At 39.5% G+C, this 72,089-nt stretch overlaps 1 protein-coding gene across 20 annotated transcripts; it reads right to left on the reverse strand.

Moving 5' to 3' along the window:
* Positions 1 to 729: 729 nt before the first annotated feature.
* Positions 730 to 42,270, reverse strand: ZNF131 (zinc finger protein 131). 20 transcript variants are annotated; one of them, XM_070246311.1, is made up of 9 exons: positions 30,879 to 31,106; positions 29,829 to 29,967; positions 28,707 to 28,808; positions 22,992 to 23,183; positions 21,575 to 21,719; positions 10,298 to 10,658; positions 9,973 to 10,195; positions 3,251 to 3,381; positions 730 to 2,588 (listed from the first exon to the last, which is right to left on the reverse strand). In XM_070246311.1, exons 4-9 carry the CDS (start codon positions 23,041 to 23,043, stop codon positions 1,902 to 1,904), a joined length of 1,599 nt encoding a protein of 532 aa, XP_070102412.1. In that variant the 5' UTR covers positions 23,044 to 23,183; positions 28,707 to 28,808; positions 29,829 to 29,967; positions 30,879 to 31,106; the 3' UTR covers positions 730 to 1,901. The 20 variants fall into 20 exon arrangements, with proteins under 20 accessions (XP_070102412.1, XP_070102413.1, XP_070102415.1 ...); XM_070246312.1 differs by having other exon boundaries at positions 22,992 to 23,113; positions 30,879 to 31,093; XM_070246314.1 differs by lacking the exon at positions 30,879 to 31,106 and adding an exon at positions 30,487 to 30,779.
* Positions 42,271 to 72,089: the final 29,819 nt, after the last annotated feature.

A 72,089-nucleotide genomic window follows, 5' to 3' on the forward strand; every position in this document is an offset into this window, starting at 1 on the left:
TCAGCATTCAGAATTCACTAGATACTAACTAGTAATTTACATACTTGAGACCACTATTTGTCAGGGATTTTTTTTTTTTAACAACTAACTCAGGAACATGGACATCTTAAGGCAAACAAAATTCAATGTGATGTAATTTAATTCTATCAGTATTTTCTGACTTCAAAGAAAAAAAAAAAATATATATATATATATATATAAGTAAGCTTTGCAGTAGGTACCCAACTGCCAAACACAATAGACTTGGAAATGCTCACACACTTTTTTGATCTTAAAATAAAAACACAACCTATTCCTTTTGTCTCTAAATCTGTGACTTCTCCCGTTGTGGTAAGCCTTTCTCTTCAGTGTATTTCATAAATGTGATACCATTTAACATCAGGATTACCAAAGGGGGATAAGCTGAATTGATCTTTTAAATTTAACACCGTAATAAGCAGAGAAAGTATTTTTAAAATAGGCTCTACTAAAAAATTCCATTGGCTGTTGTGCCCCACCATTTAAGAACTGCAAATAACCACCTCTTCCTCCTTCCTTTCTTTTGAACCGATTTTTGGGGACTGGAGGTGTGTACTGACAATTTTATATTTCAACTCACGTATCAGTCATGTTAATATAGGTAACATAAAATCATCTTAATACAGATGAGAAAACATCTCTGACCACGAATCAACTTCCACACTGGTAATTAAAAAAAAAAAAAAAAAAAAAGAAGAGTCAAGACCACCATAATTTTAAAGTTTACTTTAAAAATGCAAATATCTCCCAATATTTAACAGGTAAAGAATATAGCATATTGGTTTATTTTATGTGGTTGTTATATTTTATTTTCCAAGTAATACTGATTAAAAATATGTACACATCTACTTTTAAGTCCACAGTTTAGCACTCTTATTTGTATGGCTTTAAAAGTTATAGCACAGGATCTTTACATTAAGGATCGGGGAAAAAGATTCATTCAAAACAAAGCCTGATATATTATATACATGTTTTTCTCTGTACTTTACTTTAAATACATTAATTTTTAACTGATGCTCATCTTATTTTCATCTGATGGTAAAATACTAGTGCAACTTTTCATCAAAATAAACTTTACCACAGATACAAATGAATTTTCCCAATTGAAAATGGCCCTTCAGCTGCCATTAAATGAAATTTGTCAACTTAAGTGAAAAAGAATTGGTAGTTGTCATTACTAAGCAAAAATATAAAGTACTATAGCATCACCTACATTGCTCCTTACAACACAAACTTTTAAAGAACCAGAGATGCTTTATAGAAGTTTAGTTGGTTTTCAAAAGGCACGTGGGTGTGGATTTTTTTTTTTTTTACATTCTAGAAATTTTGCCACCACCACTCTGTTTCTGTTGTATAGATGACATCTGTGACTATTGGGATAGACAACAACGTTGTTCAAACTAAAGAAAGCCAGAAACCAAAATTTAACTGCACAGTAACAATGCACTTTTCTTCATGCAGCCTTGTGTTTCCTATATCAATTTTCTAACATGCATTAGAATACATAACCTTGTATTCTAATGAATTTGTTTGATTTTACAATACATAAAAAATTTGAGGAAGGACATGACCTAGGAAAGAGAGAAGGGAGAACCCTTACCACAATGAAAATAGATACATTCGTACCCAACTACATAAGAAGAATATAATCCATTTAAGTTTCCAGAAATAAAATTCTCAAAATTTCCCATTCACTTACGGGAAAGATCCCTCCTCTGTGGCATTAAGTGGGGGAAATCGGTTTGTTTCAACAGAAACAGTTCAGCACAACAAGAAGAAGTTTAACTTTGGTCCACTTGTCTGTTAGCTTAAGGACAGTCACACTGCCCATCATGAGTTCAAAAACCCAAAACATAAATTTAAAAATATATTCATTTGTTATTTCATTCTAGAACCGGCATAGGTGTTCTGTTCTCGTTCCCTGACCTTTCAGCTTGGGAATCCATTGTTGGTTTGGTCTCTAAACCCTCAGCATCTTCGTGATCTTCTCTGGCAGCCTCAGCAGCATCTACTTGGCTAGGCTCTCTCTCTTCCTGGTTCATGATTTCAGGGGACACTTGATCCAAGTCTGCTTCTAGAAGCTCAGTTTGTACTTCCACTGGCATCTGATTTACCCGTTCAACATGCAGTTCCTCTACATGTACTTCGGTACCTTCTTCAGTCTGAATTCGACCCACTTCTAGATAACTCACCTGGACCTGCTCTGGAAGCTCACTCATATGTGAATCGTGTACTTGGCTGTCCTGGAGCAGATCTGGATGGACCTGTTCCACAGTCACTTGTGCTGAATCCACCTGAACCTGAAGCAATGGTAACACATGCACCTTCCCAACTTGTTCTATAATAGTCATTGATGTCACAGGTTCAGTTTGCACACGTGTTTCTACTGAAAGAACTTCTTCAGTTACTAGACGCTCTGAAATATTATGAGTATCGCTGAGATGCCTCCTTAATTCATTTCCTTGCATAAACCACAAGTCACACAAAGTACAATGGTTGGGTTTATCTCCAGTGTGTATTACCAAGTGATCTTTGAACTGGTCCCAGCTGTTAAACACACTGTTACAGACCTAAAATAACCAAACATATGGTATTAACAACACTTATATTCAAACTAAAGGAAATACGGATGCTTTATTATCTGTAAGGAAAAAGTTGAAGATCTTTCTGAAAATGTCGTGAATATGATACTTGTAATATAATCTGGTCCAAGAGATTTTGTAACTCTTTTATTTGGTCTTTTAGCTGATGTAGCTAACAATTTAAATACATTTTGGGAAACATCGTAATATTGCCTTCATTGTTTAAGATGTCATATGAATTCTAGGAGTATAAAGTAGCAATATTATATTTTCTCCAGAATATCAACATTTAGAACAATTACATTATTTGGGATAAATATACATGAATCATGGAAGAGGAGGCAATTACATTTGGTCTGCCTTCCCCTGCCTCACCCGTGAATTCTAATGATTTCTCCATGGTTAAGAATAACCATAGTTTCAGACTACCCGTTATTTAGGACATTATTTTACTGACAATGGTGTCATCTAGGGTTGGGTTAAAAAAACACTACTCTCATCTCCCTTAAAAAAATCAAGACAATGATGTAATCTTTACCTTCATTTCTTTCCAAAGGGTCAGCTCTACACCTTTGCTCTAGACTCTGTTATCCTTTACTCTAAATGCTTTCAAACACAGACGCCTTTGCTGTGAATACACTCACACATACCTGACATTCATAAAGCTTCTTTCTTCCCTTTTTTGCCCCCACTCCAGTTTGGCACGCAGTCAGGTGACATTTGAGGGTGCTATTTCTAGCAAATCGTTCATGACAATTTGGACATTCAAAAGGTTTTTCACCTATTAGAATAGAAAAAATTATATTGACAAATTAAGAAAAATAGAAAAAGCAATTAAAGTTTTTTTATTTTTGGTTAATTGTAATAGCACCTTCTTAAAAGGAAGATTGGAATTTATAATTCAGATGTTTCTACCATATCCAAAAGATTTTTCTAGAAGTGGAATTAAGTTTTCAGTGATTATTATAATTGTACCTGTGCTCTGACAAAGAAATAAAATTTGAATCTGAATTCTATCCCATGTTTTTGCAAATCATAAAAAACTGTATGTTTTCCCTTAGATAAAAATCAAGATCAATCTCTATTTTGGGGAAATACATTGCTAACCATTCCGTAAGAATATTTTGAGCACTTACTGTGTGCCAGACCATGTGCTAGGTGATTAAGATAAATAAACTGTCCTTTTTTTTTTAAGATTGGCATCTGAACTAATAACTGTTGACAGTTTTTTTTCTTTTCTGTTTTTTCTCCCCAAATCCCCCCAGTAGATAGTTGCATATCTTTTTAGTTGTGGGTCCTTGTAGTTGTGGCATGTGGGCTGCTCCCTCAGCATGGCCTGATGAGTGGTGCCATGTCCGTGCCCAGAGTCTGAACCAGCAAAACCCTGGGCCGCCGAAGTGGAGCGTGAGAACTTAACCACCTGGCCACAGGGCTGGCCCCAAACTATCCTTGTTTTTAAAACCTTCATATCACAGGCCAGGGTACTTCAGGAAGGTAAAATACTTAAAAATAAACAAATGCAATGCACTGTAGAAGGTCTGTTACAGAAATGAGGACCATGGAAAACGTACTGCAGCAGCACAAAGCAGGAGAGTGGTTAATTCTGCCTGGAATGGAATGAGAGAAGGAAAGGAAAGAAATTTATTCTAGGCAGAGGCACAGAAATATAAAATAGCATGGTGAGTGAGGAGTAAGGAGGAAGCTCAATAATGACTCCCAGATCTATGGTTTAGAATATCAACCAGAATAAAGAACACAGAAGTCTAAGTAGGTTTGCTGTGGGGTGTGCTGGGAAGGATTATAAATTCAGTTTTATGTCTGTTGAGTTTGAGAGCAAAGTGGAAAATTCCAGTAGACAGTTGTATGGACAAATCCGGAGCCAAATAGAGGGTGGACTGACATAGAGACTAGGAGTTACTTTAGGTGGTAATAAAAACCTTTGATGTGGATAAAACTCCCAGTATGTTATGTGATTAACAGAATCAAGGCCAGATCCCAATGAAATGGCAAGTTAAATCAGCAGGTAGATGAGGCAGCAAAGAAAATGGAAATAACAGCCAGAAGTAGAAGGAAAGAACACTGAGGGAAATTAAGGAAGAAATTTCAGGAAGGAGAGGGTAGTAAACAGTGCCAAACTGAACAGAGATGTCACATAGGGTAACAACTCTCGCAAGAACAGTGCAAGTGGTGTGGTGGGATCAGGAGTCAGACTACAGTGGGATGAGGGAGAGTGAGTGAGAGGCAAGACAATGAAAACAGTCAGTGCAGAAATTCTTTCAGGAAGGCTAGGACATAAAGAGGAAAGGTGGGAGAGAGGTACAAGTCATTAACAGATTCAAGCCAGAAAAGAGTCATTATTTATTTATTGAAGGGGAAGAAGCCAGTGGAGGAGGAAAGGAGTAGGAATGATACATGAAGCAGAGTCTTCAAGGAGACATCAAGGTGTGGGATCCAGGGCTGACCATGAAAAAGAAAAGGGAAATATCTTTCTCTGTAATAAAAAAGGAAGCGACAAAGATGGAAGTTTACTGCACAGGTAAGTTAGGGATAAGAAGACAGCTATGTCATCTTCTGGGGTCTTGAGTGCTGCACTGAAGGTCTAGAATAGAAATTATGAAAAGAAAGATATAAATCCGACACCAAAAGGCCTAACTTAAGGTCTAATAGGAATTTTTTCCAGCAGCGCTCAGCAGGGAGTAGGAGTAAATGACTGCAATAATACCAGGATGGAGGGTTTTTTAGAGTAAGGGGGTTAAGAAGCCAAGGGAATGTGCTTAGAGTACAAGAAAAAGTGACTCAAGTTGTATACAATGAGCACAAGACAAGACAGAGAAAATAGGGCAGTAAGCTAGGTGAAATGGGATATGGAAGGACTGGAAGGCTAAATGAGGGAGAGTCCAACAGTTAGAGTAAGGAAAGAAGAGAGAATTCAAAAGACAGGATGATGCTTGTAGGGAATGGGCCCCAGTGAAGATGAGGTACTAGTCGTGACCCTTATAACTAGGCACAACAGACACAGTCAAGTAACTTTGAGCCGTGGTTTCTTTCCCTGACAAAACTCCAGCTTATTTTTTGTGTAAACGAGATGAAAAAACTAATTTGAGAGAGAAGACCTAATCACCTAGAATTAGTGTTGGTACAGAAACTCCTTTTCAACTCCCCAAATGTTGGGAGATATTGCTAAATAAAATTGTTAAGTTTTGGATTTTGGTAGTATATTATTTTTCAATATAAATGAAACCTACAAATACAAATTGGCACAGCCTCTTTAAAGAGCAATTTGACAATATTTTCCAAGATTTAAAATGCACATATTCTTTGATTTGGCAATTCTGCTCTTAAAAATTAAATTACTTGAACATGCACACAAAGATACATACAAGTATGCTTATTGCAGTATAGTTTACAGTATAGCAAAATATTAGCAACAACCTAAATGTGGATCAAGAGGAGTGGTTAAGTAAATTATGGGATACCCATACACTGAAATATGCAGCTACAGTGAAAAAAATAAGTAGATTCATGAATGTTTCATATATTAAAAACAGTTCAAGATAAATTAAATGGTACAACACTGTACTGCATATTCCTGTTTGTTTTCTCAAAAACTCTGTGTGTCTGCCTATGATTACTTGAAAATGCAAAGACTATATCCAGAAGGATAAATAAGAAAATAAAGGCAGTAGCTGCTTCTGGAGAGATCTACTGAAGTAGGAAAGACATTCACTTTTCACTGTATGTTGAGCTTTTGCTATTTAAAAAACTATTAATGAACCCCCCAAAATCCAGAAATAGCACCAGATTAATCATTCTTTAGATGTATAGACAGCACAGTCTCCAAAGTGCTTTTACTGTCTTCTCTTATTTGTCACAACCCTGTAAAGTAGGTATCATTACCCTTATTTACACAGACAAAGAAAGAGACCCAAAGATAAAGTGACTAGTCAAGTTTATCATGCTGGCAAATGTCAGAACTGGAGCTGGAATCTAATTCTGATTTCTGGACCCACATTCTTTCTATGATTCCACACTACTTTTCCAGGAAACTAGGGAACAATTATTTGAAAACATGGTTAAAGGTCACCTTTAGGTTCTCTTTCACACTCGGTATCCCTATCAACATGCCAGATATCTCCCCCGACCCCTAAAGTGCTTACCCTACTATATTTTTCTTTCTAAATTAATAACCTCCAATCATGTAGCCACTCAAATCAGAAAGCTGGGAGCTACCCTTTCACCCCACATCGTACCGATCACCAAATCCTGTTGATTTTGCCTACTTAACGTTACTCACATCTCCAACCCTTTTCCACTATTATTGCCTTTAGTCAATCCCTCATTCTTGTTTAGATTACTCCCTCAGCTTCCTGATTAGACCTAGTAGCTTTCATCCCACTCTAATCTATCCTGCCAGTCATCTCTCTCAAACATAAATCTGATCAGATCTCTTCCTAGATTAAACTTCTTTAAAATAACCCAGAGTCCCCCAAGAGAAATTTGACCTCATTTACAACACTTATGAAAATAATTACAAGATCTTGGCCTCATCTCCCATCATTACTTTCTCTCTCTTGCCCCTGAACCACTGGTAGTTCATCCATGATGCCTAAGTGCATGCCACACGGTCAGCCCTTGATAACTCTTCAGCTGCATCTCTTGGCATTCCTCCACTTGGACCGAATCCCCAAGCCATGATAACCTATTAGCAGTGCTCCACACGAGTTCCTTCCTCTCTTTTCTCTATGCCTGTGTATGTTTCATTTCTTTTGCCTGGAATGCTCATCTTCTGGCTAACTCCTTTTCCTTTGGGAGTTATCATAGGGTAAACCCTCTAGGAAGCAATCCTTGCCCTTTCCATCATAAACAAACAGCCCAGGCATGCATTCCCATAAGACTCTGTGCTTACGTCTATCAGCACTTAGCCTGTCACACTGTGATTGTGCCTGCTTGTCTCCCCCAATATAAGTTTGAGCTCCTTGATGGCAGGGACTCTAAAATTTCTTTATCTCCATGACCAAGAAGATTGGTATTACCATTACTATTTTCCAAATGGAAACAAAATAATTCCAGAGGACAAGCAACAGCCAAATTTTGCTTATCAAGCCAGATTACAGTGTACGCTTTAAGAATATACAAGAAACCAAACCACAAAACTAACAAAAGTATGCAAAATATGCAACTGAGGGGGGTGTATTATGTATATATTGAGGGTAGGAAACAGGAACATATTGTTTCCTTACCTTACACTTAGCTATAAGTAAAAAACAATCCATCCTTATTTTTTTGTGGCTGAGGAAAATTAGCCCTGAGCTAACATCTGAGCTAATCTTCCTCTATTTTTTTGTATGTGGGACACCTCCACAGTGTGGCTGGTAGGTAGAGTATGTCCGTGCTCAGGATCCAAACCCATGAACGTGGGCCACCGAAGTGAAAGGCACAGAACTTTAACAAGTCAGCCATGGGGCTGGCCCAAAAACAATCCATCCTTTGTTAACATAAACATAACTTAAAACTGTTTACTTATGCTCCTCTTGAATTCACTAAGTCTTGATCACATCTTAAACTATCTTGTCACTAATTACTAGTACAATAATTGATTGAGATTAAAAAAGACAATGAAAGTTCAGTTTGCATTATGTGCTCAAATATTCCTCCAATGGTCATCTGGTTCTATAACTTATAACTACTTAAGTTAATTTACTTATGTTATCTCACATCATTTTGACGGGAAAGACAAAGGCACACAACATAATGTACTTTACCTGCCTATTCTGCTGTTTGATCCAAAACACAAAGTGCAGGATTTGGAAAGCACATTTTAAAACTTTCAAAATGGTCTGTGTTGTCCTATTTTCAAACAGGTAAGTCACTAGTTTTGGGTAAAAGAGACAATTGCTTCTACTTTCACAATGCTAGGAAATAAAAGTGACTGATTATCTGTTGGGGTACCAGAAACCACTATCAAAGTGCGCTAGTTATCAAGATAATGCCTATTTACCAATTTACTGTGCTGCTGGTAAATCAATCCTTTGACAAAACTAATCCAGAGTTACCACAAAATGTTCATCAATAGACCATTAAAATAGATGAATATTTGTTTTCTAAGGACCAAAAACTATATCTACAGGCAGTTTCCAAATATACAGGTTTATAATGTATGAAAATCAGAAAGTATTTTCCCAAAAGATTTCATAAACACCTATTAGTTATCCAAACTAGTACTTTAAAGTCTTTTAAATCCATACTGAGCTTTAAGTAAAGTATGAAATTCTCCTGCTATTCATGCAACCACTGAGTATTGATACCAAGTATCTATTCAGTTCCTGAGTATTGATACCAAGCATTCGAAACGTGAGAGATACCCCATTATCTGAATCTATCTGGTTTCTCAATTTCAAGTAGTGTGTAGCAAGTGACTTTGGACAGCAAGAGATCTATGAAAGAAATTCATCCAAAGTTCTCCAAACTCCAGCAGAGAGAAAGATTCTGAACAGTGTGGGATACGTATGTTGTAATCACTGTACTAACAGTCTAAAAAGCCTTAACCACCACACATAATAAGAACATGGGAATAAGTGTCCAGAAGTCTGACACGTAGTATACCATAGCACCTGCTCTCTCCACACCCTTGTTATAGTGGGTTTAGGGTCTTCTCGAGACTCAAGTAATTAGTGGTAGCTTCCGTGTGTGGCACAGGAGACCTAATAAAGACTGCTTGGGAAGTGGAAGCAAGGACAGGGAATCTGTCAGGGAAAAAACAGGCACAGGGGATGGATGCAGATCTAACAGCCAGAGGCTCTAAGGAAGACTCCGTGGGACAGCGCCCAGGACAGTAGAAGTATTATCCTTCTCATCACCCTGGCTGTCCACCAGTCCTGACACATTTGCCCTTAGAGAGGCGAGGGGAGATGGACATACACTGCTTACCTAGCTACCAGGTCAAGCAGATGACCAAACACACAAAGGTATAAACATATCAGGGATTATCTGTAAATGTACTCATCTATGTAACTTATTAACAAGAGACAGGAAATGTAAAAATAATTAAGAGTGAAGTTTCACTATAATTAGGATTTCCTAATTTATGATCCTTAGTAAATAATGACAAACTGTGTTTTACTTATTTCTTTTAAAAATATAAAATTTGGCAAGGTGTAGCAGTCACAATGACTTTTAAGTTGATACTGATTTTACCTTTAAAACATCAATATTACAAACTAATATTACAAATGCAGTGTGAACTCAGCTTGTACATTAGAAAATACAGCAGATGGTTTCCATGGTATTAGTTAAAAACAAAAAGGATTCAGATACTCAGACTTGAAGTAAATATGAAAAAATATACTTTTAACATAAAGTATTTACTAATTACCTGTATGTTTTCGAAGATGTTCTTTAAAATGTCCAAAGTGGTCAAATTGTTTCTCACAGTACTGACATATGTGAATTTTTTTCCCAGTTCTTTGCTTCTTACTGACTCCACCTTCTTCAAGGTGGTAACAATTGAGGTGCTGTTTCCATGCGCTCTCCCGAAGATACCTTTTATTGCATATTTCACACTTGAAACTCTCAGTGGAGTGTGATTTCATGTGTTCCTTAAAATGGTAAAACAATTTAAATGAACGGTTACATTTCTCACAATGGAACAAGTCCTTCACATGTGACAGCTGAAGTTCCACAATTTCAATACCTTCTACCTGTTTGCTTGTGGGGTCAGATGCACAGCCATCTTCGTCTTTAATCTGCCCTTTTCTATCACCTTGACGGTACTTGCTGGTAATGTCCGCCAACAGTGCCAGAGCAGAATCATCAGAGGAACCTGTGCTCTGAATGTACTTTATGGACTGCTTGGCAGAAGCCACTTCCTCTAATGTATCGATGCCTTCATCTTCCACTTCAATTGTGCCTTCAGCAATCTCCACCTCAATTTCAACAGGTTCTGATTCTGCAGATGGCAACGACTCGGTGATAACATTTGAAGTTTCTGCAATCTTTCTTTTTTTTGCCTCACTTTTTCCTGTAGTAGTTTCCTCTAGTGGAGCTGAGTTTTCTTTGTTCCTGAAACATATAACGTATGAATTAAAAAATTATAAGATTTATCAAAATTTTAGCAGGCTTTTGGGAAGAAATTGATAAAGTGATAACAGAATTAATATGGAAATGCAGAAAATAAGATTGCAGGACTTATACTACCTGATTTCAAGGCTTACTGCAAAGCTACAGTAAATTAAGAAAATGTGATATTGGTAAGGACAAAGATTAATAGAACAGTATAAAGTCCAGAAATAGACCCACTCTTATATAGTCAATTGATTTTTGAAAAAAGGTTCCAAGGTAATTTAACGGAGAAAAGAATCTTTTTTTTTTTTTTTTAAGATTTTATTTTTCTCCTTTTTCCCCGCAAAGCCCCCCAGTACATAGTTGTATATTTTGTTGTGGGTCCTTCTAGTTGTGGCATGTGGGACGCTGCCTCAGCGTGGTCTGATGAGCAGTGCCATGTCCGCGCCCAGGCCCAGGATTCGAACCAACGAAACACTGGGCCGCCTGCAGCGGAGCACGCGAACTTAACCACTCGGCCACGGGGCCAGCCCCAAGAAAAGAATCTTTTAACATTGCTGCTGAAGCAACTGGTATCTATATGGGAACTATAAACCTCAATCCTTACTCTCATGTTGTACACAAAAAATTAATTCAAAATGGGTCACAGACTTAAACATAAGAACTAAAACTATCAAACCTCTAGAAGAAAACAGGAGAAATCTTTATAACATTGTGTTACTGAAAGATTTCTTAAATAGCACATAAAAAGCAGAAATCTTAACAGCAAAAACTGATAAAAATGGATTTTGTCAAAATTAAGAACTTTTTCCCTTCGAAACACATAGTTAACAAAAAGACAAGTCACAGACTGGGAGAAAATATTTGCAAACATATATCTGTCAAAGGTCTTGTATAGAGACTATAAAAAGAATTCTCACAATTCAATAAACTCAGTAAGAGAAGACAACTATTGGGAGACAATTCTCCATGAGCCTCTTGTGTTTTTGCACATCTTGTGAACTGACAGCTTTGTTCTAGACTATCTTTTCAAGGATGTCTGCAGAGGAGCCCGCAGCCTGAGAAGACTGAGAGTATGTCTCCCTCTGGAACAAAGGGCAGCTTTGCTTACTGTCCACTACAATAATGCCCCCCTCTGAGACAAAGGTGGAGCAGGTTTGCTTGCAGTCCATTATAAAAGATTGGGTTTCCTAAGTTGGAGATGCTTCAGCTGTGAAGTAAACCAACCATATGCACAGCATTCACCCAGGCCACTCTATGTCAGCCCTGTGGGACTTCGGGGAGAAAGGTAAACTGGTACAAATATAAAACTCATGTTACACGCTGTGCAGAAAGTAATAGTCTTTTCTTTCTGACCTAAGAGTCCCATATCTTCTATTAGCATCCATGAAACTGTGGCAGGATAACCTGTTGGCTTGCAAGTAGGGTAAAATCTTAGATCCCTCACAGTTCTTGTCAGGTTTTGGCAACAAGGACAGGATACTGAAAAAGATCAGGCTTTCTGGAAGAGGAAGGATGAAGCCTCACAGAGCAATTAATGGGATCTGAGGAAGTCCATTGGAGGTGGCAGCAAACATGTTAACCAAACTGTATGGTGAACTGGGCAATAAATGGCCTTCTACTTAACTGCATACTGCTATGCGTTGAATTGTGTTTCCCAAAAAGACACAGTGCAGTCCTGACCCCCTGATACCTATGAATATGCTTTTATTTGGAAAGAAATCTTGGCAGATATAATCAAGTTAAGATGTTGTCAGTAGGGTGGGCCCTACTCCAATACAACCATGTCCTATTAAGAGGCATATGTGAATACACACACAGAGGAAAAAGTCATATGAAGACGGCAATGTGAAGATGGAGGCAGAGTTTGGAGTTATGCTGCCACAAGCCAAGGAACGCCTGGGGCTACCAGAAGCTAGGAGAGGCAAGCAAGGATCCTCCTCTAGATGCTTTTAAGGAAGCATGGCTCTGCCAACACCTTGATTTAGGACTTCCAGCCTCCAGAACTGTGAGACACTAAATTTCCATTGTATTAAGCCACTCAGTTTGTGATACTTTATTATGGTAGCCCCAGGAAACTAAAACATCTATTAATAAGGAACAACTGGGAATGTAGTTGCAGGATGAGTACTGGGCAATTAAGTTCAAGAACAGCTGCTAGAATGGTGCCCTAGTTGCTGCAAACTTTGGCAGGAGGGGCAGGCATTTTCCCTGCCAATCTGGCAGTCTGTCCCATCTTAACAATGGATACTAAGATTCATGGTGGGTGGAGAGGGCAGAGACAGGTTTCACCACTTTACAGACAAGTTACCGCGACATGCACCTAAATCAAGTTTGATAAGAAAATCTGCAACTGCTACTAACAGCAACCAGTTGAGACATTAGAACTGTGGCTGCTCCATATGGAAATGAGGAGGCAGCATAATGTTTGTTAAGAATGGCAACATCTAGGCCACATCTCAGGGCTCAGTCCCTCCTGCAGTCTGTCATGTCTACCTTAGATCCAGCTGGAAATGACTGTAAAAGGTCTGAGTTTTTTTGTAGTGGGTCCTGGCTGCCATAATGGTGCTTTGGTGCTCTTGGGGAGATTTGTCTGAGACAAACATTGACTAGTAAGTCTTCCTGCCCAACTGGGTTTAAAATGCTGAGTCACTTTGGGAATGAGAAAAGAATCCAAAACAATATGAATTCTTGTAGTCGGACCTGTTGAAGACCCCTCCAACCTTTATGTTAAACCAGTGAAAAGCATTAGAGATGTTATCATGACAATGGGAAAGCAAATGTCGAGGATTAAGGCACAATTAAAAAAAAAAAAAAAAAGCCACCACTGTGCAAGGTAAGTCTAAGTCAGCCAAAAGGCATAAACCTCGTGGCACCAACTAGAAAGCAATGTGAATGAGGCTGTTAAATCAAGAGGTCCCCAGTGAAACAGATGGTGTCAGTGTAAGCCTTGCTGCCTGGTAGAGGGCTTTGGGTGGGGTCAAAACACTGGAGGTTTGTTTAGTTGGGCACACGTAACTCTTGTGCTGTTTGAAACCAAAAGTAAATGTGCCTTGCTCACTGACACAGTCACTTTCTCCCTTCACATCTCTTCCTCTTCTACCTTCCCTTCTCCTCTACCTTGACTTCACCTGCTTGGAGAAAGATAATTAGAGGTAGAGGTGAGGTCTCCCTGTTCCCAAGGGTATACAATGAAGACTATCTACCCGTCCAAGTACACTCAAAGAAACTCAGGAATGGGAAGGATGCAAACTTCCATGACTCCGCTACATTCAGGTGTCCAATTCACCATCCCACTATGGGGAGAGGAGGCACTCGTTCAACTGATGGGGTCTGGGCAAGGTACATAGTAGGAAAGGGAGGCTGTCTTGACTCTGTGGGTGGGGCTGATTCTATGTACTATTACTGCTTTGACATCTGGATGTACAGAAGGAATTGCTATGGGACTTATACTTCCCCATCCCATAAGCAGCAGAGATGAATCATCCCAATTGGGAAGAGCCACAGGTAGAGGAGAGCTACTGAAACAAATCCCCCCGACATTTGCCACCAGTAGCTGGGTCAGGATTTAGCTCGTGTCTCTATCTCATTATGTCTAAAGTTTACGCTATATTGATGATGTCCTGTTGACTGGCAAGCCAAAAGTCTCAGTCTCAAGGGCCGTGACTGCAGTGTTACCACACCTCCACCAGCAGGGGTTGCTGATATACCCCAACAAAATTCAAGTTTCTTGGGACCATGCAGGTGGATTCACAAGGCTCTATTCCTCCAGCAGTAAAAGAAAAACTACTGCTTCTTCACCTCCTCCCTCCTCCCACCAAAAATGAGGCCCAGCATCTTACTGGACCTTTTGGGTACTGGAGACAGCACATGCCTCACTTAGGCATTCTACTTTCTTCTTTACAGCAGGTAATCTGCAAATCAGCATCTTTTAAGTGGGGCTCCAACCAACAGGCTGCATTGGAAGTTGTCCATTAAACTGTGGCATGTTGCCTACCTTTGGAGCCCTACCACCTTAATGACCCCTTTGAGCTACAAGTCTGAGACTGATGCTTTTGCAGATTACAGCTTCTAGCAAAGGGAGGCAGCCTCCGCCCAAAGGTACTCCTTGGGTTTTGGACTTGTCAATTCCCTGACATGGCTACAAGGTATATTCCCTTTGACAAGTAAGGATTAGCTTGATGTTAGGCTCTTGTTGCAACTGACACCTGATCCCTGGAGGCTTTGAGGCTCTCTAGCCTGATGTTACCACTTGGGAATGTGTCAACTAAGACTTCATGATTAGCAAGGTAAGAAGTGCCCAATAAGTCTCACTCGTCAAACAGAAATAGTATAGTCAAGAAAGCAGTTGGCCTCTTGGCTTTACGTGAAAAAGTGGTAGCTCCTCCACTCTGTTGGCCAAAGAAAGCCACTATATCAATGGAGTCTTTGATCACTGATGATTTGGCTAAGCTGAAGGCCGATGGTGTTCACTGGGCTGCTGTAGAGCTCAGTCTTACCACCAACTCTGCAAAACCAAAAGTGGATGTGGTTGCTCTGCTCAGAAGGCAGGACTTAAGGCTGTCTTCGTAACTCTGGACATTTTCCACAATAAACCCTGTTATATTTTTACTGACTCTTGGGCTGTTGCCAATGGCCTAGATGTTTGGAAGACTTGAAAATCCTGGAAGATTAAAGACACCCATCTTTGGAATCACAACTGGAGAAACAAGTAACAGCTGTTGATCAAATTGTCTGGATCATTGATTTAGAGGCCCATGGTAATGAAACCAATGACAGCAACTAGAATCAAGCCTGCACTGCCCAGACTTCCATCATGGACACCCAGATCCAACATTCTGGACGTGGTGACACATTCACTATCACAGACTGAGCAGAAAGTAAAAGACCCTATATTTTTGATGTAGAAGCTGCCAATGCATGCTAGACTTGTAACACCTGCCAAAAGTTGGCCTGTTTATCTCATGGTGAAGGAGGCAACATGGCACAGGGTGTTGTCTCCAACTGTTCCTCGCAGACTACACTGGACCTTTGACTCCATCTCAGGGCTATCAGTGGTACCTCACCACTGAAGACATTTTTTTCAGGTTACACTGTTGCTGTTCCAGTCTGATCAGCTGGTTCTGGTCGCACCACGTGGCCCTTGAGACTAATCTGTGTCATATGTTTAGCTTTCTGGACCACCTGCTGTGCAATAATGGTGTGCCAAAAGCTACAATAATTGGCTGATAGTCAAGGTGCTGATGGACCTTTCAAGCTCCCTACCATCCAGATACTGACATTGTAGAGCGTTCCAACAGCCTCCTCAAACATTGACTCAAAAGATTTCTGACTCTACTTCCCTCACCTCCTCCTTGTCCAAAAATCTGAGTAAGGCAGTTTGGTCATCGAACTCAGCTGTCCCCAGAAAGGGATCATCTCTTCTCAGCTGCTCCCTGGGTAAGGATCAAGACAAAAGGGGTAGGAAGTTATATAAACCTAATTGGAAATTTAGGATTCTGCCATGACCATTCTTAAGACATGATCCTTTTCTTGCCCCCTAATGGCAACCCTGGGACAGCCTGGTTGGTACCTCCTCCAGGTGACAGCTGATTAAAAGTGGGCCTAGCAGATTCAAACTGAAATTTAGTTCAGCTATCTGGATTCTCTTGCTGACTCGACATCATCTTAGATTCTAAGAATAATGACTGCATGGTTGAATAGTCTGCTTGCCAAGAACAGTGACAGTGGCCCTTGTGAGCCATAATGGGTCTCTAAGTTTTATAAAATGCCCTTGTCTCTGACCACTTTGGATGAAAGGTCTCAGTAAGAGGAGGGGATGACTGGAAAAGAGGTGAAGTTATAGCTACTATACTATATACTATAATGGGACACACTGATTCTGTGGAGGTGGAAGGAGAGCAACAACCCTGGCACGTGGTGAGAGAACATCTTAGACTCCAGGAGGTATGGGGGAAAAAGGGACATTAATGATCTTTTTGCCCTTCAAAACCAGCCCTAGCACCTTCCTCGGGTAGGAAAACGCTCTGATGCAGCTCTCCTCAACTGTTACAACAACTTTAAATTGACTGCTGGTTCTGTCATCTCCTGCTAGGTGGCTCTGACCACAATTTGATCATCATCCCCTTAATTCTACCAAAAAGTCTTTTGGAAACAGCAGGGGATGGCCAAGCTTCTGCATGTCCCATGCAAAACACCAGATGTTTGTCCCACTACCATTCCCAAAGGTGAGGCTCAGTTCATGAGCTGGATGATTGCCACTCAGCTGGCACTCAGGTGCTCACGACAAACAGGACAGACTGAACTGCCCGCAGACAGTCCCTCCAAAAACAAAGACTAGGCTCAATCACTCTAACTGAACTGGGAAAGGGGGAGGCCACATTGGAGGCAATGTCAACCTGTGCCACTGACTGATGAAGGTCTCACTTTGCAAACACAAACAATTGTAAACAATAATTTCTCTCCAAAGCACCTACGTGCCCCTGGGACTGTACTTCTTATGTGGAAGCCAGGTACTTCCTTCCCTCCTAAAATATGATGACTTGCACAGTGGGCAGAAGAGACCACCCAGTGTTTAAGGAAATACCACTGGTAGATCAGTTTAGTTCTCAGATGACTGTAGAGATCTCTCCAAAACAAGGCTACACTTGGTTACTTGGGGGAGCATCCTAAAGCAATAACTAATTTGCTATTTATCTGTGTCCTATGCGCAGTTCTCCCCACAATGGGAGTCACCCATACAAAAAGGTGGTACAAAACTTGTACCCAACTTAAGCCGATGTGATCAATGACACCACTTGGGCTCTGGAAGGCACTCATATCAGCCTCAAATCACTGGCCATGGTTATCATGGAAGATAGATTTACCCTTGACTTCCTCCCTGTGGGCCAATGCAGAGACTGTGCAACTGCTACAGCATTTTGCAATACTTAGATTAATGCTTAGGGCTAAGTGGAAAAGTCAGTACAGAAACTAAAGGATAAAGCCACCTGGCTTTCTATGGATTTGTTCACTGGTGGAGTTCCGCACCTTAGGAGAGTGGGTGTGTGGTTAAGCTCAGCACTGTAGGGTGGCCATATCCTGCTGCTTGGAGTTCTGTTGATAGTTGCCTTAATTAAATCCAGTGTGAGAAAAACTGAACAGATTAGGTCCCAGTCCCTATCACTCAGAGTAATCAGAGTGGTCACACAGTGTGGGAACACTCGTGGGAAAACTCACTAGAAGCTAAAATAATATAGAAACAAGGATATTGTTTCTCCATGGAGCTCTCCATGGATTGCTCATGCTTCTGCGTTGCTTGTACACAAAGACACCGATCGTCTTTTGTTCTGGACTATCTCTTCAAGGTTGTTCGTATAGCAAATAGCCTTCAAAGACTGTCTTCCTCCTGACTGGAGGATAGGTTCATTTATTGTCCAGTATAATAAAGATAATGGCCCCTCTGGGGCAAAGGTCAGGCAGGTTTGCTTGTAGCTTATTAAAAAAGATTTGGGTTTCCTAAAGCTCAGCGTTCCTCAACAGTGATGCAAACCACTGTGAGCACAGCACACACCTAGGCCACAGTGTCACCCTTGCGGAACCTGGCATAGGAAGAAAAACTGATATGAACATGAAGCTCATGCTGCTTCTTACGCTGTGAGAGAAATAAAGTCCTTTCTCACAGACTCAGGAGTCTCATATCCTCTGCCAGGATCCCTAAAACCGTGGCAGGCCAACTTATTAGCTTACAAATAGGATAAAATCTCAGACCTTTCACAGTTCTTGACAATAACTCAATTTTAAAAATGGGCAAAAGATCTGGACAGACACTTCACCAAAAAAGATAAACAGACGGCAAAAAAAGCTCATGAAAAAATTTTCAACATTATTAGTCATTATGGAAATGCAAATTAAAACCTTTATATACCTACCAGCATGGCTAAAATGAAAAAGCCTGATCATACCAAGTACTAGCTAGGCTGTGGAGCAGTTGGGACTCTCATATACTGCAGGTTGGAATGTAAAATGGCACACCACCTTGGAAAACAGTTTGGCAGTTTCTTAAAAAAATTAAACACATCTACCATACAACCCAAGTATTCCATTACTAGGTATTTACTGAGAGAAATGAAACCACATGTCCAAAGACCTGTATACAAATATTCACAGCCATTTGATTTGAAATAGCCAAAAACTGGAAACAACCTAAACGTCCATCAACAGATGGTATCCATACAATGGAATACTACTCAGCAATCAAAAGGAATGAAGTAGTAATACCTACCAACACCAATCTCTAAAACACAATGCTAAGTGAAAAAAGTCAAACACAAAATACTACACGTTGTAGGAGTCCATTTATAAGACACTCTAAATAACATAAAACTACGGTGATAAAAATCAGATCAGTGGTTGCCTGAGGCTGGGGATCAGGGTTGAGAGAGTCATGAGAAAACTTAGGGTGATGGGAATGTTCCTGTGTCTTGATTGTGGTAGTGGTTACACCATTGTATACAATTACCAAAATTCAAACTCTACACTAAAATGGGTGAATTGTATTATATGTAAATTACACCTCAATAGGCTGGGGAGGAAAAATCTATAAGGCAATTGTTCTTTCCTAACAAATAACAGGAATCTTCTCACAGTTTTAAATAAACAATGCAATTCCAGCAAAGCAAAATAAATTCCAAGTATTTTTTCAGTGTCAATCAAATACACTATATTCCAAAAGGACCTGCATACTGCAAATGTGAGAAAAGCACCTTATTCACCTTAAGATAGTTATAGAATAATCTTCTCAATACAGTTACCTTAACCAGTCAATTTAAATTTTTATTCATAAATTGTATTATCATAAATAGCCAACATGTAATACTGCTGTCTTGTTTTCAGAGAACTCTTCAGAGTATACTGTCTGTCTGACTGGTTCGAGAAATAATTCAACATGTTACTGTATGTATACTGAAAAGCACTGATGGTTGTAATTACTACAAGGATCCTAGCCTTATCATAATAAATATAAAAGATTCTTAAAAGATTTTATTTTTCCCTTTTCTCCCCAAAGCCCCCTGGTACATAGTTGTATATTTTCAGTTGTGCGCCCTTCTAGTTGTGGCATGTGGGATGCCACCTCAGCATGGCTTGATGAGCAGTGCCATGTCCACACCCAGGATCCGAACCAGCGAAACACTGGGCCGCCAAAGCAGAGCTCGTGAACTTAATCACTTGGCCGGGGGCCAGCCCCTAAAAGATTCTAAATAGGCCTGGGAAAGCAGCTGTGCCCACTTGTTCTCACCTTCATCTCCCAATGACCATACACAAGAACTCAATTAAATGCCTCTCAAATTCAACCTACGCCACTGTCATGGAATATGTTCTACTGTTCCGTTGCCAAGGATTTTCCTCATAGTGAGATACTACCAGCAAAGAACCTCACAGACAGAACATTTTTTCAGAAGGTTCTCATGCAGGATTTAACCACAAATCTGATAATGCCCCATCCATATATATTTCCCTTAGTCTACCTCCATTTTGGAGAAGGTATGACCCAATCAGGTATAAATCCTCAACAAACCTCTATTTTGCTACCCATGTCTCCTCTCTCGGCAGGACAGCACTGATCTGGTTTTAACTGGCATGCACCCATCCATCCATTCACAAATGCCTACTGCACTTCTACGTGCCCGGCACCAGGCATCAAATAATATAAACACACCAAGTTCTTGTCAGAAAAGTTTAATCTTGAACTCTGTCACCAACCTAATTAAAAGCTCATTAGGAGAAATGTATTTATGGATGATTACAGTTCAATTAGTTCTTAGAGTTATTCTAAATTATATCTTTTGACTGAACCACACCAGTAAGTTGGATTAAATCATTCTGTCCCATGTGAAAATGATTTTACCAAATGGTACTTCAGTTTTATGACAATGACCTACATTGAGGATCACAAGAAACAGAGGCAGGAAATAATAATAATAGCAGTTCACATTTACAGTCCTCCGTGCCAGACATAAGCTAAGCACTCTACATACATTCATTCATTTAACCCTCACAAATAATCCTACACACAAGAGTACATTATCCTCATTTGACAGATAAGGAAACTGAGCTGCTGACAGGAGGTTGAGTAACTTCACTAATGCCACACAGTGGTAGAGCTGCGTTATTACCCAGGCAGCCTGACTCCAGAGTTCTTGTTCTTAGTCACTATATTACACTTTATTACATTGCCACTATTCATGATGTAAGATGTTGACATCTTCACTCACTACATCATTTAATGCTTTTTTAAATACCTTCTTTGAGAAATTTTATGTTTTAACTGCATAGGAATGGCTCCTAAGTAATTGATTTGTTCTCATCTTATAACCATGAATAATGTAACTGAGTATTCTTTTTCCTTTTTCTTTGCACTTGGTGCTTCAGAACTCAGAGCAAGATTTAGCCCATCTAGTATGTATATAGAATTAAATGGAATGCATTTTGGCTACCATATTTCTAATTTCACTATCACCCCTACCTGGCCTATTAATTTTATCTTCATCAATTTCCTCACATTTCTAAGTAGTACTATGTTAATCTTTCTAAGCCAAGCCCTTTTCACAGTAAGGCATGGTACAAATAATTAACAATTTGAACCCAAGAAAACAGGTTACAGGGACCCAGAGAACTCCTTAAAAGTTGCCTAGTCCTCCTTATTTCATTATATACAAAAGATGCTATTTTAGTAAATCTTAACAGTTTTTACATAAGGACAAGAAATCAAGTGTGAGGGAAAGAACAATCGATACCCAGAAGAATTTTACAGATCCTTAAATAGTCTTAATATCAAAACATCAGTTCTTTAGGGCATGACACACAAATTCTTGACTAACAGAGTGAACATGACGGAATATAACTATCTGCGCCTCATTAAAGGAATAAGTGATTACCTGACTTCAAGGGCTTTGATAGCTTCTAGCATCTGTAGAAACTCTGCTGCTTTCCATACATCATTAGCTTCTTCTTCTCCTTGTATCATTAATTTTGCTGTATATGTGAACTCAATTAAATGACGAAAGGCCATTTTACTGACACCTGTAAAAAAGATGTGCATTAGCATGTATTAACGTTGATTTAAATCTTATAACATTTAGTAAAGAAAAAGAAGCCCAGTGTTTGGAATTTGATTAGTATTTGTCATTTCTGAAGATTATTTCCTGGCAGAATTCTCATTAAGAGTAAAGTAACATTGTAGCCAAGTTCCAGCAATAACTAGCAAAAATACTTTAAGATCTTCCCTAAAGATTTCTTCAGGCTCTTACAGAGCAGTAAAATCTATCGCTAAAATACATGAGCTGGCTAACCACTACACGTCAGATATGCTATGTCTCCCCCCAGGGTGCTCTGCGTCAGCTCAGTTCCAAAATCTTCAATGGCTTCCCATAGCTTAGCAAATAAAGTTCAGTATCACTCTGCCTTTATTTCAAGGTCCTTCACATTATTTTCCTACTTACCACTTCCAAATTTTAAACTATATTAAACTAATTTTCCCTTCCAAATTTTGAACTATATCAAACCCACGCTACATACTAATCTTCAAATAAACCTTTCATTTTCTAAGATCTTCCTTGCCTTAGATTACTTTGTCTCTGACTGTACAAATCCTACCACCCTTGAAGGCCTAATTCTAATGCCACATCTTTAATCCTTCCCCCAGGCTGAACTGTGTACCTGTTGTGGTAACAATTCACGGACACCTCTTGACTGTAAGTTACTTGACAGAAGTTATTTTGTCTCTGTTCACTCACCTCACAGTACATGACACAATGTTTCCTAAAATCCAGGCACACGAAGTAGGAATAAATCAATAAAGGCTAAAGTCACTTCCAAAAGTAAGTTTCCATGATTCTAACCTTTCAAGTCTTGTGTTTAAATTTTGGCCCAAAACGATACTCTTCTTTCTTTGTGCCCTTCAATGCTGTATATTATTGTTTCAGTCTGTTAACGTAAGGCTACAAAAAACTATTGATGAGAACAAAGAGAAAAATATCTTTTTTTTTTTTCTTTTTTGGTGAGGAAAATTGGCCCTAAGCTAACATCTGTGCCAATCTTCCTCTATTTTATGTGGGATGCTGCCACAGTGTGGCTTGACAAGCAGTGCTAGGTCCGCGCCCAGGATCCAAACCTATGAACCCCAGGCCACCAAAGCAGAGCATGCGAACTTAACCACTGTGCCACCAGGCTGGCTGCAAGAAAAATACTTTTAACACAAATTTTTAATGCTAAGAAATGACCAAGTCCAAACTGCACACAATATGCACAACTGCAAATACAAAAATATTTTTATGTTATTCTCACTTTACACACCTGAATGTGGCATTTCAGACACCAGTAAGAATACTGATGGAATATCCACCATCCTCGGTTTGTGGAAAAAAAGATATTCAGCAAGTCAGAACTTTCAAGTTTTAGTCCCAGCTTTCCATGACCTATTTGATTGTGGGCAAATCGGAACCATTGAGCCTCAGTAGACCCATCTTCAAAATGTCTGAAAATAATCTGAATATTGAGAAATACCACAAAATATAACGCGATATGATCAAATTACACGCTACCAAACAAGCAAACTAAAAATAATTGGATGCACTGAAGGCTAATTTTATTTGGGTCCCCTAAATCTTTTTTCTCCTGGTTGTCTTTTGAGCACATTATTCTTTATTATACAAGTAGTCTGAGGGACAGAAAACTAGATTTCGCTGTTTGCTTTTTTTTTTAAGAAGTTTTGACCAAAAGTTTAAAAGTACAAAAGTCCTTTCTAAAAACAATGAGTAAATTTTTCCTGAAGTGGAATGAGATGTTAATTTTTAATCAAACACACCTATATAAAGCTTAGTATATGTATCAGACACAACTCTAAAACATTTTCCAGTTACTTAACTCATTTAATCCTAACAACTCTATGACGTACTATTATAATCCCCATTTTACAGATGAGGAAATTGAGACAGAGATGTTAAATAACTTGTCAAAGTCACACAGTTATTAAATGATAACTGTGTCCAACTCAGGGTCCAACTCAGATGGCCCAACTCCAAAGTCCACGATAAAGACTTTTAAATAAGATGATGGCAGGAAAGAGTTTGAATACTCATGGTCTCTCATTCACGACAGGCCCATACTCTTTTATTTAGAATTCCAAAGTCCCTCAAATCTCTTAAAACCAGAAGTTTTCCCATAAATTTGGCAGCAAAATTTGACGTGAACTGACATGAGACTATTTTAGTCCTCATACTACTCACAGTAAATATTAATATGCTATGCTGCCGAAATATTATTTGGTTACAGGATGTTGCCCTAGACTCCACAGGGAGTATTATCTAATATACATACTGCATTATCTTTAGAAAATTCTAAAAATTCGTAATTTCAAGAAACAGCTGGCCTCCAAGGATTTGAATAAGGAATTGTGCGGACTTAGTTCCCAGACTTGGTTCATCAGAATCACCTGTGGACATAATAAAAGCATGGGTCCCCAATCTCTAGAATCAAAACTAGGACAGGGAACTGTTTTTATAAGCACCTAGGTGCTTCTTATGTGGCCAGTCCAACACTGGTCCTAGGAATAAACCAGTGACCCAACTAATTAGCTTACATGAACCAAATCGATAGCACCTGTCGAGGTAAGGAAAGTGGTGTTAGATGTACAGTTGCAAAAATATTTTATTCTCTATCAGGATTAGTTTGGTAACTTTGAAATCTCAGCCATTTTCACATCAAGCCCTTACTCCTTTCATAATGGAAGCGTGCAGGAGAATACAATTTTTCTAGGCAAGTATCTAAGCAAAATGTTAATAAGAACATTTTATCCTGAGTCATCTTTTTTCTTAGGAAGAAGCAAAAGGGGGCAGCATTCTGGAATTTCTCTAGTCTTAGGAAATTGCCCCAATTGGTGGAAAACTCCTACTCAAAAAGAATGTATGAACGTGTACTTGGATGTTTTGTCCTTGATAGTAGGAGCTAAAATTTTGGACATGATGGTAGAGATGCTATTAGAGAGAAACTATGTGTTTATGGATCTGTGGTTTCAGGAGGAGTAGAGAAGGAATGGATTTAGAAAATTGGAGGTTCAGGTTATAAGGCGGCTGTGTGTTCTGAACAAGAGAATGAATGTGCGTTGAAGATTTTATGTGGTGTGAATCCAAGTCACAAAGCTGAGCTAGGATGCAGCTGGCTTTACAAACAATTTTGATTTGAAGCCAAAGGTGAACCTGTGGTTCTAATCAAAGGTAACTTACTTCACCAGGGACCTAGAAAACAGGGAAGAGCTTAGCTTGCATCCAATGACAGCTTATAGTCACAGAGCATATTACAACTTACATTTATTTTAAATACTTGTCATGTGCTTTTACAAAATACTATAAGGCAGTGGTTCTCAAAACTGGCTGGATATTGGAATTGTCCTAGCGCAGTGCTGCCCCAACTTTGCTACACACGGGAGTCATCTGAGGATCTTGTTCTGGTTCAGCAGGCCTAGGGTGGAGCCTGAGAGTCTACATTTCTAACAAGCTCCCAGGTGATGCCCCTGCTTCACTGGTCCTCAGATCACACCTTGAACAACAAGGACCTAGAGAATTTTCAAACACAGATGCTTGGATCCCACCCCCTAAATACTGATTTAATTGATCTGGAGACACAGCCTGGGCACTGGTACTTGTAAAAGCTCCCCTGGTGTTTCTAATGTGCAGCTAAGGATGAGGACCATCGCTACAGGTCATTATTCATATTTTACAGATGGGATTCCAGACTAGCTAAGATGGAGAAAGCCTACTCCACCCTATCTTGTTCACTGATTACAACTAAAAATCCTGCACAGAATACATAAAGCTAATATACAAGGACTCTGAAAAAATAAATAAAAGCAAGCAGACTGGGGAGAGAAGTCAAAAACAGCAGTGAGTTTTCTGGTTTTAATTTTTCCTCCCACATATCCCAGCTTAGACTTGAGGACAGCCCAAATCCCATAACTGTATAGCAGGTGCAGACAGAAAACGCTCCAAGACAAACTCTTTCTGGCTAGAGAACCAGGAAAAGGGATGGAATGGCAGGGGGGGGTGGGGGGGGGAGTGTGAAGGAAAATTGTTTTTATTCCTCTCTCTCAGCCCTGCCTCACGGCTAGCCCCAGTTCTGATGCTGCATAACTAAACTCTAGGAGAAAGTAGTTCTCCCTGACAGAGAACTAGGAAAGAAAGTATGATCTGAAGAGCCTGGAGAGAAAGAATTCTAATTTTTTTTCCCTTTTCTCTCACCTCTTTGTCCATGAAATGGATCACACTGTGGGAAGTATATGACAGCACAAGGAGGCTAAAACCCTAGTTTTCTAGCCAGAGGACCAGGAAAAGGAGCCCCTGGCAGGTAACATGCAAAGGAAATCAGAAGAGGGAGCTGGAGAAAGATCCTCCAAATCTGTGTATGCAGTCTTGAGCTAAGCGTCGAGCTGCACACGTGTGGAACTGACCTGAGGCAGCACAGTGAAGGCTCTAAGAACCGCACTATGGCCCGGACTACCACCCAGGTCAGCACACCTAGGACCTAAACAACACAACAAAGGTTTGGAAAACTAAATTGGAATTGGATCCACAGCCCACATAAGGCAGTCTGAACCTAACCAGGTTGATTGCCTGCTAAACAAAACAAATCAAAACAAAAGCATTCTCCAGAGGAAATTAACAGCATGCAGAATGTGATAATGTTCAAAATGTCCATGCCATAATCCAAAATTACTTGACATATTTTACAGATTAAAAAAAGGAAGCCAGGGCCGGCCCAGTGGCGCAGCGGTTAAGTTCACACCTTCCGCTTCTCGGTGGCCCAGGGTTCACCGGTGCAGATCCCTGGTGCGGACATGGTACCGCTTGGCACGCCATGCTATAGTAGGTATCCCACATATAAAGCAGAGAAAGATGGGCATGGATGTTAGATCAGGGCCAGGCTTCCTCAGCAAAAAGAGGAGGACTGGCAGAAGTTAGCTCATGGCTAATCTTCCTCAAAAAAAAACCAAAAAACAAAAAAAGGAAGCCAAGATGCCCAAGGTTACACAACTGACAAACAGTAGAGCCAAGACTACAACTCAGGTTTTCTAATCACATGCCCAGGGTTTTTCTACAGCCAGGTGACCCGGCCAGACAGTACAGGAAACCCAAAGACAATCCCAAAGTTGAGGGCCTAAGACGACATTGAGCCAGATTGATTCTTTAAACGTGAATCTGCCAAACAACAAAAACAGTGTCCTTACATTTTACTTTCTTATCTGTCTATGGTTTAAATACTGCAGGCTTGTGTGTGCTGTACTACAATGTACATGGCATGTTAGAGATACTGAGAGGTACAAGACACAATCCCCAGGTCATTAGTCTCCAGAAGAGAAGACTCTACTTCTCTAGGTAGTTTAGTACTCCTTGCTCCACCGCAATGCATAGCCTAGCCTGGGCCGCTTATTTTTGACTATTTAAGATTCTGCTCAGAAGTCAACTCCTCTTTGAAATCTTTTCTCTCTCTCTAAGGTAGACTAAGCCACTCATACTCCCTCCTCAGTGACACCATTCCACAATAAAAGTCCCTGCAACACTTTTGTTCACTCACTTCTTTACTTGTTGCTTATGCATGATTAAATCTGCAAATTCTCTAAGGGCTGTCTTATTCATCAACTCTTCATTTCCTGGGTCTAGCACAGTATATAATATATAATAGGTATACAGCTTGATAAATAGCACCAATTTATTAAGCTTTGACAACGCACCAAACACTGCCAAGTAATCTGCATATGTTATTTCAATTAAGCACTACAAGCCTATAAACCCACTTTTCAGATGAGGAGGCAAATACACAATTAAGGTAAAGTAACCTGCCTGGGATCACACAGTACCTCAGGTGAATAAATGAATGAAATCTTGCCTTGTAACAGAAACCAATACCATCTAAGCAGCTAGACTCTCACTTTAGTAAGCTTTGTGCATTTCCATTATGTCTGTGCTCTATCACAGATAATCAAAAGATAAACTATCTATGGATGTAGCTAGAATGAGAGATAAACTGAAATGAACCCAAAAAAGGATGTTCTTAACTCTTTATGTTTTCTTTACTCCCCAAGGCACCAAATTTTTCCAAGGGAATAGTGTTTCCAGGCAACCCATTCATAACAGAGAATATATACACAGTTAAAGAGACACAAAACCAAAACTCAAGAACCCTGAAAGGAGCTAAAATTCTCTATTTATGTGGGCAAGCTGACTTATTTTCTACAGTTTTGGATGGGAATGCTGGATATTGTAGTAGCAGAAGACAAAAGCATGGTAACTAATAGCACAAACTAAATCTCCTGCTAGCTGGGCAACCGTGGGCAAGTTACCTTTTGGGGTCTGTTTGTTCCCTGACGTATAGACTGGAAATAATACCACTTACTTTAAACGACTGCTATAAACCTCAGAAAATGCACATAAACTATACAGAGCACAATACCTGGCACTTGGTGGGCGATTATTACAGAAGTCAAGCAAGTACAGAAATCACTTTCTACTTTAAGGCAACATCTACTGGATGACCCCTTCCATCCCAGACCTTCTATAGCCACTAGAACTTCTTCTGAATGCTACTTAAGTCCATCTGTCCTAGCCTTTTCCATATTATGGCAGCCCACTTCACACTGTGCACATCATCTGTACCTCTGCTGGAACAGATGCCTCTACTGTAACCTGCAGCATTCCGGCCAGTCTGAACCCTAAGCCCACTGAACAAAGATGGGAATTCACTTTTAATACATGTTTTCAAGAGACAGTGACCACTGGTTTTAGCAGTGGAAAAGACTCCTTTAAGAGACCAACATCTACCATCTAAAGTAAGAGTTTTTCCTGGCAGATCATTTTACCAAGCACTTTACTAAAAGTAAGAATTCTCAGGTGTCAAAAGAACAATTTATCAAGTCACCTAACAGGAACCACTGATGCCTGTTTCCCATGATATCTTGTTAAATTAATTGTCTAAAACTTTTTCATCAATTACATTTACTAGGTTAAAACAAGCATGTACCTTCTATCTCCACCAAAGGTTCCTGAGTAAACTCCTGAAAGAATTTGTAGAAGAACTTACTGCAAGCAGCCAAAACAGCCTTGTGGGCCTTAAAATGGTGTCCTAGATAAAAAAAGAAAACAAAATCATACATAGTCACAAAAATCAAACACAAAACAACAAATTACAAAATTATATAAAGTAAAATAGATCTTTCTTCATAATATAATTATAAAACTATATAAATTACTGAACTCAAGTCAGAATATTCTTGGCAGCTCTCAACAAATTTTAATCTTAATTAGACAGGAAGTCCGATCTTTACCTCAAAGACATCATTAGGTCTGTTTTATAAAGGCCAGTTTACAAGACTTCAGGAGGTAAAGAGCCTCCTACCACTTAATTAAAGAGTGAAAGGCATATCCTATTCAGTTGAAAATGCTAAATATAAACACAACCCAAAAGGTTACACATCATTTGGAAAGAGAGAAGAAAAAGCCATAGAACAAACAGGAAGCTGGATATATTTGCTACGGGAAACATTTTTAAATGCCTAATATTTAGAAGCTCAATCTACAGCAGCCGTATAAGAAGAACAGCTTGCTTTGAGAGGCCTATTTTTACTAAATCGAAAAGATACCCAAGCTGGGTTTGCCTCCTAAGACTGGTAAAGACCCCATTTGATTTTGAGAGTTCCCAAAGTGGGTACCAGTGCTGCAAAGGAATCTCTCACATTCTCCCTCCCAGACCATCTGAGAAACCAGGAAGAATCAGCACTTCCCAAATGACTCCTGTGAGACACTCCTCAAAGCAGCTTATCAACAGACGGCTGTTAACCAAACATTTAGAGACATCCTCCCCACCCCCACACCATCATCTTGCACTCAAGTGTGCAATGGGAAAACTCAAAAGGCTGCAAGAAGTTAAAATGCGATGCTTATGCTGAAAGCGTGACTGGCCAACCAGCCTCCCACAGCATGGTCTATGTGAGTGAACAGTGACAAGCGCCCTCGGGTCCCAGCGCACACCCTCCTCAGGCTTCTGATGGGGAGTCCACAGAGGGCGGGTAAAAAAGGCAGGTGGAGGCAGGGGAGGTAAGAATCGAAGCCACAAATTCGCTCCTCTGCCCACCACCCTACCCACCGTCGACAATAAGAGTGATGTCAGTAAACCGGTCCTGCTCTCTCTGTTCATTCAATCGGTCCAGGATCATTTTATGATGTTCGGGGAACTCCTGAAGGCATTCCATCGTCTCTTCGGCCTCCATGGCCGTCGGGTTGCTCTACAAAAGAGGAGCATGATAATGTACACCCATGAGCTCGGGCTGAAGAACAAAACCCCGAAAAGAGAAAACAACAAAAACCAAAACCCCAGCAACGTGAACAGAAGGGGGAGGGTGAGGCGAGAGGAGAGGAAGGCGAGGGAAGAAAGAAAGGCGAGCCGGGGGCCGCCGCGCGTTGGGGGCCGGAGCCGCGGCCGCGGGACTCCGAGCCTGACCTAATTGGAGTCGGGAGACGCGAGCTGGAGCGGGGTGGGCACAGCGCCGGAGGCTCCGGGCGCCGGGGCGCGCAAGCCCAGCAGGGGAGGGGACCCGACAGCCGCAGCGGCTCTCTAACGGCCCGCCAAGCCCTCTGCCCGGCCCTGGCTCCCGCCGCCCCGGGACCCGGTCCGGCCCGCGGCCCACAACGACTCCCGGGTCGAGTCGCCTCTCCCTCCCCCGCCCCCCCTCTTCTCCCCCGCCCCAACCGGGCCGGCACTCACTCAGGGAAGGAGGAGCGGCCCGGGCCTGCGCGTCACTTACGTCGACGTCCTGCGTCACCGCGTCAGGCTCCGGCTGACGCAGAGGCCTACCCAGCGCAGACTGGAGGAGCCGGGCCCCGCCTCCCACTAGTGGCGGGGCGGAGCCAACCCAAGGGATTTGGCGCTCAGCGAGGGCGAGGCCGCGCGCCGGGAGGAAATCAGGCTGTGGAGGGACTGGGCCGGTTCAGGGCCTGGCTGTGCTGGGGGCGGGGATCCTAAGTCACCGCTCTTCCACCTTCCTCTCGCCCCGCCTGACTCCAGGTGTGAGCACTTCCGACCCTGCCCTCAGAATAAACTCGCAGCCTGTTCCTGCTCTGCTTTTATTCCGGGGCTCCTCCGGCTCCGCCCCGCCCCGCCCCCTTCCCTCCCTAGCCCTCGGTCGGCCCGCCTTACCTAGCTCGTGATCCTCCCTCTCTCCTCTCCGTCCCTCAAAGCCTTTCCTTCCTTGCTGTCCCCTGCCAGGGCGTAACTCGCCCCACACCTTTCCCTACCCCTAAACTGCGCCTCGCTCTCCATTTCCTCGCGAGTGCCCGGGCGCTCCCTCTGCTCGGGTCCGGCCTGCACACCTGCGCTCGCTCCGAGACCCAGGCGGCCGCGGCGCGGGCTGCGGAGGCCACGGGCGCGAGCACGTTCCGGCCGCCTGGGATCTTCCTCCCGGGTGCCCGCCCTCTCCGTGCTCGGCGAGGGGCACGTGTTCGCCAGGCTCAGGACCTGGATCTGCTCTGATTATTTACACATGATGCTATTACAGTACTACAGCTCTCCACTCCCAGCCTTCAGCGCTTGAGGAGGCCGGTGACCCATAATCAGCCTCACGTGACTGGGTCATTTATTCGTTCATCCGAAAAAATGATTTTTGATGATAAGGCGATGGTCGAGATTAACTTATTCTTTCATCTCCAAAGAAAACGAGTGGGAAGGGAAGGATTCAAATAGCTATATGCAAGGGTGAATGTGATTATTTCAACAGACATTTATTGAGAGCCACCGCTGTGCTAGGTACTGTTTAAGAGACTGGGAAGTCCAGTGGTGATCAAGGCATTTGTCGTTTCTACCTTATGAATCTTAGTCTGATAGAGTAGTTAGACATTTTGAACAGGTAATTGACTGGGTGCTGACTGCGGAGTGTTATGAGATGTGAAGAACAAGGTAATGCGTGGGTTAAGGAAAGCTGGTGACCTATAAAAAGCAATTATGAAGTCTGAGTGTTCTTAGCCAAGGGTACAGCACATGCAGAGGCACCAAGATAATAGCATTCCTGGAACTAAAAGAATGTTTCTGGGACAGACCCACGGGGCCTTGAAAACAGTGTTAAAGATGTTAGATTTTCTTATAATTGCAAAGGGAAGCCTTGAAGGTTGAGCAGGATGTGACATGTAAGATTTACTTCTTATAGACATAATTCTAGCCCTGGTATGGAGAATGGATTAAATGGGAGAAGATGCAAGGAGTAGACACCAGTTGGGAGACGGTTAGTAATCTAAATGAAACCATGGTGGTAAGTGGGATTAGAGAACCGGATGGACTCTACAGATAGAATCAACATTGACTGGAAATCATGTCATAGGTACTAAATAAATAATGTTGGATGTATTCATGACAAGAGAGAAGAACACTCAAGGATGGCTCCTAGATTTCCAGCCTGAGCTGGTGGATTGTTGGTACTGTTTACCAAAATAGGGAATACAACTGGAGGAACTGGTTGGGGAGAGAGGATGGGGAGGGCAGGGGTAATTTTAAGGAGACAACTAAATGGAAATGATGTTAACAAGGCACTTTATATATGGATCTGTACAGAGCTTAGGGGAGAAAACTAACCTTAGAGCTTTGGGAATTTTTAGCATAAAGTGGATATTGAAACCATGGAAATAGGTGAGATTATTTAAGGACAAACTGCAGGGATGATAGACTAGCAGTTTGTAGGTTGAATTGACTGTTGGTGTTTTAATATTATCATCATCACTATTATTCACACAGTATTTTTTAAGATGAAGAAATCGCACATAGAAATAGGTTTTTTGGAAATTCCAGTATATAAGGGTACTTTTCTGTGCAACAGCAATTGGATTAAGCCAAATGGAGACTGCCGTCTCTATATGAGATTTGAGCTATTCAGTTCAGCACAGCCGCAATCACTCTCAAATGTCTTAGACTCAGCTTGCATCTTTCATTTTTACTTGCTTTGTTCCTAAAGCATTTAAGTTTGGACTCTTGGTCTATAGAGTCAGAATGGAAGAAGGTGTAGGACTTTATCCCTGAGAAGTATCAATGTTTATGGGTTGAGTAGGAAAGGAAGAACCTGCAAGGACAGTATGGCAGCTCGAGAAAGGAGGAAAAAAGAGAAGTATGACATCAAGGAGGTCAGTGTTCCAAAAGAGAGGGTGTGCTCAGCAATGCCAAATGCTGCCAAATGGGCAAGCTAAGCAAAGATTAGGAATTGTCCATTAGATTTAGCATCATAGATGTCTATAGTAGAAGACCTTAGCAAGAACAGTTTTAGTTAAGTTCTGTGGGAGGTGTGTGTGTCGGGGTGAGAAGTCCATATCCAAGTAGGTTTAGGAGTAATTAGGAAAAGAAATTGAGATGACAATGATAGAACGCTCATTAAAAATGAGAGAGGAGAGAAAGGAGTACCTGTAGAGGGTGATGGGTCAAGCCAGTTTTGGTTTTTGTGTTTTAGGATGGGAGAGACTTAAGCTATTTAAATGCTGATGAGGAAGGATCCATCAGAGGAAGAAGATAAAAATACAGCAGGAAAAGGGGTTAATTGTGCAAGAGAAGAAGAGACTGGAGAAAATGAAGTTGAGAGGATAGGTGAATGAATCAGCCTTAGGACAAAGGACATCTCTACTATTATCACTGAAAGAATTAATGGATTAGATGCTCTTAGGAGTATAGATTTACTTTCAAGAAGTTGAGAAAATTCTTATCTAACTGAAAAGTTCTGTTTTCTCCATTAAATAAGGGACGAGGTTATCTACTAAAAGCCAAGATTAGGAGAAGGGTGTATGTGTGTTGGGGAGGAGAAGTTTGAGACTAGAAGATGTATTAGTTATTTAAGGATGTATAAGAAAGTGCCCCAAAATGTAGTGGCTTACAACAATATTATTATTTCACAGTTCCCATGGGTCAGGGTGTGGGACCTGAGTTTTCACCATCTCTCACAAGGTTCCAATCAAGATATCAGCTGAGGCTACTATCATCTCAAGACTTAGCTGGGGAAGGATCTGCTTCCAAGGTCACTTAAGTGGTTGTTGACAGAATTCAGTTCTTCCTGGGCTACTAGACTGAAGACTTCAGTTCTTTGCAAAGCCTTCCTCCATTTGGGGCTCACCATAGTGACTGACAGCTGGATTCCATCAGACAAGAGACAGTAAGCAAGACAGAAGCCAAGTCCTTTTGTAACCTAATCTCAGAAGTGACATTCCATCACTTTTGCTGTATCCTATTTGTTAGAAGCAAGTCGCCAGGTACAGCTCACAAAGGAAGTAATTACACAATGGCACAAATACTAGGAGGCATGATCATTGGGAGCAATCTTAGAAACTGCCTACCACAGAATGGAATGGAAAAGATTTGAAATAGATCTTGAATGTAGTAATATCACAGTAGCATCAACAGGATCTGGTAGAAGTGGGTAACCAGGAATTTATACGATAGCAGGTCTGCTGGGCATTGTGATTTCCTCCCGAAGCATTCATTAATCAGGTACCTACAAGGATAGGTGATGTAAGGATGAAGTTAGTGTTAAAACACAGTTCTCTGTGGTGCAGATTTTGTGTCAGTTAATTATAACCAGGTTTATAGATGTTCTCTGGAGTTAAAATGGCTTCTTCAAACTTAAGGCGAATTGACAAATAGTTCCAGCTGCCTTAGTGGTGTCCCTTTATATGTGTCAAGGCCACATTGGAAAGGAGATAGAATGGTGGTTAAGAGTTTGGTTTGAAAGATAGCCTGGGTTGAAGTCTTGGTTCAAGTTAATAGCTGGGTGACTTTGGGTAAGTTAACTTCATTAAACTTCCGTCTCTTCACCTTTAAAATACGTTGTCGTGTGGGGCCGGCCCAGTGGCGGCATAGTAGTTAAATTCCCGGGCGCAGACCTGCACACCACTCATCAAGCCATGCTGTGGCCACGTCCCACATACAAAATAGAGTAAGACTGGCACAAATGTTAGCTCAGTGACAATCTTCCTCAAACAAAAAGAGGAGGATTGGCAACAGATGTTAGCTCAAGGCCAATCTTCCTCACCACCACCACCAAAAAATGTAGAAAGCAAATCAGATAATACATGAGAAGCACTCTGATTAATACCTGGTGTGTAGCGAGCTTTCAGTAAATGGTCTTCATTGTCATGCTCCGGTATAAGGTTTATATTCTATCTCCTATCTGCTATAATTTTTGAAAAGATATTTATGGGTCAACAAATGAGGTTTTCTTTGGGACTGCCCAAAGGAACTGAAAATTCAGGATGTCGCCAATGAACCTACAGATACAGCAAGCTGAAAAAAGGATTATGACAAGTCTAGAGTTTTTGGAGGGGGACACTATCTTACATATGCCACAAATAAGACACTGACTAAAATATTAGGGTTATTTCCTCCTTTTCTTCCTTCAGGCAACATCCTAGTTCAGGACTGTAGTGTGTACTTGAGGATGGTTACTTAGTTGCTTCCCAGCTTGTAGATGGTGACCTTTACGCATAGAGTAGTCAAACTCGAATGCTGGCTTGGAAACTCCAAATTAGGGAGGGTACTCAATATTCTTGTAGAGCTGGGGAAGAAGGCAGGACAGTGGCCAGGTAGGAAAAATCACAGAAGATAGCTGGCTAAGCAGGGAATGACACACCAGGACCAGAAGTTCTTCTTTTCAGCGTCATTGTCCCAAATGGCTGCCAAATCTTGAGTGTTCAAGTTCAACTCTGGTCCCATCTTGATATAACAACAATATGAAATATAATAACATCCAGGTGGGGAAATGATTACTTTTCTCCTGGAAGTTGGTGAAACTCTGGAATGTTGTGATTGTCAAAGGGTCCTTAAGATCCAAGGCTGCTGCTTTAATTTTTAAATTTTTATTGCCAACATGGAACTCACTGGACCCTCCTTGGTTTCTCTGTGGATCTTCCTCTTTTCCTTGATCTCTTAAGATTGGAGTGCCCCAGTCTATTACTTTTAATGTCACTCTAATATATTTGGGATTAAATCTATATTAACATTTGTTTTCTATTCATCTTACTGTTCTGTGTTACTTCTCTCTCCTTTCTGGCTTTATTTTGGATTTTTAAAAAATTATTATTCCAGCCTCTATGATGACTTCCAAAGAGGGCTGAAACTAGGATGAGGTGACTTGCCTTGGGTGCCAAATTTAAGAGGGGGTCAAAACTCAGAAATCAAGATAAAAAATTTTTTTGTTTTTGAGGAAGATTAGCCCTGAGCTAACATCTGCTGCCAATCCTCCTCTTTTTGCTGAGAAAGACTGGCCCTGAGCTAACATCCCTGCCCGTTTTCCTCTAGTTTATATGTGGGACACCCACCACAGCATGGCTTGAGAAGCAGTGCCACGTCCGCACCTGGGATCCAAACCAGCAAAGCCCGGGCCGTCGAAGTGGAACGTGCAAACTTAACCACTGCACCACCAGGCTGGCCCCAAGATAAATAGTATTTTTATACAATGTTTTTTAAAAAGTAAAATGAATACAAGACTTCTACTTCCAGGAACACGGAGTAGATGTACTTTTCCCTATTTCTTCCACTAAGCACTAAAACCCTGCACTATAACCCCTGGACATTATATAAAAACCAAACATAAGAAGACTCTGAAAGATAGAGAGAAAAATCAGACTGACCAGGGAGCTCAGAACCTGAGGAACAATACAGTAGTAAGTTCCATGGGTTTTTTTTCACCCCTATATATCTCAGTCTTAAAGCCAAAGAAGCCAGCAAGTCAGAGATGCCAATAAGCACAGGCAACAACAATTTAAAAAAGCCCAACAAAGGCTGTCCTCTATAGTCCAAGGGCCAGTAAAGGGGCAGCCTAGCAAGACACAATACTCTTGGACAAAAGCTGCTCTACAGAGGCAAACACCACAGAAAAAGACATGGCCTCATCCCCATCCATGTCAGCAAAGCTGAGTGAGGAGCCTAAACTTCTGTCCTCTCCAGGCTCTAATAAGCCATCCCAATTCCCCCCCTCTTTCCTGGGATTGTGTCAGAGAAAGCCAAGTAGGAGCCCAGACTTTCACCCACACCCAGCAGCAACAAGATTCCCCTCTATGTCATCCTGGGGAGATGTTAGAGGAAGCTAGTGGAGAGTCAGGACTTTCACCATTATCCAGCAGGAACGAGGCCACCGCCACTGCAGTGTCAGTGCAGACCATGTGGGGAGCCAGAACACCTGTTCCTGCCTGGTAATAACAAGGATCAACTTCCTCCTTGGGTGTCAGTGGAGGCCAGGTGGGGAACCTGGACTTCTACCTCCCTCTAGCAGTAATGAGGTGGTGCTCCCCCTTTCCTCTGCAGTCTCATAAAAAAAAGTTAAAACAAAGTTTAAATAAAATTGAGAGTCTCATAAGGTGAAATATCAAAGTTTCATTAAAAATATCATTCATCCTAAAAAAAAAAAATCACTCATCATACCAAGCAAGAACCAAGAAGATTTAAAACTATTTTCAATCAATGGATGCCAACACCAAGATGACAGAGATATTAGAATTAGTAGACAAACATTATCAGACATAAGAAAAATGCTTCAAGGAGTAATTATGAATACTTGAAACAAATAAAAAAATACAAAGCCTCAGCAAAGTAATAGAAGATATAAACAAGAACCAAATGGAAATTTGAGAACTAAAATACTCAGTAACTGAAATAAAAAGCTCTATGGATGAACTCAACAAAAGAATGGAGGGTACAGAGGAAAGAATTAGTGAACTGGAAAATACAAGAATCAAAATAACCCAATTTAAAAAAACAGAGAGAAAATAGACTGGAAAAAAATGAACAGAGCCTCAGGAATCTGTGAGACTATAAGAAAAGATTTAACATTCATGTCATCAGGACCCAAAAGGAAAAAAGAAGAGTGAGGATGAAAAGTACTTGAACAAATAATGGCTGCAAACTTCCCAAATTTGGTAAGAGACATAAACCTGTGGATTCAAGATGCTGAGCAAACAACAAACAGGATAAGCCAAAAGAAATCAAAATGAAGATACATCATAATTAAACTTATGAAAACTAAAGACAAAGAAAAATAATTGAAAGAAGTCATAAAAAAATCAAAACCTTACCTATAGGGGAAGAACAATTCAAGTAACAGCAAATTTCTCATCAGAAACCATGAAGGTCAGAAAGAAGTGGCACAATATGTTTTATATTTATTCTGCTCCATTCTTTATATCCTTTTGAGATTTCAAATACCTGTATATTAGACTTTCCAGCTGTCTTTTCTCTATATTTTCCATCTCTTGCCTTTCTCCTTGCTTTCTTATGGACATTTTCTTCTGATCATTCTTCTAGTTCATTAATTCTCTCTTCAGTTGAGTCTAATCTTCTGTTAAACTCATTTATTGAATTCTTAATTTGGCTCCCACATATTTTAGTTCATTTTGCCTCTTTGTTATAATTTCTAATTCTCTAGTGAGTTTCTGAATCTTGTCTTTAATATTCTTGTACATATTAAGAGTGCTATTCTGTGTCTCATTATCTGGAGACTCTTCGGTGTTTTGTTTTGGTTTTTTTTTTTTTTTTTTTTGCTTCTCTTGGTTTTTCATCATGTTGTTTTATTTCCTTATTTGTTTAATTATTTTTTTATTGACTGCTGGATATTATGTGTGAAAAATTTTAGAAATAATTTGAGGCCTAGGATGATTTTTTTCTCCCTCCATAAAGCGTTTATTTTTTGCCTTGGGCAGGCAGCTAGGCACTTCGGTAATTGAGATAAACTTATACAACTTCAGAAATAGAAATGATTCAAAGATTGACTTCTTTCCCTTTGAGGACCAATTTGCTTCCAGATCTCCTTTTTTCCTGGGGTATAGTTTCTTAATCCATATCCAAGGCCTCCTCTTTGTTAAGATTGTTTGGATTTATTCTTCTTGTTCATTTCTGGGATGTTACCGCCAAAGACTCTTTAAACATTCCATAATTGTCTGAACTGGTAACCAATATTTTGTCCTTACTTGGGCCAGACAGAGTTAAAGGAGAAGCAGTACCCATGCCCAGGCTAGCTTGATAGTGACAGTAATAAATAAGAGTTTCACAAGGCTAGGTGAAAACCACAGAGACATAGTGAGGGCACATAGGCTTAATGTGAGGCTCCCTCTCACCACCAGGAAGTACCCTCTTTTGTGTAAAATTTAGAGCCCAGAGCCTTATTGCTATTGATAAAGATACATTCTCCTGAACTTGTAAGCTCCTATTGTTTTCTCTGAGGACCAGGCAAACAAAGTCCTGCAGTTGATGTCGGTTGAAAAAAATAATGTTATGCTGGGTGTAGACAGAGACATTGGGGATTGGGTTGTTTGAACAGTGTGTTTATAACCTGTGGTAGGGCAGAGATCTAGGGTAGTTTTAGTGCAGACCCTTAATCTGAATAGACTTCCAAACAAATAATTTGTCTTTTCCTGAAATAGAGATGACTCAAAATCTCACCTCATAAAATGACATTTGTTAGAAGGAAAGAGGCAAAGTGACTGTTGTGATACATTTTGAAATTTTATTGAAATAAAATGATGGCAATGGCAGAATGGGACATTGAATTAATGGAAAAATAAAGAGTAGATGGATAATAAAATTCAGCATTTTCCCCCTCAGCACTAAGCACTGCAATTTATTACCTGTTTCTGGCCAAATCGTTGTTGTTGTCATATTGGTTTGTCTGGAAAGACTCATGCAGAGGGCTTAAGAAAGTTTCCAGTGGACACAATACTGAAATGGTCTGTTAATGTGTCTCTTTCTCCCCTAGACTGGAAGTTTCTTGAGGATTGTGACTATGTTTTGTCTGTGGTCTCTCAGAGGTCAACAGCAAGTGGCCACTTTCACTTTTGGCGGTTTCTGGTATACTTAAAAATCGAGAAATCCCAAAACAAGTTTCCAAAAATTGTGGCCTAAATATTCTATTTAACAAATTTCTGCTTTTTCACAAATTAAAGTACAATATAGTTATGCTTTTCAAAAGATAAATGACAGGATTTTTAAAAAAAAGATATTAATTCAGGGGCAAAAATTTAAGGCTGTAGAATTACTGTCTTTCATTCCTGTCACTGTAGCTTTGTATGTGAGGCCTTTCGGGTGTATGAAGCCTTGATTCAGATGGGCCTCCTGCCTCCTCTGGGCTCAGTTCTTACATTGGCCCTGGTCTTATTCATCTTTCTACCGTGAACCTAGCACAGTGGTTGGTTCATAGAGGACATTCAACAAATGTTTGTTGACATTTGTTTTTAAACTAAACTCTTTTAAAGATTTTATTTTATTCCTTTTTCTCCCCAAAGCCCCCCGGTACATAGTTGTATATTCTTAGTTGTGGGTCCTTCTAGTTGTGGCATGTGGGATGCTGCCTCAGCGTGGCGTGATGAGCAGTTCCATGTCCATGCCCAGGATCCGAACTGGCAAAACCCTGGGCTACCACGGTGGAGCGTGCGAACTTAACCACTCGGCCACGGGGCCGGCCCCTACACTAAGCTCTTTTAAGAACGATTCATTTGACTTCTGAAAATCAAGATACAAGAATATAAGTTTTCTATTCCATTGCTAGGACTCCTAAAATTCAATTCTACACATACTTTTGAGACTTTTCAGTGCTCTTACTAAACTTCTAGTGCATTATTTTCCTTCATGCATTCACTAGCATGATTCACAATTCTTATATTGAAAAATCAAAGCTAAATTCAAGGAATGTATTGTGAGTAGAGGGGGAGAGGAGGAAGCAAACACAGAAAATCTATTCCTCAACTTCTGACTCCATAAACCCATTTTATTAGGGATAAACCCAAGGACTGATTCAATCAGCGAACTCTAGAGCCATCTTAGGGGCATGCTAGAGTAGATGAAAACTCTGGAATGCCCTAGAAACATCCCAGTCATTCCAGGCTCCCCCAAACTGGGAAGTCCAAGTCTGGGAGTTCCTTGGAACTCACTGGGACCCTGGAACTCAGCTTCCATCCTGTTCTTAGTCCACACACTCTAGCTGGGTGATCTCACCCTTGGTCTTGCTTGATATGCAATCCAGACCTATATCTCCAGCTTAGACATTGATGTTCAGCTCCAGGCTGGTGGCTCTGTTGGGATGCCCCTTGGGTACCTCAAAACCACATCTTCTGTACATCAAATTTACTCCTTTTACTGAAATTATATTCTTGGTTATTGATACCTAGATCTACCCCTTAGTAGAACAAGTCATACCTGAGAAGCATTCCTTTTCTCTTTCTCTCCCACTTTTCTCTCTCTCACACACACATACACCTAATCAATATATTACCAATTCCTATTGATTTTAAACTCCTAACAACTCTCAGTGTTTGACTAACAATGTTTCTGGAAAGCTGTTTGGCAATTTTTATGAAGAGGGTTTGACAACTTTGTATCCTTTCACAAATTGTATCGCATTTTATAAATTAAGAGCACAATAAAATCCCCAATTTTTAAACGATATAGATGTGTCAGTATAGGCACAGCAAAAGGTAAACAAAACAATGCAACAAAATGTTAACATTGACTCTTTTTTGACGGTGGAGTGGTAGAATGTTTTCCTTTTCTTCCTTACAAGGTTCAGTATTTTCTACATGTTTTGCAGGCATCTGCTATCAATAAATGTGAGTTCCATGAAGACAGACACATTTTTTCGTTCCCTATGTATTTGAAGTGCCCAGAACAATGCCTACATAGAGTAGGCGTTTAGTAAATATTTGTTGAATGAATGAATCTTTATAACGTAAAAAATAATATGAAGAGGAACAAATGTATTAAAATTGCATTTCTTCCTATTCCTGGATTGTGTCCTATTTTAATATAATCTTCATCTCTTCCTTAGGCCACTTATGGCTAAAATGGTGAGCAGTGGCCATGCCTGCAGAAGTTCTCCCTGGCTCTTGATTTTTTTCTGCCCAACCTTACAAAGGTTTGTCCTCTAATCTTTCCTTTCACCTTCCCCAGCAGACATTGCTAGGCAGACTGGCACAAAATGAGTTTTCATAGAAGTGACGTCAGCACGATGGTGGAATAAGACGTGCCTGGTTTTTGTCTGCCTTCTCAACAACATTAATTCGGCATCAATCCACAGACAAAAGTGCCTTTGCGGGAGCTGTGGGATCCAGCATCATAAGCCAAGGTCCTGGGGAGAAGTCTTGCCCACATGTGCATCAGGTAATAGGCATACGGACCTCCGTCCTGGCTGTGGACCCTGCAGTGGCCCATGAACCAGCTCCAGCCCCTCTCTGCTGTGGTCTGGGAGCGCCTGGAAAACACTGTATTAGACAATCACCAACGGACAAAAAGAGCCTTTATGGAAGTCCAGGTTTCCAGAAGAGAAGTTCTAGCACACCTTTGGAGCAAAAAAATAGGAGTTTGGGTGTGTCAGAGAAGGTAAAAACAACTTGACTTTACCTGCATCACCCCTCCCCCAAGGCAGCACCGCTTAGCGACGAGAGAGAGATTCACCGTCGATGATTTCTCTATTTCTCTTTTGCGGGAGTGTTGGCGGGCGGAGGTTGTTGTTGGGCGTAGCGTGGGGAGTGAGAGAGCAAGCACCACTTTCCCAGGTGTGCGAGATCCTGACAAAGACGCACCCTTCCGGCTGCGGCAGCAAGAGCGAGTTTTGGCAGATGGCTAGTGAGCATGCGCAGAAAGCTAGCCCAAATCTGCGAGCCAGAGAGAAACCACAAACTTGAGCTTTAGCGCCACCTTTGGGAAAACAAAAGAGAGGCTGTTAGCACTAGGCCAGGTTTGCTGCAGGATGCAGAGACGGCATGCATTCAAGTTTAAGAATTCTGCCACAAGAGGGAGCAAGAAGCACGGAGCAGGTGTACCCACAGACGGTCTGACGTAGCCTCAGGATCTCTACCACAACTGGCAGAAGACATGTCTCTCCCAAGGGCAGTTAGTAAAGCCTGGTGGAGGTAACTGCTATTTCAAATAAGAAGACAGCAATGCGAAGCTTCAAGGAACATGAAAAAGCAAGGAGTAATGTGAAAACATATAAAAATATACAAAGCACTGGTAAAGGTAAGTATATAGTCAAATTCAGCATACTCTAATATTGTAACATGGTGGTGTGTTAACCAAGTAACTCTAGTATAAAGGTTAAAAGACAAGAGTATTAAGAGTAACTATAACTACTATGATTTTTTAGTGAATACAAAGTATGAAAAGAGGTAAATTATGCCATCAAAAACATAAAAGGGGGAAGTAAAAGGGTAGTTTTTGTATGTGATCAAAGTTAAGTTGTTATTGACATAAAATACCATTATATCTGTAAGATGGTTTATGTAAGCCTCATGGTAACCACAAAGCAAAAACCTACATAGATTCACAAAAGACAAAGAGAAGCATACCACTACAGAATCAAAGCATACCACTACAGAAAATCATCAACTCACAAAGGAAGGCAGCAAGAGAGGAAGAAAGGAACAAGGGAACTACAAAACAGCTAGAAAATAGCTAATAATATTGCATTACTAAGTCCTTACCTATCAATAGTTGCTCTATAGGTAAATGGATGAAATTCGCTAATCAAAAGGCATAGAGTGGTTGGATGGATAAAAAAGCAAGAACCAACTATGTGCTGCCTACAATAGACTTACTTCAGTTTTAAGGATACACATAAACTTAAGTGAAGGATGGAAAAAGATATGCCATAGAAGTGGAAATCAAAAGAGAGCAAGGCTAGCTATAATTATATCAGACAAAACTGACTTTAAGCCACAAATGGTAACAGGAGACAAAGGGGGTCATTATATAATCGTAAAGAGGTCAATTCATCAAAGATAGAACAATTGTGTATATATATATATCCCCAACATCAGAGTGCCTAAATATGTTAGTCAAATAATAACAGATCTGAGGGGAGAGACAGACAACTCAGGATAGTAGGGGACTTCAGCACTCTACTTTCAAGAAAGGAGAGATCATCCAGACAGAAAACCAAGAAGGAAACATTAGACTTGAACTATACTTTAGACCAAATGGACCTAACAGACATATACAGTACATTATATCCAACACATTCTTCTCAATCACACATGGGACATTTTCCAGGATACATCATATGATAGGTCACAAAACAAGTCTTAGCAAATTGAAGAAGATTGAAATCATACCAAGTATCTTTCCTGATCACAGTGGTATGAAACTAGAAATCAATAACAGGATGAAAGCTGGAAAGTTAACAAATACGTGGAAATTAAACAGCACACTAGTAAACAACAAGGGGGTCAAAGAAGAAATCAAAAGAGAAATTAAAAAATATCTTGAAACAAACAAAAGTGGAAACGCAACATACTAAAACTTACAGGATGCAGCAAAAGCAGTTCTAAGAGGGAAGTTTATAGTGACAAATGCTTATATTAAGAAAAAAGAAAGGTTTCAAATAAGCAATCTTACTTTACATCTTAAGGAACTAGAAAAAGAAGAACAGATTAAGCCTAAAGTTAGCAAAGAAAGGAAATAACAAAGAACAGAGCAGAAAGTATGAAATAGAAGCCAGAAAAAAATAGTAAAGATCAAAGAAAATGGAAGCTTGTTTTTTGAAAAGGTAAAGAAAATTGACAAACTTTTAGCCAGACTAAGAAAAAAGAGAGAACACTCGAGTAAATAAAATCATCAATGAACGAGGAGACATTACAACTGATATCACAGAAATACAAAGGATTGTAAGAGACTACTATGAATAGTTGTACACCAACAAATTGAATAATCTAGAAGAAATGAATAAATTCCTAGAAACATACAACCTACCAAAACTGAATCATGAAGAAATAGAAAATATGAACAGACCAATAATGAGGAAGTAGATTGAATTAGTACTCAAAAACCTCCCAACAAAGAAAAGCCCAGGCTCGGATGGCTTCACTGGTGGATTCCAGCAAATATTTAAGGATGAAATAACACAAATTCTCCTCAAACTTTTCCAAAAAATTGCAGAGGAGGGAACATTCCTGAACTCATTTTATGAGGTCAGTATTACCCTGATATCAAAGATAGATAAGGACACAACAAGAAAAGAAAACTACAGGCCAATATTCCTGATGAATACATTTTCAAAAATTCTCAACAAAATTCTAGCAAACCAAATTCAACATCACGTTAAAAGGATCATACTCCATGATCAAGTCGGATTTATCCCTAGGATACAAGGGTGGTTCAACACACACAAATCAATAAATGTGACACACTGCATTAATGGAATGAAAGATAAAAATCATTAAATCATCATAATAGATTCAGAAAAAGCATTTGACAAAATACATCTTTTCGTGATAAAAACTCTCAACAAATTGGGTACAGAAGGAACATATCTCAACAGAATAAGGACTATATATGACAAGCCATGCTAACATCATACTCAACAATGAAAGGTTGAAAGCTTTTTCTGTAAGATCGGCAGCAAGACAGGTGCCTACTCTCACCACTCCTATCAGCATAGTACTGTAAGTCCTAGCCACAGCAATTAGGCAAGAAAAAGAAATAAAAGGCATCCAAATAGGAAAGGAAGAAGTAAATTGTCCTTGTTTGCAGAGGATACGATCTTACATATATAAAATCCTAAACACTCCACCAGAAAACTCTTAGAACTAATCTACAAATTCAGTAAAGTTACAGGATACAAAATTAACATATAGAAATCAGTTGCATTTCTATACCCCAACAACAAACTATCTAAGAAAGAAATGAAGAAAACAATCCCATTTACAATAGCATCAAAAACAATAAAATATTGAGGTATAAATTTAATGAAGGAGATGAAAGATCTGTACAATGAAAACTATAAAACATTAATGATAGAAATTGAAAAAGACACAAATAAATGGAAAGATATCCCATGTTCATGGATCAGAAGAATTAATATTGTTAAAATGTCCATACTACCTAAAGCCTTCTATAGATACAATCTCTATCAAAATTCCGATGGCAATTTTCACAGAAATAGAAAAACAATCCTAAAATTTGTATGGAACCACAAAAGACTCCTAAATAGCCAAAGTAATCTTGAGAAAGAAAAACAAAGCTGGTGGCATCATACTTCCTGATTTCAAACTATACTACAAAGATATAGTAATCAAATGTGTATGGTACTGGCATAAAACTAGACCAATGAAACAGAATTGAGAACACAGAAATAAACTTAAGCATATATAGTCAACTAATACTTGATAAGGAAGTGAAGAATACTCAAGGGAGAAAAGATAGTCTTTTCAATAAATAGTATTGGGAAAACTGGATAACTACATTCAGAAAAATGAAATTGGATTCCTATCTTACACTACTCACAAAAATTAACTTGAAATGGATTAAACATAAGATCTGAAACCTTAAAACTCCTAGAAGAAAACATACGGGAAAAACTCCTTGACATTGGTCTTGCCAAAGAGTTTATGGATACGACACCAAAAGCACAAGTAACAAAAGCAAAAATGGATGTGAGACTATATTAAATAAAAAATTCTGCACAGCAAAAGAAACAATCAACAAAATGAAAAGACAACCTACAGAATGTGAGAAAATATTTTCAAATCATATATCCTATGAAGGACTAATATCCAAATATATAAAGAATTCATACAACATAATAGCAAAGACAAAACAAAACAACAATCCAATTAAAAAACGCTCAGAGGAACATTTTGTAGGACATTTTTCTAAAGAAGACGTACAAATGGCCAACAGGTATGTGAAAAGATACTCAGCATCACTAATCATCAGAGAAATGCAAACCAAAACCACAGTGAGATATCATTTCACACATGTTTGAATGGCTATCATCAAAAAGCCAGGAGGCTTCAAGTGTTAGTGAAGATGTGGATGTGCACTCTTGATGGGAATTCAAACTGGTGCAGCCACTGTGAAAAATACTATGAAGTGTCCTCAAAAAATTAATAATAGAACTATCATATTATCTGTCAATCCCACTTGTGGGTATATATCCAAATGAAATGAAATCAAGATCTTGAGATATCTGCACTCCTATATTTATTGCAGTGTTATTCACAATAGCCAAGATATGGAAAAAACGTGTTTGTCAGTGGATGAATGGATAAAGAGGATGTGAGATATATATATATATATATATATATATATATATATATATATATATGTATATATATAGTATATATGTATATGTATACCGTATAGGAATATATATATAGGAAGTATATATATATATATATATATATATATATATATACTATAAAGGAATAGTATATAGCCATGAGAAACAAGGAAATCCTGTCATTTGCAACAACACAGATGGACTTTGAGGGCATTATGCCAAGTGAAACAAGTCAGACAGAGAAAGACAAACAACTGTTTGGTTCAACTTCCATGTGGAATCTAGAAAAGCTGAACTTATGGAAATAGAGTAGAATGGTTGGGGGGGGGCGGGCTGGGGGCGTTGAGGGAAATGGGGAGCTGTTGGTCAAAGTGTACAAACTTCCAGTGAGAAGATGCATACGTTCTGGGGCTCTAATGTACAGCATGGGGACTATAGTTAACAATACAGATTGCATACTCGAAAGTTGCTAAGAGAGTAAATCTTCAATGTTCTCACTACAAAAAAGAAATGGCAATTATGTCAGGAGAAGTAAGGTAGATGTAACATAGCTAATGCTATGGCGGCAATCGTTTCGCAACATCTAAGTGTATCAAATCAGCACGTTGTACACCTTAAACTTACACAATATTATGTATCAATCGTATCTCAATAAAGGTGAAAAAAACCCAATAAAAACAAGATGAGTTTTCTCTTCCACTTTTTTCGGGGAAAGCAGCACCGCTTTCTAGTGCCTGAATTTAGAATAGCAACGTTTACCAATTCTCTCAGAACCAAGTGTGCATTAGGCCACTGCAAGTTGGAGTTTCTTCCCTGAACGTCAACGTCACACCGCAGCCTGGCATGTTGCTGCCCCCTAGTGGTGAGTCGGCCGGCGCAGGACTAGCTGCTTTTCTCCCAAACTGAGGGGGCCCAGAACTTCCTCCAATCAGGAGGTTATCAAAGGCCCACGTTCGCTGGGCTGTTGAAACCAGCGCTGGTCCATCTCCTCCCCTCCAGCCCCCTGAAATAGTCGAGTCAGGCAAGAGGAATTGTCAGGCCCAGCACTGGGAGGGCGACCTGAGATGTGATCTCTCAAATGAGGTGCAGTATCTGGCGCTTGTCCTCGTCAGCGCCATTCCCCTATGTGCGGGGTTGCAAGCAAAAGCAAGGTGGAAAGAGGACAGAGTGGATGTTCCGGCAGGGACCTAGGGCCAAACTCTGGTTTTTTGGGTTTTTTTTTTTTTTTTTGGCAAATGAATTTAGATGACCATCGGGTGATGGGGGAAGTGTCTCTAGGGACAAAAGGTGACATGTCCATCAGAGTTTGGTTTGCCTCTCAATTCTACAAGTCTTTTTGCTCCCTGACCCAAGGTTTCCTTCCCTCTCACTTTTTTTTAAATTGAGGTCATACTGGTTTATAAAATTGTATAAATTTCAGGTGTATATTATCGTATTTCAATTTCTGTATAGACTGCATGGTGTTCACCACCAAGAGGGTATTTTTGTCAGTTACTATACACATGTGCCCCTTTATCCCTTGTGCCCTTTCCCTACCTCCTCCTCCTCTGGTAACCACTAATCTGTTCTCCTTATCTGTGTGTTTATCTTCCACGTGTGAGTGCAATCATATGGTATTTATGTTTCTCAGTCTGACTTATTTCACTTAAGCATAATACCCTCAAGGTCCATCCATGTTGTAGCAAATGGGACAATTTTGTCTTTTTTGTGGCTGAGTAGTTTTCCATTGTGTATATATACCGCATCTTTATCCATTCATCCACTGATGGGCACTTGAGTTGCTTCCGTGTCTTGGCTATTGTGAACAATGATGCGATGAACATAGTGGTGCATAAATCTCTTTGAATTGTTGATTTCATGTTCTTTGGATAAATACCCAGAAGCAGGATAGTTGGATCATATGGTATTTCTATTTTTAATTTCTTGAGAAATCTCCACACTGTTTTCTATAGTGGCTGCACCAGTTTGCATTCCTACCAGTAGGGTATGAGAGTCCCTTTTCTCCACATCCTCTTCAATACTTATTTCTTGTCCTGTGAATTGTAGCCATTCTTATGGGTGTGAGGTGATATCTGATCATAGTTTTGATTTGCATTTTCCTAATAATGAGTGATGTTGAACATCTTTTCATGTTCATGATGGCCATCTGTATATCTTCTTCGGAAAAATGTCTGTTCATATCCTCTGCCCATTTTTTTTGTTGTTGAGTTGTATGAGTTCTTTATATATTTTGGAAATTAATCCCTTGTTGGATTTGTGGTTTGCAAATATTTTCTCTCAGTTGGTGGGTTGTCCTTTCCTTTTGTTGATGGTTTCCTTAGCTGTGCAGAAGCTTTCTAATCTGATATAGTCCCATTTGTTTATTTTTTCTTTTGTTTCCCTTGCCTGACCAGACTTGGCATTCAAAAAGATGCTGCTAAGACCCATGTCAAAGAGTGTACTGCCGACATTTTCTTCTAAGAGTTCTATGGTTTCACATCTTACATTCAAGTCTTTAATACATTTTGAGTTAATTTTTGTGTATGGTGTAAGATGATCTACTTTCATTCTTTTGCATGTGGCTGTCCAGTTTCCCCAACACCGTTTATTGAAGAGAGTTTCCTCTTTCCCTTGTATGTTCTTGGCTCCCTTGTTGAAGATTAGCTGTCTATTGATGTGTGGTTTTATTTCTAGGTTTTCAGCTCTGTTCCATTGATCTGTGTGTCTGTTTTGCTGACAGAACCATGCTGTTTTGATTACTATAGTTTTGTAGCTTTTTATTCTTTTTGTTGCAATTGTAAACGGGATTGTAGTCTTGACTTCACTTTCTGCTAGTTTATTATCAGTGTGTACAAATGCAACTGATTTTTGTATGTTGATTTTGTATCCTGCAACTTTACTGTATTCGCTGATTATTTCTAATAGTTTTCTGGTAGATTCTTCAGAGTTTTCTATATATAGAATTGTCATCCACAAATAGTGAGAGTTTCATTTCTTACTTTCCAATTTGGATAACTTTTATTTCTTTTTCTTCCCTAATCGCTCTGGCTAAAACTTCCAGTTCTACGTTGAATAAGAGTGGTAAGAATGCATATCTTTGTCTTCTTCCTATTCTAAGAGGAATAGCTTTGAGTTTTTCTCCACTGAGTATGATGTGAGTTTGTCACATATGGCCTTTATTATGTTGAGGTACTTTCCTTCTATACCCATTTTTTAAAGAGTTTTTTTTATCATAAATTGATATTGGATCTTGTCAAATGCTTTCTCTGCATCTATTGAGATGATTGTGTGATTTTTATTCTTCATTTTGTTAATGTGGTGCATCACATTGATTGATTTGTGGTTGTTGCACCATCCCTGCGACTCTGGAATAAGTCCCACTTGATCTTGGTGTATGATCCTTTTAATGTATTGTTGTTTTCGATTTGCTAGTATTTTGTTGAGGGTTTTTGCATCTATGTTCATCAGTGATATTGGCTTGTAATTTTCTTTTTTTGTGTTTTCCTTGTCTGATTTTGGTATCAAGGGTGATGTTGGCCTCATAGGATGAATTAGGAAGCCTCCCCTCCTCTTCAAGTTTTTGGAAGAGTTTGGGGAGGATAGGTATTAAGTCTTCTTTGAATATTTTGTAGAGTTCACTAGGGAAGCCATCTGGTCTTGGACTTTTGTTTTGGGGGAGGTTTTTTGATTACTGTTTCAATCTCTTTTCTTGTGATTGGTTTATTCACATTCTCTATTTCTTCTTGATTCAATTTTGGGTGGTGATATGATTCTAAGAATTTGTCCATTTCTTCTAACTTATCCAGTTTGTTGGCATATACTTTTTCATTGTATTCTCTTATAATCCTTTTATTTCTGTGGTGTCTGTTGTAATTTCTCGTTTCATTTCTAATTTTATTTTTGTGAGCCTTCTCTCTTTTTTTCTTGGTGAGTCTAGCTAAGGGTTTGTCAATTTTGTTTATCTTCTCAAAGAATGAGCTCTTAGTTTCATTGATCTTTTCTATTGGTTTTTTAGTCTCTATTTTGTTTATTTCTGCTCTAATTTTTATTATTTCCTTCCTTCTACTGACTTTTGGCGTTGTTTGTTCTTCTTTTACTTGTTCTTTTAGGGATAATGTAAGCTTATTTATTTGAGATTTTTCGTGATTGTTGAAGTAAGCCTTTATTGCTATAAATTTCCCTCTTAGTACCACTTTTTCTGCATCCCATAAGTTTTGGTACATTGTGGTTTAATTTTCACCTGTCTCTAGGCATTTTTTAATTATATTAACCATTTTTATTTTTAATTATTTTGTGTGTGTGTGTGAGGAAGATTGGCCATGAGCTAACATCTGTTGCCAATCCTCCTCTTTTCACCTCAGGAAGATTGTCGCTGAGCTAACATCTGTGCCAATCTTCTTCTATTTTATCTGGGATGCTGCCACATTGTGGCTTGAGGAGTGGTGCTCTGTCTGCACCTGGGACCCAAGCCTGTGAACCTTGGACCACCGAACTGGAGTGTGGGAACTTAACCACTACACCACCAGGCTGGTTCCCTGTCTCTCTCTATTTTTTTATTTCTTCATTGATCCAACAGTTGTTCAGTACCATGTTGCTTAGTCTCCACATATTTGTGACTTTCCTAACTTTTTTCTTGTAGTTGATTTCTAGATACATAGCGTGGTGGTTGGAAAAGATGCTTGATAGGATTTCAATCTTCTTAAATGTATTGAGGCTTGCCTTGTTTCCCAACATATGGTCTGTCTTTGAGAGTGTTCCATGTGCATTTGAGCAAATTGTATATTCTGCTGTTTTTGAATGGAATGTTCTATAAATATCTATTAAGTCCATCTGGTCTAGTGTTTCATTTATGGCCACAGTTTCCTTGTTAGCTTTCTGTCTGGGTGATCTATCCATTGATGTAAGTGGGGTATTGAGGTCCCCTTCTGTTATTGTGTTGCTGTCAGTTTCTCCCTTTATCTGTTAATGGTTGCTTTATATACTTTGGTGCTCCTGTGGTGGGTGAATATATATTCATAAGTGATATGTCCTCTTGGTGGAATGTCCCTTTTATCATTATATACTGCCCCTTTGTGTCTCTCATTGTCTTTTTGATCTTGAAGTCTGCTTTTTCTGATATAAGTATGGCCACAGCTGCTTTCTTTTGCTTGCCATTTGCTTGGAGTTTGACTTCCATCCCTTCACTCTGAGCCTATGTTTGTCTTTAGTGCTGAGATGTGTTTCCTGGAGGCAGCATATTGTTGGGTCTTATTTTTCAATCCATCCAGCCACTCTCTGTCTTTTGACTGGAGAATTCAGTCTATGTATATTTAGAGTGATTATTGATATATAAGGGCTTAATTATTCCATTTTGCCTCTTGCTTTCCAGTTGTTCTATATTTCCATTGTTTCTTTTCCCTTGTATTTCTGACTGCCATTTTAGTTTGGTGGTTTTCTCAGTTTCCTCTGTATTTATTGTTTGTGACTCTGCTCGAATTTTTTGTTTTGTGGTTACCATTAGGTTTGTATGAAAGATCTCATAGATGAGATAGTCCATTTGCTGATATCCTCTTATCTCCATTAGCCTAAGTAGGTTCCATCCCTTTCCTGTTCCCTTCTATGTTTTTGTTGTCACAAATTATTCTTTTTTGTATCGTGAGTTTGTAACCAAATTGAGGTGTTTACAGTTATTTTTGATGCTTTCTTTCCCTTTATGTTTTATGTCATAATTAAGTGTTTGCTAACCTATTCTGATATAGAGCTGCAGTTTTCTGATTTTGTCTGTCTATTTATCTCCTTGCTCAAAGCTTTGTAAACCTTTGCCTTTTTTATTCAGGTAGGAGGGCTCCCTTCATCATTTCTTGTAAGGCAGGTCTAGTGGTGACAAACTCCCTCAGCTTTTGTTTATCTGGTAAAGCTTTTATTTCTCCATCATATCTGAAGGATAATTTTGCTGGATAGAGCATTCTTGGCTGATAGTTTTGGTGTTTCAGTATTTTGAACATATCATTCCACTCTCTCCTAGCCTGTAAGGTTTCTGCTGAGAAATCTGCAGAAAGCCTGATGGGGGTTCCTTTGTAGGTTATTTTCTTCTCTCTTGCTGCCCTTAATATTTTTTCTTTGTCATTGACTTTTGACAGTTTTAATATATGCCTTAAAGAAGGTCTTTTTGCATTGATGTAATTAGGAGTTCTTTTGGCTTCATGTACTTGTATATCCAGTTTCTTCCCAAGGTTTGGGAAGTCCTCAGTTATTATTTCTTTGGATAAGCTCTCTGCTGCTTTCTCCCTCTCATGTCCCTCTGGGATACCTATAATTCTTATGTCACTTTTCATAATTGAGTTGGATATTTCTCTAAGAATTTCTTCATTTTTAAAAAATCTTAGTTCTCTCTCCTATTCCACCTGGATCATTCCTAGGTTTCTATCTTCAAGCTCACTGATTGTGTCCTCCTCTGCTCTGTTTTTTATACTTTCTACCTTATTTTTTATCTCATTAATTGTGTTCTTCATATCCAGAATTTCTGTCTGGATTTTTTTCTTAGAGCTTTAGTCTCTTTGGTGAAGTATTTCTTCTGTTCGTTAATTTTATTTACTTGTTTGTTTATTTGTTATTTATTTGATTGTTTATTAATTTTATTCCTAAGCTCACTGAACTCTCCTTCTGAGTTTTCTGTAACTTGTTGAGTTTCTTTATGACAGCCATTTTGAATTCTCTGTCAGGCAGATTGTAATCTTCTACGACTGCAAGGTTGGTTTCTGGAGAGCTGTCATTCTCCTTTTGTTCTGCCATGTTACTGTAGTTTTTCATGATGTTTGATGAATTGATCCTTTGTGTATGCATTTGTGGTAGTAGCCACCTTTCTTATTTTGGAATGGCTTTGGTTACTTTGATTTTGATCTGCTTCTGGTGGTATTTGAGAACCTGCACTTTCCACCCTCCACTGCCTCTGCTAGAAGCATCATCTGTGCCCTCCTTGTGCCACTTGTGCCTCTGAGGTTGCTGGTGCCTTACTGCTTTCAATGTCACTGCAGTCTCAGGTATTGCCACCAGGGTCACCAGGCTGTGAGCACTTCTGCTTCTTCCAGGGTCACCTGGGTATTGTATTCCCCCACTTACTCTCCATGAGCTCTCCATGGGCTCAGGTGCTGCTGCCCCATGCACTACCTGGGTTGCTGCTCCTGGGTTATCTGGGGCTGTTGGCAGCACTGCTGCTAGGGGCACTGGGTTCACAGGTGTCACTGTTGCTGTTGGGGACCTGGGTTCTTGTATGCAGCCCTTGCTGCTGGTAGAGTCAGTGTCAGGGGTGCTGCCACTGGGGGCTGAGTCTCAGGTTCTGCTGTGATTCTGGAAGCCTCAAGTCACAGCTGCCTCCTAGAGGAGGTGGTACACCTGGGGGAAGAGTAGGGACTAGGCAACAAGTGTTGTTTCTGGCCCTGCAGTCTCTAGTTACTGGTGCCAGCCAGAGTTCTTTTTGGACCTCAGGTCAGGTCACCCCATCCCTGCCAAGGAAATTTATACCTTGGATGTAGTCCCCACTGCTGGAAAGACCAGTGCCACTGTTAGGGGGAGGGGTGGAGCCCAGGTCTCCAGCTTTGCTCTATGCCCTGAAACCTCAGCATGTGTGCACCACCTGCAATCACTGGGAGGGCAGAAGCCAAGCTACAAGTGTGATGTTTGCCCTTGTAGCCTGTGGTTGCTGGCAGGCATGCTGGGGTGAGAATCCATGTTTTGGATTGTCACTGCTTGGGGAAGGGAAAGGGGATATTTCCCTAGTTTCAGTGCCTCCCAGAGGTCCAGTCTACCCACTTTCAGATGTATAGATGCATAGGTCACTCAGGCATTCTGGTGTGCTGTGCAGGGAGTCCTTTCTTGGTCACTGGATGTCTGACTGGTTGTAACTTAGAGGGGACAGACAAAGGGAATGACTTACTCCACCATGATGCTGACCTCACTCCTCTTTTCTTTTCTTTTTAAAGAAAATGCAAAGAAAAAAATGCATACACAAAGAAATGTCATAGTTTGTAGTCAGCTGAGTGGTGGACTCCTAAAAGATATGCCTATGTCCTAATCCTTCGAACCTGTGAAGTTGACCTTATTTGGAAAAAGGGTCTTTGTAAATATAATTAAATTAAGGCTCTTTAGATGAGGAGATTGTCTTGGATTATCCAGGTGGGCCCCAAAGCCAATGACAAGTGCCTTTACAGGAGTGAGACAGAGGATTTTTTGACACAGACGGAGGAGGAAGCCATGGAGCATGGAGGCCGAAATTGGAGAGATGTAGCCACTAGCCAAGGAATGCTGACAGCCCCCTAAAGCTGCGAGAGTCAAACAACGGTTTCTCCCCCAGAGCTTTCAAGGGGAATTTAGCCCTGCTGATGCGTTGGTTTCAGACTTCTGGCCTCCAGAACTATGATAACAAATTTCTGTTGTTTTAAGTGACCCAGTTAGTGGTAATTTGTTACAGCAGCCACAGGGAAGTAACACAGTGCCATACACTGCCAGCCAGCAGTTAAAGTGTTGAAGGTTCAATTCTGAATGCACCACATAATGGATGCTGCAGGGCCTGCTCAAGTTTATGATTTAGTGGATCTGTTAAACCTGAGTATGATAGGAATTTCCAGTTGCATGGTCTCTTGGTGTCTAATATTGAATATATTGAGTCATATGGCCTAAGTGGCATGTTAGTTTTTTCTGCAGCCTTGTCCTGCTTTGGACAAGAGTCCTCTCTTCCCCTGGGCCCCATTCAACATTCAGAGCCACTGACTAGATGGGTTGGATCACTATCGTTCAGAATGATGGATGTTGTCTTCAAAATGGAGAGAGGCCTCAAGTAATATGCCTGTTTGTGGTATGGAGTTCAAGGGAAAAGAATTTCCCCTTTAGTTGGCATGCCCCAGGCTGCTGGAACCCTAAAAACTTTATCAAATTGGCATACCTTAAATTTCTGGAGAATTTACTGGAATCCAGCCCAGTAGCTGTTTTGTAGATCATGTTTTCCTATAAATATGTCTATTTTATTTAAATTTTCAAATTTATTGACATAAAGTTGTTTATACCAGCATATGCTTATGTCTTTACTGTCTCTAGAATCTATAGTGAAGTTCTCTTTTTTATTCCTGACCTTATGATATCATTAATTTGTTCCTCATTATTTCTATTTCTTAATCAGCCTCATTAGGGATTATCTATTTTAGTCTTGTTGGTCATTTCTAATGTCTGTTTAATTTCTACACCATTAATATTTATTCTTAGAATTATTTATCTCCTTATACATCCTATGGACTTAATTTCCATGATGTTTCTAATCTCTGGAAATAAATGCTTAGTTATTTGATATTACAGGTATTGTTTTTCCTAATATATTAATTCAAATATAGGTATTTATTTCTAAGCATGATCTTAAATGAATCCCTCAAGCTATATGTTGAATATTCACCAAAATTCAGTTGAAATATTTTATAATTTCCCTTGTGATTTTTCTTTGACTCATAGGTATTGAGATGTATATATGCTGTTTTATTTCCAAATATTGGTAAATTACTGCATAATTTTTTGTTAATGATTTCTAACTTAATTTTAATGTGACATCTGTTGAAAGAATTTCTGGGGCATATTGGAATTTAGCATATCATGGAGGTAGATTTTCAAATTAATGGGAAAATATTAATTATTCAGTAAATATTGTGGAATGTCCAACTAGCTACTGATAGGGATAAATAATAGTGGATCCCTTCCTCTTTCTTTATTCCAAAACAACCTTCAGGTGAATAAAGTATTCAATGTGTATACAAATAAAAGATTTAAATGAAAATATTTAATGTGTATATGGACAAGAGATTTAAAGATTTAAATGGAAGAATAAACACATTAAAAGTAATTAGAATGATGTTTTTGAAAACTAGTTTGTAAAAGTAACCCTCCCACATTTTTTTTTTTACTATTTACTGTTTGCTGCAGATGCAGAGTTCTTAGCAAATTATCATCCTTTGTCCTTGTGAAAACATGCTCCTATTTTATTTCATTTTGTTCTATTATATTCAATTCTCTTGTTCCCAATCATCACTTCTACTCCTGTCCCACTCCAATTTTTCAGTGTTTTAAAAAAATTACCTATACATCTATGTAAATTTTTAGAATTTTGGTGTGTGAATGTGTTTTGGATGTATATAAATGGGACTCAGGTACATATCTCTCTGTTTTCATTATTCACTCATCATTATGATTTTAAGATCAATATTCCTATCCATACAGCTTATTTGTTTCATCTAACTGCTGTAATATATTTTATGGTAAGAGTACACCACATTTTATATAGACACTTACCTAGTAGTGAATATCATGATTACTTCAAACTCCTCTATATGACAAACAAAAGCCCTGATGAATGTCATCAGATACTCTATGGACCTGGAGGGGATGTCTTCTGTGATATAGTTCAGCAGTGTGGTTTATAGGGACAAAAGACAAAAGCACACACAGCTTCCACAAATATTGCCATATTGCTTTTCAGAATTAACTCCAATCCCAGTCCTGATGAGAGGTCTGTTCTCAAATTCTTACCAACTCTTTGAATTTTCCACTTTTCTAATGTTTGCTCTTTTGACAGTTTCATAGCTTTCATTAACAAGCCTCTCTTTGTACACTTTTTAGCCAATTTGTTTTATTATATTATTATTTTCTAAATTGCTTATTCCTAACTTTCAACATTTTTCTTTGGTTTTCCTGCTTTATCATTTTGATTCGCAGAGCTTATATGTTCTATATCTTTATTCGTTACCTGTGAATTTTAGACTTTCAAATTATCTTCTCCCAGTTGTCATCTATCAGTTTTACCCATGCGTCCTTCAAGTATAAAAATCCTTCTTGCCGGCTGGCCCGTGGCCAAGTGGTTAAGTTCGCGCTCTCCACTTCGGCGGCCTGGGGTTTCACTGGTTCAGATCCTAGGCGCGGACATGGCACCGCTCATTAGACCACATTGAGGTGGCGTCCCACATACCACAACTGGAAGAACCCACAACTAAAATATACAACTATGTACTTGAGGGATTTGGGGACAAAAAGCAGAAAAAATAAAGAAAGAAAAAAAGAAGATTGGCAACAGTTGTTAGCTCAGGTGCCAATCTTTTAAAAAGAAAAATCCTTCTCCTTTCTATGTACTATCCTCCTCATCCCATTTTTGATAGTGTATTGTGTCATTATGTCCAGGACATACAAGAATTACATACTACTTTTGGCAACGGTTGTCCCATTGTTAAGTTTTAGTTCTATGTGATGCTTAAATGGAAGCTTATACTGAAGCATGGTTCTTACCTTGAACCTTCTCTAATAATTTGTTTGTTGCCTATCCCCTGAGTTCTTCCACTCACAAAACTATCTGTAGCTTTAAACTTGAAGGTCATTATAAAGCCATAATTTTGTTTGCTAAAAAAATGTGTATCTTGGCTCTGTCTACTGAAAAGGACTAGATGCAATTATCAACAAAATCATATACCACATCGATGAAAAAACTGTAATTTGCACATACCAGTTCCCAGCAAAAGGAACCAAGTTTTCGTGGAGAAAAGGCTGATTGCAGGTCTAGGGCAAGAAAAGTAAAAGCTGTACCTAGGATAGTTTATTGTACCAGAAAGCAAAGGAGCTGTAAAAAATTATTAGGCTCATGCCAAAAAAGAAAAAAGAGTGAGATTGAAGGGTTGTCATTGGCCGAAGATAAATTTTAGAGTCAAATAAAACAATAGGTACAATTAATTTAAACATTGTCTTCCGTCAGGTTATAGAGAATGCAGGGACTTAGGCATCAAATGTTTATTGAAGAGTAATACCTATGAAAGGAAAAAAGAGAAACCAGCATCTGAGAAGGAAAGCTGTCAGAATGCTATGCAGATCTGACAAGGTTCTTCCAGGCCAAGGGATAGACTAATTCTAATATGAATGTGCTGTGATTACTATGCATCAGGTTTCTCTCTAAACTTCAGAGCCTTAGATAATCCAAAGGGAATGTTTGTCAACATTTACACCCAAGTATGAGAGCCCAGATGCCTCTTCATTCCTGCCCTGCTATTATTGTCAGATATTTTGCTATTGCACCTTGTTAGTGATTGTTAGTGATTGGTGCTGAGCATCTGCTGATGGACCCTGTACAGAGTTCATTGACCTCCCCCCCTTCCAGGGACACTGGGGTCTGGGGCCTACGTGAAAGAATGTGTCTGGGCTCAGAGCTGGAGATGGCCACTTCAACCCTGACCCCAAAGCACAAGTTAATAAGAAAATATCCTGTGTCATGCTCCTTGTGTGGGCTGGGCACCCCAACGGGCACCTGACTGGACTATAAAAACATCCCATCCATGAGAACAAGAAGAAATAACTCAGATTATCCAAATGTCTGAAACCCTGAGTTAGAAACCTTAGGATAAAAGGGAGTCACAAGCATAGAACATTTGGAAGTCTCACTGAGGAAAGGACTCTTTGCCTCAAACCCGGACAATTGGCACTCCTGGCTGCCCTACAAACTACTGGGACTTCCCCGGCTGATTGTGGTGTGGATGTAGAAGGTACGGATTTGTTGTTCTTTGTCTCCCCGATCCTCGTTCTGTTTCCCTTTATCAATAAACTCTGATTGCTTAAACAACAAGTAGCCTTGTTGATACCTGTCATTCCTTGCCCTTTGCGGCTGCGCACAACAGACCCCATTGCTGGTTCTCACTGTAGTGACTTCTTTCTGGTGCACCCACAACACAGGCTAGCAGTGCCTCCCCTCTCCCTTGGATTTCAGCTGCGACTGGGTTCAGACGATCCTGAGTTGGCCTCACTCTTCTAACTACCCAGGCAGAGCTCTTTTATTCTAAGCATCTTTGTACCAATCCTCAACTCACCTGTGAGTGTCCCAAGTTCTCTCATACACTTTTGAACTAGCTAGAGCTTTCAGTCATCTGCCATCTTTACTGCTATTCTGTTGTTAATTTTTCTGTTTTGTTATTTTTCATTTATTATTTCTACTATGGTCTTCTTTCCCCCTATAGTTGAGTAAACAATATAAATCTGGCTTTGAAGGGAGATAGCATGTTTAGAACGTTTCTTCCTGGTCATCAAGTCAGCTATGACAATGCTCATGGAGTTGGCTGTATTCTGAATGGTCCTTTGACTGTGTCTCTGCTCTCTCATGAGGAGGTAAGGTCTGAAATCTATAGCCAGTTCTTCATCTCTGTGTGTGTGGCTTCCATCACAGGACCTTAGAACATGGAAGGATATCAAAATGTGCTTCCTAAGTATTGGGAACGACCAGACTTTATCACAGAGAGATAAATATCTAGTCGAGGAAACCTATAATGTATCCACTGATGCTTTTGTCAACAGGTTGTTTGACACAGAAGAAGAAGGATATATTACAATGCAATATCATCACGGATATGGTATGCTACAGAAAAAATAATCCATTTAGTGGAAGAACCCCACCCCTCAAAAGGCAATATTTAACGTTTGTTCTCATTAAGATTATAATTCTATCCATGATAACGTTGATAATAATGATAATCATAATAATAACTGAGAAAATTAATTTCTACCAGGTAATCCTAAACGTTCAGTTTTTTTCTCGGCAGCCCGGGGTTCGCTGGTTCTGATCCCACATGTGGACATGGCACCACTTGGCAAAAGCCATGCTGTGGTAGGCATCCCACATATAAAGCAGAGGAAGATGGGCATGGATGTTAGCTCAGGGCCGGTCTTCCTCAGCAAAAAGAGGAGGATTGGCAGTAGTTAGCTCAGGGCTAATCTTCCTCAAAAAAAAAAAAGAGTATGTGTTTTGCAAATTTAGTTATGTCTTTTTCTTACTGTATTACTGTACCAAACACAGTCCCACTTACAGTATATGAAATGTGTATGACTCTACAATGAGATTATCCATAAAGTCAATGCACAATATCTTATGAATTTGGTAGTGAAAGATGCATGCCATTTCTTTAATGTTTGTGTTTTTATATTTAGGAACTTGACCTTCATTTAATAAACTTTTTTGAAACAAAGAAATTTATGCAATATGTATGGTATTTTGCTTTCAACAAAACTGTGTAACTAAATTTTACTTATTTGGGATTCAGGTTAAGTTCCCTTGCTGATGTTGGCTGGGAGCTGCCCTGAGTTCCTTGTCAAGTGGGCCTCTGCAGAGGGTTGCTGGCCACAAGGCGTCCTGCTTCAGCAAAGCAAGACTGAGAGAAGAGCAAGAGAGGGAGTGCCAGCAAGACACAGTCATGGTGTTTAAAACCTCCTCCTGAAAGTGACACATCATGACATTTGGTGTCCTAAGTGGCATCTTCCTATTACTCTGTGAGCTCTACTGCATGTGCCCTGCTGTTTAATGATTTGTTTCAAATAATTGGGCTGGAGGATGGTAAGGACATACTTCTCCTCCTTAGTTACCCTTAGGTCGTACTAGCGTGGACTTAGAGAAAATCTTCCCTTCTTATGTTGGGCAGTGGGCACAGTGAGGTGTTTCCAGAAGGCTAATGGTAAAGGAACTCTATTTCTTGGTCTCAAGCTAAGTCAATCTTTAAATCTGGGCAAATCTTGGAGTGTGAGGCAGGAATCAGGTTGAGCATGAAGTCTTTCTCTTGGATAATTTCCCTGCTTGGTCTAGCTAAGGAGCCACACTTGTTCTTTACTTTTAGGCTCCTCTCAACCCTCTACCTTTAACACCTCCACCAGTCCCAGCCCCTAACTACGTCAGATTCTGGATGCCCCAATCTCTGGGCTACTTCAGCGCCCAGCAGGGATCGGAGAAGCTCCTTGCTCCTGTCCCAGGTTCCCTGTGTTAAGAAAATTATCACATACACAAGAGATTCAAACATCATTATTAAAAAGGTTCATTTAATTCTTGATAGAAGGACATATAGGAAAGGAAAGATGTAAAATTTCAAGATGAAATATTAAGAGGATCTGTTTTTTTAACTTTATGGTCTCGTCTAAAAATCATGATCAATATAAAACAAACATCCTCAAAATATCCTGAAAACAGAAAGAAAATGTCAAATATTCACATATGTTATTAAGGAAACCTAGACTCATTCCTCCAAGATTGTTAAAAGAAAAAGGTTGCACTAAGTTAGTAAGTAAAATGTTGAGTGTAATTTCACTGTTTTATTTCTTTTTATGCTTTTGGGGACATAAATGAAATATACTCAAATAGCTTTAGCATAAAAGGATTTATTAGGGGATAAAAAATAACTTAATATTTGATGGAATAATGAAGACATATTTTTGCCTGAACTTCAGGAGTGAGTCTCAGAACCAGACAGCAAAGTGGCTCCCAAAGAGAGCCACTGTCAGAAATCAGAAAACACTGAATCCACAGATCATCAAACCCTTCCAGCAAGACAGATGAAGCTCCAATTCTTCAGGCCCCTAGATGGTGAAACAATATGTCTGGGCCTAGAGAGAGCAGGATGCAGGAGTTTTTCACTCTTGGATTTTTAGAGCCCTCTCTTATCAGAAACTAAGGTGTTGAAAATTGGATGTTGGTGTTAACCTTTGGTATCAATTGCTTCAGAAACTCTGGCCTGGTCATAGGAAGCACATAGATATGCTCTTCTTGAATGAAATGAAACAAAACCGAGTTGAATCTGGTTTTGGCAGGTCTGAGTGATTGGGTATTGTTAGCATTAGATGGTCATAGAAAGTTTGCTTGCATTTTCTGAGAGGTAAAAAAAACAAACGAACGAATAAACCCTTCCAAGGATAGTATTTTTCTTTTTCGGTGATATTTGCCCTTCCTCTGTTCAGCCCTTGAGTGGAGAATATTTGGTATGCATTCATTCCTTCTTCATTCATAAATATTTACTAAGTGCCTATATTATGATTCATAGTGAGTCAGATCCTGGAGATAAAGCAAGCAACAAGTAGGCATGGTAGCGGCCCTAAAGCATTAAAACCTTCATGGAAGGAAACAGTAAACATGCCAGCAAACATATATGATAAGCGCTATCAAGAAAGTTTTGTAATTAATTGGACAGAAGGTAACTGGGAGGGTGCTACATTTATCCTGGTTGTCTGAATAGAATGATCAGAGGTGTAGGGGTATCCTTTCAACCTAGATCAGCATAGGTCATGGAGGAAGCCATGCAACATCTGGGGGAGGAGTTAACATCAAGAAAGAAATCAAGTACAAGGGCTCTGAATTTAGAACAAGCTCAATACAGTCACGGACAGAGGGAAGGCAGGCAGTGACTTTCTGTGGCCCAAGTGGGAAGTTTCCAGACTAGAACAATCTTGGAGTCCTTTGCCCAAGAGGGCCTGCTGGCCTCCAGGAAGACTTGATAGATAATTTGGAAAAAAAATGGAAGTTTTGATTGAATACTTTAATTACTGACATTAAAAATGCTCAAATATATGAAATATCACAATAAATTAGGACACTGGTCAGAGATGTAGCCAAGGGATTATTAAGTGAGATACAGGTTACTTTGGGAGGTGTCTTCACACTTTCTTCCTCAACTTCTCAGATTATATTCCCTCTACATAACCTCTTTAGTTGATACCATTTTATTCCATCATAGAAGAGAAACTAAAGTCTAAGAGCAAAATATTAGAAGTAATTATTCAGGAAGACTTTCACAAACACTGAAGACCAGTAGAATTTTGGTTTCAAAAGAACAGTCTAGAGAGACATCAGCATCATGGTGGAGAGAGTTGTTCACTTTGTCTCTCCCCTCTAAGTTATAACTAAATGGACTTTCATTAACTAGCAGAGGATTCTCTACACAGCACAACAGAACGCCTGAAAGATCCATGCAGTCATACCTCTGAAGGTGGGTAGAGTGGATTCCCCAGAAGCGGTGGAACTAGGTGAGCACCCCTTCCCACTCCCTGGCAGCAGCAATCCAGGTCACCAGTCCTCATGCAGTGGCTGGTGCAACTGTAGGAGGAGGTGGAGGCAGCCTGGCCTGTGTGTGAACACTTTCAGAGTGGTAGCTTTGCCTGCAGGAGTGCCCACTGTGCTGTGGCAGCCCCACCAGTGTGAATACTCCACACCAGGTGGTGGCAGTTCAACCCCTGTGAAGGAGCCCTGTCCAACAAACACAACAGCTCTGCTGATTTGCCCGCAAGGCAGAGTTGGCTCACACAGGAAAGAAAGCACCCCTCCCAGCTAGTGCAGCAGCTTAGGTGGTCCCTTGCTGATTACACCAGCCCCACTCACACAACAGTGACCCACTGGTGGAGTACAGGGGCCCTGCCTGCACATGTATGTGTGATCCACCAAGTGACTGTGGCCAGCCTGTGCAAATGCAGAGCAGCCCTACCAGCACAACTACCAGCAGACAGGGTGGGATCAGAAAACACAGCACCTGCTCTGCCCCCACCCCCCAGCATTGGCAGGTGGAATCTGCAACCTGATACTAGCACAAATGTGCCAGCAAAGAATCAATTCATCAAATACCATGAAGAACTACAGTAGCACTTTAGAGCAGAAGGAGAATCACAAGTCTCCAGAAACCAATCCCAAAGTCACAGAAATATACAAATTAAATGACAGAGAATTCAAAATAGTTGTCATAAAGAAACTGAATGAGCTAAAAGAAAACTCAGAAAGACAGTTCAATGATATCAGGAATAAAATTAACGAGCAGAAGGAACACTTCACCAAAGAGGAAAAATCAAACAGGGGCTGGCCCCGTGGCTGAGTTTCTTCACATGCTCTGCTTTGGCAGCCTGGTGTTTTGCCAGTTCGAATCCCAGGTGTGGATATAGCACTGCTCAATAAGCCATGCTGAGGTGGTGTCCCACATAGCAGAGCCACAGGCACTGACAACAAGAATGTACAGCTGTGTACTGGGGGGCTTTGGGGAGAAGAAGAAGAAGAAGAAGAAGAAGAAGAAGAAGAACAACAACAACAACAACAACAACAACAAGAACAAGAACAAGAACAAGAACAAGAACAAGAACAAGAACAAGAAGAACAAGAAGAAGAAGAAGAAGAAGAAGAAGGAGAAGAAGATTGGCAACAGACGTTAGCTCAGTTGTCAATCATTAAAAAAAATCAAACAGAAATTCTGCATATGAAGAACACAATTAATGAGATAAAAAATAATCTAGAAACCATGAAAAATAGAGGTGGCATTATGGAGGAGAGAATTAGTGAATTAGAGGATAGAAATATAGAAATGCTTCAGGTGGAGGAGGAGGGAGAAATACAATATTTAAAAAAGGAAGAAATTCTTCGAGAAATATCCAACTCAATTAGGAAAAGCAACATAAGGATTGTATGTATTCCAGAGGGAGAACTGAGGGAGAAAGGAGCAGAGAGTGGGTTCAAAGAAATAACTGAGAACTTCCCAAACCTGGGGAAAGAACTGGACTTACAAGTACAGGAAGCCAATAGAACTCCTAATTATATCAATGCAAAAAGACCTTCTTTAAGGCATATAATACTATAATAGGTAAGAGTCAATGACAAAGAAAAAAATATTAAGGGCAGAAAGAGAGAAGAAAATAACCTACAAAGGAATCCCTATCAGGCTATCAGCAGATTTCTCAGCAGAAACCTTAACAGGCCAGGAGAGAATAGAATGATATATTCAAAATTCTGAAAGACAAAAACTTTCAGAAGAGAATACTATATCCAGGGAAGCTATCCTTTAGATATGATGGAGAAATGAAAACATTCCCAGAGAAACAAAAGCTGTGGGAGTTCATTGCCACTACATCTGTCTTACAAGAAACATTGAAAGGAGCCCTCCTATCCAAAAAAAAAAAAAAAGCAAAGTTTTACAAAACATTGAACAAGGAGATAAATAGACAGACAAAATCAGAAAACTGCAGCTCTATATCTGAATAGGCTAGTAAACAATTAAATATAACAGAAGAGATAAAAGGAAGGAAAGTGCCAAAAATAACTATAAACACTCCAAATTAGACACAACCTCACAACACAAAAAATAATAATTTGTGACAACAATAACTCAGCAGGGGAAGAGGTAAGGCATGGAACATGCTTAAGCTAATGGAGATAAGAGGCTATCAGAAAATGGATTGTCTCATCTATGAGATCTTTATACAAACCTCATGGTAACCACAAAACAAAAAATCAGAGCAGAGAAATAAATCATAAGTAAAGAGAAAACTGAGAAAACCATCACAGAAAATCATCAAACTGAAATGGCAGTCAGAAATACAAGGGACAAGAAACAATGGACATATAGGACAACCAGAAACCAGCAGGTAAAAGGGCAGTATTATGCCCTCATATATCAATAATCACTCTAAATATAAATGGACTGAATTCACCAGTCAAAAGACGGAGTGGCTGGATGGATTAAAAAACAAGACCCAACCATATGCTGCCTCCAGGAAACACATCTCAGCACTAAGACAAACATAGGCTCAGAGTGAAGGGATGGAAGTCAAAACTCCAAGCAAATGGCAAGCAAAAGAAAGCACGTGTGGCCATACTTATATCAAACAAAGCAGACTTCAAGATAAAAAAGACAATGAGGGACACAGAGGGGCAGTGTATAATGATAAAAAGGACATTCCACCAAGAGGACATAACACTTATGAATATATATGCACTCAACTCGGGAGCACCAAAGTACATAAAGCGACTATTAACAGACATAAAGAGAGAGATTGACAGCAACACAATAAAAGTAGGGGACATTAATACCCCATTTACATCAATGGATAGATCATCCAGACAGAAGGTCAATATGGAAACAGTAGCCTTAAATGGAACACTAGACTAGATGTGCTTAATAGATATATAAAACACTCCATCCAAAAACAGCAGAACACACATTGTACTCAAGTGCACATGGAACATTCTCAAAGATAGAACATATGTTGGGCAACAAGGTAAGCCTCAATACATTTAAGAAAGTTGAAATCATATCAAGCATCTTTTCTGAACACAATGCTATGAAACTGGAAATCAACTACAAGAAAAAAACTGGGAACGTCACAAATATGTGGAGACTAAGCTCCTTGCTACTGAACAATTGTTGGATAAGTGAAGAAATAAAAAAATACCTAGAGACAGAGGAAAACGAAAACACAACATATCAAAACTTATTGGATGTAGGAAAAGTGCACTAAGGAGAACTTTGCAGCAATACAGGTCTACCTCAACAATCAAGAAAAATCTCAAATAAACAAGCTTACCCTACTCCTAAAAGAACTAGAAAAATAAGAACAAACAAAGCCCAAAGTCAGTAGAAGGAAGGAAATAATAAAAATTAGAGAACAAATAAATGATATAGAGACTAAAAAAACAACAGAAAGCATTAACGTAACTAAGAGCTGATTCTTTGACAAGATAAAGAAAATTGACAAACCCTTAGCCAGACTCACTAAGAAAAAAAGAGAGAAGGCTCACAAAAATAAAATTAGAAACAAAAGAGGAGAAATGACAATGGATACCACAGAAATACAAGGATTATAAAAGAATACAATGAAAAGCTATATGCCAACAAATTGGATAACCTAGAAGAAATTCATAAATTCTTAGAATCATACAACCTCTCAAAACTGAATCAAGAAGAAATAGAGAATCTGAATAAACCAATCACAAGTAAAAATATTGAAATGGTAATCCAAAACCTCCCAAAAAACAAAATATGGGACCAGATGGCTTCTCTGGGGAATTCTACCAAACATTCAAAGAAGAGTTAATACTCAAAATTCTCAAACTATTCCAAAAATTGAGAGAGACAGAACGCTTTCTGACACATTCTATGAGGCCACCATCACCCTGATACTAAAACCAGACAAGGACAATACAAAGAAGGAGAATTACAGGCCAATATTGCTAATGAACATAGATGCAAAAATCCTCAACAAAATATTGGCAAATCGATATAGCAATATACTAAAAGGATCAGACAGCATGACCACATGAGATTTATACAAGGGTCCCAGGGATGGTTCAACATTGGCAAATCAATCAATGTGATACATCACATTAACAAAAGAGGAATAAAAATCACATGATCCTCTTAATAGATGAAGAGAAAGCATTTGACAAGATCCAACATCCATTTCTGATAAAAACTCTCAATAAAATGGGTATAGAAGGAAAGTACCTCAACATAATAAGGCCATATATGACAAACCAACAGCTAACATCATGCTCAATGGAGAAAAACTGAAAGCCATCCCTCTGAGACAGGAACAAGACAAGGATGCCCACTCTTGCCACTCCTATTCAACATAGTACTGGAGGTTGTGGTCAGAGCAATTAGGCAAGAAAAAGAAATTAAAAGAATCCAAATTAGAAAGGTAGAAGTAAAAATCTTGCTCTTTGCAGATGACACGATTCTATATACAGAAAACCCTAAAGAATCCACCAGAAAACTATTAGAAATATTTAACAACTACAGCAAAGTTGCAGGGTACAAAATCAACATACAAAACCAGTTGCATTTCTATACGCTAATAATGAACTAGCAGAAAGAGAAGCCAAGAACACAATCCCATTTACAATTGCAACAAAAGGAATAAAATATCTAGGAATACATTTAACCAAGGAGGTGAAAGACCTAGACACTGAAAACTGTAAGACGTTATTGAAAGAAATCAAAGAAGACATAAAGAAATGGAAACATATGCCATGCTCATGGATTGGAAGAAGAAACATAGTTAAAATGTCCATATTACCTAAAGCAATCTACAGATTCAGTGCAATCCCAACTAGAATTCCAATGACAAGCTTCACAGAAATAGAACAAAGGATCCTAAAATTCATATGGAACAACAAAAGACCCTGAATAGCCAAAGCAATCCTGAGAAAAAAGAGCAAAGCTGGATACATCAAAATCCCTGACTTCAAAAAATACTACAAAGCTATAGCAATCAAAACAGCATGGTACTGTCAGCCAAACAGCCACACAGCTCCATGGAACAGGATTAAAAGCCCAGAAATAAAACCACACATCTCTGGACAGCTAATGTTTGACTAAGGAGCCAAGAACATATAATGGAGAAAGGAAAGTCTCTTCAATAAATGGTGTTGGGAAAACTGGACAGTCACATGCAAAACAATGGAAGTGGACCATTATGTTACACCATACATAAGAATTAACTCAAAATGGATTAAAGATTTGAATGTAAGACCTGAAAGCATAAAACTCCTAGAAGAAAACATCAGTTGTACTCTCTGACATCTGTCTTGTCAGCATCTTTTTGAATACCATGTCTACTCTGGCAAGAGGAAAAAAAGAAAAAATAAACAAATGAGACTACGTGAGACTAAAAAGCTACTATAAGGCAAAGGAAACCATAAACAAAATGAAAAGACAACCCAGCAAATGGAAGAAAATATTTCCAAATCATATATCCAACAAGTGGTTAATTCCAAAATATATAAACTCATACAACTCAACAACAAACAAACAAGGAACCCAATCAAAAAATAGTCAGAGGATGTGAACAGAGATTTTCCCAAAGAAGATATCCAGATGGCCAATAGACACACGAAAAGACATTCAACATCACTAATTATGAGGAAAATGTAAATCAAAACTGCAATGAGATATCACCTCACATGTGTCGGAATGGCTATAATTACCAATACAAAAAATAACGAATGTTTGAGAAGAGGTGGAGAAAAGGAAACCCTTGTACACTGATGGTGGGAATGCAAACTGCTGCAGCCACTAGAGAAAACAATGTGGAGATTTCTCAAAAAATTAAAAATAGAAATACCATATGACCCAGCTATCCCACTACCGGGTATTTATCCAAATAACTTGAAATCAACAATACAAAGAGATTTATGCACGTCTGTGTTCATTGCAGCATTAACCACAAGATTCAAGACGTGGAAGCAACCCAAGTGCCCATCAACACATGATTGGATAAAGAAGATGTGGTATACATATACAATGGAATACTACTCAGCCATAAAAAAGGACAAAATTGTCACATTGGCAACAACATGGATAGACTTTGAGGGTATTATATTAAGCAAAATAAGCCAGACAGGGAAAGACAAACACCGTATGATTTCACCCATATGTGGAAGATTAACAAACACATGGAAAAAGAACAGATTAGTGGTTACCAGAGGGAAAGGGGGTGGAGGGTGGGAAAAAGTCATAAAGGGGCACATATGTATGATGATGGATAAAAACTACACTATTGGTGGTGAGCACGATAGAGTCTATACAGATGCTGACATACAATAATGTACACCTGAAATTACATAATGTTGGAAACCATTATGACCTCAATAAAATAATTCAAAAATAAAAATTAAAAAAAACCACACAGCAAAAATACCCAGTCTAATTATGGATTGCCTAAATACTGTATTCCCTAATAATTCTTTTCCTTCTGCAGTTGGCAGTTCCTGTCTAGGGTAGTTGAAAGGAACCAGTACATTCCTTTGCACAGTTTTGAGGGAGAGCCATATTGGCAGGATGGTTTGCTCAGCCGGGCTGCCTGCGCATGGGGCTCCCCACTGGGACTCCCCACTCCTCTCTGTGTTATAGTGACCCGGGCACCACTTCTCTCTACAACTCAAGCATCCACTCACTGTTCACACCTGGAGAGATATGTCTCGGCTACTTGACCCAGGAAATGCAGAAACTAGCTTCTTGGGATCATCACTGAAGTACCCCCAATAATCACTGTTCGGTTGTAGCTGCTCCTGTTCTCAGGATCCATCTTCCAGACACGTAGAGTCTGCTCTACATTTACCAATGTACATATTATTTACCTCTTGTTTCTCTAGATTTGATACTGCAGTGGAGGGTACAGGCTCATTTCTTTGTATTTTGTTCTGGACAGAGACTCTTTTGAAGCCACACTATTTTCTCAATATCTTACAAGACATGTACATCATTTTCATCTTCCTTTACTGAAAAAAAGTAAAGTGAATAGATTGTGCAGGCAATCATTAGCTGTGTTCTTTGAATATATCTCTCCTGGTGGGACCATGAGTATGGATGCTTGTGCTGCAGACAGTGGGCAGTGCCCAGGTGAGTATAACACACAGAGGTGTGGAATTTCCCAATGGGGAGCCACAGGGCCCAGATAAACACTTGCTGACCCGCCCCTCAGGCCAACAAATTAAATTCTGCATCCCTACATTTTCTTACCTGTAAAATGCACTTAGTAATAGCATCTAATATAATGGATAATAAAAATAAAACTCTTTGCACAGTGCCTATCATATAGCAAATTTTGAACAAATATTGGCTATTAAAATATCAAAGTGAATAGACATTAGAACCCTATTTCTTTTAAATTGCCTCTAAATATTTATCAAAAAACAAATATTTCTTTTTAAATTAAACAGAACAGTAAAATATGAAGGGAAAATAGAACTTACACCCTCTTTTTCCCAACCTCCCAACTGATAAATAACCACTATTGATATTTTGCAGTATATTCATATTTTTCTGCAAAGGCAATCACACCAATGCAAATGCAAATACACTAATACCATTGACTTCTTAAAAATCATATTATGTACATGATTCAGTAACTTGACTATCAGTTATTACTGTTTTCTTACTTTCTTCAAAGACACTACCTTGTATTTAAAGCAGTAGGGCAATCCAATTCATGGACTATACTCTAGCTTAAGTTGCTAGAAGTAAAGTTATCATTGCTGAGAGTACCCTGTGATCCTTTAGAGAAAAGGAACCTCTTTAGAGTTAGTCTACTTAGAGGGTACAGTAAGGGTTCAAATTAGAATTAGATCATTTACTGAGCCTGTGCAGTAACCAGGTTTCCTGGACTCTCCAGATCCTACCCCTCCCTGACATCATACCCTCCCACAGCTGTCACCTACCTGTCCTACTGGGCTGAGAGACACCATTGTGGTTTTTCCCCTTAAAGAGCCTGCATTTTGTCTGATCTACTTCTCAAAAGCAAAGTGATGAGCTATAAGAAAGCTGTCAGTCAGCAAGTATTCCTCACCTCCAAACTGGATCCTCAAACCCTACAGAAGAGGAACTTGTTCTCTAACAGCCAGAGGCAGGATCCCTGAGAACACTTGCCCCACACTAAGACTGTCTCTGACGGTCTCACCAGGGCACGCCCAGTCCCTGCCTGCCCATGTTCTTGTTAACTCTTCTCACAAACCTGTGTTCTTTCATGCCACCCTTTTCCGTAACAGTAGAACAAAACTTGTTTTTGGTATAGGTGGATAAAGAAATGGAGCCTATTGTATTCAAAAATCCATCCACATTTATTTCATATCAGTTTCAATGATCATTTCTGAAATCTATAAAATATTCTTTCTGCCTTCCCTTTTTGAAATCATCCCATTTCTAGTCTTGAGAAAATAGCTACCTGGTAGAAATTTTTTTGTTTCACATGCCCAATATTGAACTTGCTCCATGCTGGCACACAGGTTGACTGGAATTTTCCTATTCTTGATGCTCAGAAAA

The sequence above is a fragment of the Equus caballus genome, chromosome 21 (genome assembly GCF_041296265.1).
Source record: "Equus caballus isolate H_3958 breed thoroughbred chromosome 21, TB-T2T, whole genome shotgun sequence".
In the NCBI taxonomy this organism is placed as follows: domain Eukaryota; kingdom Metazoa; phylum Chordata; class Mammalia; order Perissodactyla; family Equidae; genus Equus; species Equus caballus.

Coding starts and splice junctions, on each gene's coding strand:
- ZNF131 (XM_070246315.1), bottom strand. Junction 28,809..29,828: donor CATCACTCTTATTGTCGACG/GTGGGTAGGGTG, acceptor TTTTTTATCTAG/GACACCATTTTAAGGCCCAC. Junction 3,382..9,972: donor ACATCTTCGAAAACATACAG/GTAATTAGTAAA, acceptor CTATTCTAATAG/GTGAAAAACCTTTTGAATGT.